This window comes from Phoenix dactylifera, unplaced genomic scaffold (assembly GCF_009389715.1).
Source record: "Phoenix dactylifera cultivar Barhee BC4 unplaced genomic scaffold, palm_55x_up_171113_PBpolish2nd_filt_p 000233F, whole genome shotgun sequence".
NCBI lineage: Eukaryota > Viridiplantae > Streptophyta > Magnoliopsida > Arecales > Arecaceae > Phoenix > Phoenix dactylifera.
In genome coordinates, this window is record NW_024067734.1 from 287,082 (window position 1) to 359,170 (window position 72,089).

A 72,089-nucleotide genomic window follows, 5' to 3' on the forward strand; every position below is an offset into this window, starting at 1 on the left:
TCTGTAGAGTTTCCAAAATGCCCCTCAAAGTGAAAGCACGTGGAAACAGTGTTACAGCCATGTCTTCTAACCATACACGTTTTCAGTTATAAAAACATGTTAAAACATGTCCCTTGCCTTCTGGAGACTTATGCCACGTTCCTCTATCAGTGGCACACATTTTCATGCATCCCAATTTCTCGGATTCAGTCCATGCTTCGAGATAAGCCCACAATGCTAAATCAGTCTCGTTGCAACAGCTTTCTCCTGATGATGAACCAGCATGTATTCTCAACAATACATGCCTTGGAGCACGTGCCCACAGCCCCATGCTCTTGGGTATTCCTCCTAGATCTTGCACACGTTTCTCTAGGTGATCCTAGGGTCCAGATTTGGTCTCCAAGTTGCCCAAATCTCCAAAGAGCATGGTCAGACCTCGAACCCATCCAGCGACCCAATCTGGTTTATACCTTGATCCGTGTCCGGTCCAACCTCAATTCGAGAAGCCATGACACAACATCGGGGAGTGAGAGATGAAGATGGAGAGAATTATGGGGCTGGTTTTGATGAAGAAGAAGATCGGGATTCGGTTGTTGGTAATAGGAGATATGGAGGGCAATTTAGAGAAGATAGGTTTAGAGAAGTTGGGAATCGGGAAGATAACAACTTGGGTAGGATTAAGATGAAAATTCCAGCATTTTAAGGAAGAAACGACCCCGAGGCTTATCTTGAGTGGGAGAAAATGGTAGAGTTAGTGTTCTATTTCCATAACTACTCCGAAATAAAGAAGGTAAAACTTCCTGCCATTGAATTTTCTGACTATGCTATTGTGTGGTGGGATCAGTTAGTATTGAGCAGCCAGCAAAATAGGGAACGACAGGTAGAGACATGGGAAGAGATGAAAATAGTGATGAGGAAGCAGTTTGTGCCCAGCCATTACCACCGGGAGTTGTACAATAAATTGCAAATGCTCAGACAAAGTAACCGGAGTGTGGAGGATTATCATCAAGAGATGGAGATTGCTATGATCCGGGCTAATATCGAAGAAGATCGAGAGGCTACGATGGCTAGGTTCTTGAATGGCTTGAATCAAGAAATTCATGATAGGGTGGAGATGCAGCATTATGTGGAATTGGAGGATATGGTGCACATGGCCATCAAGGTGGAGCAACAACTCAAGAGGAGGGGTGGTACACGTGCATCCCATAATTCGGGTTTTTCCCATGAAAATCGGGTCATGTGAAGAAAGAGGAGAAACCAGCTGCAAAATCTAAATTCGAGCCAAAACAAGAGACAACCAACCATGGCACTCAAGGTAAATCTGACCCTTCCACTTCTCAAAACCGTGACATTAGGTGTTTTAAAAGTCAAGGCAGGGGTCACATAGCAAGTCAATGCCCGAACAAAAGAGTCATGGTGACAAGGGGTAATGGAGATATCGAAAATGACGATGAGTCCGATACCGACTCTATGCCACCATTGGAGGATGTGGATGATGAAGAATATGCGGTCCAAGGTGAATTGTTGGTGTCAAGAAGACTCCTAAGCTTGCAAGCAAAAGAAGTTGAAGAAGTGCAACGGGAGAACATCTTTCATACTAGGTGCTATGTCAAAGACAAGGTATGTAATATGATTGTTGATGGAGGAAGTTGTACTAATGTTTCAAGCACAACCTTGGTGGAGAAATTAGGACTGCCCATATTGAAACATCCGAGGCCGTACAAGTTACAATGGCTGAATGATAGTGGCGAGGTAAAGGTGAATAAGCAGGTTTTGGTTTCATTCTGCATCGAAAAATATGAAGATGAAGTTTTGTGTGATGTAGTTCCGATGCAACCTGGACATTTACTATTAGGCCGACCGTGGCAATTCGATCGGAGAGTTAAGCATGATGTTTTCACCAACAAATACTCGTTCGTGCTCAACCAAAAACCCATCACTTCTTGTACTGATGACACCGAAACAGGTTTATGATGATCAAGTGAGGTTGCAAAAAGAGAGTGATCAAAAGAAAGAGAGTGAGCAAAAGAAAAGGAGTGAAAATCGAAGATTGGCCGAGCAAAATGAGAGAGAAAAAGAAAATCAAAATTCAGCGAATGAGAGAAGTTCAGAGAAAAAACAAAAGAATTTCTATGCAAAAGTGAGTGAGATTAAGCGAGCAATGTTTTTAAATCAGCCGATGATTATACTTTTGTACAAGGAGGCATTTTTAAACACTAACGAACTTGACCCTGCTTTGCCTAGTTCTATTATTTCTCTTTTACAGGAAGTTGAGGGTGTCTATCCTGAGGAAACACCACATGGATTACCACCAATTTGAGGGATTGAACATCAAATTGACTTTGTTCCCGGTGCGACAATTCCAAACCGACCAGCCTATAGGAGCAATCCCGAGTTGACAAAGGAGCTTCAACGGCAGGTAGGTGAGTTGTTGGAGAAGGGGTACGTGAGGGAGAGCATGAGTTCATGCGCCGTTCCAATTTTACTTGTATCTAAGAAGGATGGGACGTGGAGAATGTGCGTTGATTACCGAACCATCAACAATATAACGGTAAAGTATCGTCATCCAATTCCTCGCTTAGATGACATGTTAGATGAGTTGCGTGGTTCTTGTGTGTTCTCTAAGATTGATTTAAAGGGTGGTTATCATCAGATTAGAATGAAAGAAGGAGATGAATGGAAAACTGCTTTTAAAACAAAATATGGTTTGTATGAATGGTTAGTTATGCCTTTTGGTTTGACTAATGCACCAAGCACTTTTATGAGACTTATGGATCATGTTTTGTGTGCATTTATAGGCAGGTTTGTTGTTGTCTATTTTGATGATATACTCATTTATAGCAAAAACTTGGATGATCATATCGTACATTTGAAATCGGTTTTAGATGTGCTTAGGAAAGAAAAGTTATTTGCTAACATGAAGAAGTGTACTTTTTGCACCGATAAGCTTGTATTTCTGGGATTTGTTGTTAGTGCACAAGGCTTACAGGTTGATGAGAAGAAGATACGAGCAATCCAAGAGTGGCCGAGTCCCACAAGTGTAGGCAAAGTTCGTAGTTTTTATGGACTTGCTAGTTTTTACCGGCGATTTGTGAAGGACTTTAGTAGCATAGCCGCACCACTTACCGAAGTGATCAAGAAGAACGTCGGATTTAGATGGGGAGAAGAAGAACAAGAGAAGGCGTTTCAGTGAATCAAAGAGAAGCTAACCAACGCCCCCTTATTGTCTTTACCTAACTTTTCTAAAACATTTGAGATTGAATGTGATGCTTCAGGTATTGGTATAGGCGCAGTTCCTATGCAGGAGGGACGACCAATTACTTACTTCGGCAAGAAATTAGGCGGGGCAGCCTTAAACTACCCGACTTATGATAAGGAGTTGTATGCATTGGTTCGAGCTTTGGAGACATGGCAGCACTACCTATGGCCTAAGGAGTTCGTTATTCACACCAATCATGAGTCCTCGATACACTTGAAGGGCCAACACAAGCTAAATAAAAAGCATGCTTGTTGGGTAGAGTTCATTGAGACGTTTCCATATGTCATCCAGTATAAGCAAGGTAAGGAGAATGTGGTCGCCGATGCACTTTCTCGCAGGTATGCATTACTCTCTACACTTGATGCTGTTAGATGTATGCCCTAGAAGCCAATCTGGCTGACACATTGTTAATTCTAGGGACATAATTTTGTACTTGACTATTTATTATTGAATAAATAAAAGGCATCTTTTTATTCATATTGTTTATGTGTCTATGAATCGTCCAAGAATTAATAAGATGATGATGCGTATTCTTAAGAGTTAAGAATTTGAGCCATGCATCATTGATTAATTTCTGAATGCTCCTGATCAATGGATCAACATAAGGACGGTGATCAATCCGATCAGTGCACACATTGCTTTCCTTATGGATGGATGAGACTCGAGTCCACAGTGTGGCGACACTGAAGTAATAGTGCAGGTGCTTGTTAAGAACAAGGGTACTGAGCGTGACCAAGATAAGAAGTCACTTGGATGTCTATCCACTCGTCAGTGACTTACTTGATGTTGCAGTAGTGTGACTGGTCCTTTGACCTGCGATGCTTCGGCTACTCACAGTGAGGTTATTGTAGTTTGTGTCACGCCCCCAGTCCGAGATCGCGAGCCGGGGGTCCGCGCCAACCGCCGCACACCCGTAGGAAACTCTCCCCACAAGCATGCAAGGCATCTTAACCAAACATCTCAGTTATATAAATAAAATAATTCAGCTGAAATAAATGCAATCTTATTCCATTGACTGACACAAATTATATAGTCTCACAGTTCTAAATACGCAGCGGAACAATAAATATAAAACATCAATTTAAATAAAGCCTAATCTAGGATAACTTGTGCTTCAGTTCTTCTAGTCGCTCTTCCATTTTAAATCCCCGATAGGTTAGTTCTCAGAATCTGTAAAACAACAAAAAATTGTATAATGAGCTAGACAGCCCAGTAAGTAATAATCACCTTAACTAGCCAATTCATATAATAACATAAAATATAAATACAAATTACGATGAATCAACATAATAACATAATCAATTCCTTTTCAAGCACAAAGTCATTAAAATTCGTATTTTTCAAATATCTATATACATAATCATAAATCTGATTCGAAACAAATCATATTCATCTCATCAGCCTTTAGCTACGACCACACTTATACCCTGTGGCTAGGCCAGAAATAGAACCGCACTTATACCCTGCGGAGTGGGCCAGAATACCACACTTATACCCTGTGGTGGGGCCAGAATTGCCAATGCATAACCCCCTATTGGCAGGGTCCAGAACATAGCCAGGCTGAGAGTTCTAAATCTGATGCACATCAAAATTCTTTTGTAACATAATAGATATATCATAATCCAATCTAAATATGCATATACAATGCAAGAACAGTAATATAACAATAGTCCAAAAAATATTATTCCAATTCACATATCCATTTTTCATTCAAAGCATCATCTCGTAAAATTCATAAATCCCATATAAATTCATTAACAATTTATTCGATGCAAAAATAATATTATATAAATGAAGAGTCTAGAGAAGGCAGTTCGTTACTTACCTTGAACGCGATCCACAACAAATCCAATTAATCTCACAAATTCCTCGCAGGACCTAAGGTCCAAAAATCATATTTTCTTTTAAAATTAATCACAATATATATAAAAACTTAAATTTAATATTTTCCCATGGCCGACCCTGCAGGAGTGCCTAGCACCTCGGGTTCGGGTTCAGATTCGGATTCATACCCGTAAACCACCCTCCTCCTTTTATTTTATTTTTTTTTCTTTCTTTTCTTTTTCTTTCTTTTCTTTTCTTTTCTTTTCTTCTTTTCTTTTTCTTCTTCTCCTTCCCTTTTTCTTCTTTTCTTTCCCTCTTCTCCCGACTCGCCTCTTCTTTTCTTCTTTGACAAAACAGAGGGCCCGTGGCCCCCCCCTTCTTCTTCTTCTTCCCTCCTCGGTCGAGCCCAAAGGCGGCCACGGTGGCCGGCCTTGGCAGCGGCAGGAGGTGGCGGAGCAAAGCCAACCACCCCCGCGGCTGGCAGCGGCGAACACGGCCGGCGGCGAGTGTTCTCGGGCCGGACAGAGCTCCCATTTTGAACCCAATTTTCGGCGATTGACCGGCTCAAAAACCACAATAAATCATGGCTAAACATCACGGAAGGAAGGGAGGAAAGCTGGGAGTCCTTACCTCGGCCCCGACGATGGTCCGATGGCTTTCTTTCTCTCCGGCGGCAATGGAGGAAGAGGAAGACCCGTGCCGAAGAAGACCCACCTTTATAATGGCTCTCTCTCTCCCTCTCTCCCTCTCTCTCTCTCTCCCTCTCTCTCGGCCGGCAGCGGCTTCCCTTCAAATGGCTTCAACGAGAGGAGAAGCCCTAAAAAGAAAACAGGGGAGCCGGCTTCTTCGGGATGGCTCCCCCTCCTCATCACACGCCCTCACGTGCGCCGCACGTGAGGCTGAAATCCTTGGGCTGGGCCGGTCAATGGACCGGGCCCAGTTTCAGGGTCTCACAGTTTGACTGCACATATACATGGTCTCTAGCCATATGGGTCCATGCAGTGTAGATTGGCTGCAGTAGGTTCACTGTAGGAGTAGGGTATGCACCTATAAGGAATCTATCGACCTTGATAGATAAGGAGAGATCCTATGTGATTTATAAGACTAAGTTCGTAAGACCTCGGTCGGGGCAGATTGCACAGTGGAGAAAGAGTTCTCCGCTCTCGAACTTAAGTCGAATAAATCTTGACATATGACAGACGGGGTTTGACATATGACCTCCGTCTTGTAGGGATCCACGATAGAAGGACTGTATCACATGATAACTGCACCTAGAGGTTCATCATTCTATTCTACTGAGTAGCCACTAAATGCTGCTAGGTGTCACTGGTGGATGGTGGGACTCATAGGGATTATCTTGATGATCGATAAACCCTAATGAGTAGAGTTGGAATCGTTCCAATCCATTGAAAGGAGTTTTCAATGATATTGTGATAGAGATCACAATATATCTCACTACCAGTCAGAGTAGAACCTATGGGGTCACACACACTAGAGGCATTGACCGATCCGATGGTTGAATCGTGATTAGGAATCACAAGTAATCAATTCGATTGATAATAAGTTGAAGAAGGAACAGAGGAAAATAATTAATTGGACTTAAAACAAGAATCCTACTTGGACTGTGATGTGAACCCCGTAAGATAGATTCTTAAAAACCCACGAACAAGTTGATGAATAACCCAAGAAAGTCTGAAAATCAGTTTGGAAGAGATAGAACCTTGACCCGATGTTTAGCAAAACATGAACCAAAGGTATAGAAGGTTGTTGACGCCACACCCTAATAGAATCAGGATGATAAGTCACTTGAACGCCACAAGGGTTGCCTTGATAAGTTCTAAGTTCAACAAAGAACCAAAGAAGTGAATAACCTCACAATTTTCATTCCAATTCAGATCTGCCTGTTTACATAAGGAACACCCTTTTTATAGCCCAAAGGAAAACCTACCAGCCTTTAATTAAAGTCTAATCCCTAGAACAATAATAACTCCACTAGTCATAGTTCAGTCTCCTAGGAAACTAGGCTCATGGTCCATCTATGCCCCGAGCAGCTGAGTCGGAGGTTTCGGCACAGAGTCATCCAGCTCAGCGAGGTCCACGCCAGACTCAGTCCCATCAGGCTCGACCTCCCCTCGCCACTTATGCTAGGAGGATGAGGACTAGATCACAGCCCTTAGATTACCCCCTAGGCTGATGTTAGCATTATCATTAGTGCCTAGGATTTATCTAGCTCTCATATATATTTTGCCTTGTTGATGTACTTTACACTTTGATTGAAGAACATTGTATTTTTGGCATTAATGTACTACAATGTTCCATTTTGATCAATGAAACTTGACTGTTTATTATTTACTGCCTCTACTTATCTATTGCCATACACCTGTTTGATGATAACAAAAGGGGGAGAAGGAAAGAAAGAAGTCGCAATAAGTTGACAAATAAGTTTGAAAATTATAATAGGAGATAATATTCACTTAAGGGGGAGCAATATGTAACAATGAAAATTTTAAAGTCTAAACTTTTAATCAAAATTTTAGAATTTGGCACATACCTCTCATGCCTCGATACATAACCTGAAACTATTGCTTTATCTCAAATTTTTGAAGTTTCATCCTTAACCAAATATAAAAGAAAGGGGAAGAAAATCAAAAGTTCAAATTGGCAATATTTGGATGAAAAAGGGGGAGACTTCACTCTCAAATTTGAAAAGCTGAAATTCAGCAACTTGAGCTTTTCTAAAACAAATTTTCTAATTTTAAGATAAGTATCAATCTGCTCATACTCAATATTTTGTAATCATCAAAAAAGGGAAGATTGAGGATGATAGTGTTATTTTGATGATTAACACAACCATTAAGAAAATATCTAATTAAATACTACAAGTTAACATGATACATCATTACTCAGTTCGACACTCTCGATACATTAGAAGAATGAGATCAAGATGTCTTTCAATGATTAATAATGAGATAAAATTTGCGATAGAAAAGGGATAGTGAATTCTAAATTCTAATTCAGCAAAGTTTCAAGTGAAACATATTCTTAAGGGCACAATAGTAATTTTCATTGCTAAGAGTATGTAGCACTACCATGGCAAACATTCAAAATTGCTTGAAGTATATTTCATTGATTGTATGGATGAGTCTAACCTTAAGATGCAGCAAAGTGTGGAATGAGTCGACCCCAACAAAGGTGGAGTCGACCCTGGCACATCATGGAACCATCAGGCACATCTCCGCGAAAATGGCACGGATGAACAGTAGTGGAGTCGACCCCAAGTATGCTTGAGTCGACCCCAGCTTCAAGCCTCAAAAAAACAAGTCTCTGGAATTTACTGAGAGAGCCAACCCCAACTTTCCTTGAGCCGACCCCAGATGGAGCCGATCCTAGGAATGCTTGAGTCGACCCCAATGGAGTCGACCCCAACTGAACATGAATCGACCCCAAGGCTATGTCGTTCAAAACTGTCTCTGAAATTCCTGAGAGGGTCGACCCCAATGGAACTTGAGTCGACCCCACTGTAGCTTGAGTCGACCCCAAAAAGAGTTGACTCGACCCCAGTAAAAAAAACAGCTGAAATACAAGGTTCTATGATCCCTGAGAGGGTCGACCCCACCGTAGCAGGAGTCGACCCCAGTGAAAGTTGGGTCGACCCCACTGGAAGTTGAGTCGACCCCAAGTCTGATGAACAGTGGTTTGAGTCGACCTTAGGAAAGTTTAGGTCGACCCCAGCACGTGCAGAAGCATAACGACTAGTCTGCAGAGGTACTTTTTGACCTTCCAATAGCTAGTAACGGATAGTTTTTCAAATCTAACCAATGGGGAGTAACCTAAAGATGTGGAAAAGTATTTATAATGATACTATTCATCAGAGCAAATTATCCTTTTGCAAAATATTAAAGCTCACCCAAGAAAGACAAAAGTCCTAATTTTCTTCATCAAGGTGCTTCATTCAAGAGTCAAAAGGAAGTGGTTAAGCAGATCAAAAAGAGGCATTAAGAGCTCCACCAACCTTTGAAAAGTGAAGCATTCCTTGACAAAGAAGAGAAGAACCATATCAAAGCGATAACTATATTCTAACTCTTCTTTGTAGCTTACATTTATTATATCTGCTCATCTAGGAGTTTCAACTTTCTTCTTCTTCTTAAGATCTTGTAAAGGTTTGTTGGTGAGTCCGTAAAACCAACATAGGTTTTTGGTGATCCAGAAAAACCAAGTGTAAAGATTTTTGGATTGTGAGCCCGAAAAACAATCCAACTGTAATCCGTGAGATTATAGTGAATTCCCAAGGGGTCGCTTGGGGAGTGGACGTAGGTGCATAAGAGAGCACCGAACCACTATACTTCTTGTTGTTTGTATTGTGAATTGTTCTAAATCACTTACTTATCAATTAACATAATTAAGGAATCGAAAATAACAAAAACCAATTCACCCCTCCCCCTCTTGGCTTGTCACCTTGGGCAACAAAGCCCCTCCACTCGAGGAGCCCGGGTTGGAACCTTTTGCACCTCCCTTGGGCCGATTTCGCTCCTCCACCTTTGCTCTGTTTCGATGCTTGGGCTTTGGGAGCTGTAGGTTGAGTCTTGAACTCGATGAGAGCCTCCGCTTGAGCTATCGCCTCGTTCCAACTCTGGACTCTTCTTCGCTGCAGCTCCATCTTGACCCACAGTTTGAGCCCATCAAGGAAGGTGAAGAGAGAGTCTTCGTTGCTGAGGTCTGGTACCTCCAACAACAATATGCACGTACTCACGCACATCACCCTTTCGTGTGAGTCGCCGTAGTCATGCTCGGGCATCATCCTAAGCGAACGCGGGGAAGAATTGCTTTCGAAGTTTAGTTTAAAACTGTGCCCAAGTGGTGATTGGAACAGCCCCTCGCTTCACATCGTCAGCCCGATGTCGCCACCAAAGCATCGCCACGTCCCTCAAGAACATGGCTGCCGTGCTCACCTTCATGGCTTCCTCCCTCATGCCGGTAACTTGTAGGTATTGTTCCACAGCGAAAAGGAAGTTATCCACCTCCTTCGCGGACCATCGTTCGCAAAACTCCTGTGGCTTGGGTACATATCAAGCTTGTGCATGGGGCGCATAGCCTCTCTTGCGACCTCCATTGTCAATGGAGAAGAGGATACGCCTGTGGTAGTATTCTCCTTTAAAAGGTCACCCACCTGATTTTGGAGAGCCTTCACCATGATCTCCAACTCCTCGTTACGCCGCAGCACTTCCTTATAGCGCCACTCCATATCGAAGGAAATCTGGTTCAGCTGAGCGGCGATCTCACCTCGGAGGGTTGCGTCCCTACCCTCAAGGTCCTCCATCCGCCCTTCAACCTCAGCTGTTTGGGCCTCACACCTCCGTAATCGATTGTCGGCGGAGATAACCGGACATGCAATACAGAACCCATGCAGGAAATCATCAACTGGATGTGTTCCACCCATCATCGTACCTCCTCCTGATGCAGGATTGGGATCCATGGTCGAGGAAGATGCATCCACCATTCCCACCTTGAAAGTTACCGTAGAGGTCGTCTCCTTTGTTTCTGGTATGGCTCTGATACCAAGTGTCACGTATGAAGGGATCTCAGAGCGGATCCCAACAACGTGCAGCTCGGTCTACTGAAGATAACCGATCAGCCTTCTTGGCATGGGAACCTAGTCTCTATGACTTAGGTCACGCCTAACAACAATAATGCAGCGAAGCACAACACCAGAAAATACCACGAAGGAGAAAGAGAAATATAGGGGAAGAGAACTTTATTGAATAACCACTCAGCTGATTACTATAAGCTCTCCCGATCTCTCTGGTCTCTCGAGCTCTACCCGATACCAATCCCTCCCCTTTGAGGGTCCTCTTATAGAGGAGCAACCTCCAATTACAAGTCCCTCACGAACTCAACTTCCAATATACAAGATAAGGATGAATTCTAGATAAGATAGGAAAACCTCGATTCCCACAGGATTCTATGCAATCAGCTAAAATGGCCAAGTTCGTGCCCCAACCGAACTCGGATTACAACGAAATTAGATTCGTTGGATTCAGAACGAAAAATACTTCTAGATGGTGCCTTTTTCACTTTGAACAGAGTTCTATAAAGTTCCCGAAATGTTCCTCAACGTGAGAACGTGTAGAAACAGCGTTACAGCCACGTTTTCTAACCATCTATCTTTCAGTTAGAAAACGTGTTAAAAATGTGTCCCTTGCCTTCTGGAGACTTATGCCACGTACCTCTATCGGTGGCACATATTTTTAGGCATCCCAATTTTCCGGATGCAGCCCATGCTTCGAGATAAGCCCTCAATACTGAATCAGACTCGTTGCAGCAGCTTTCCTCCTAATGATGAACTAGCATGTATTCTTGCCAATACATGCCTTGGAGCACGTGCCCCCAGCCCCATGCTCTTGGATATTCCTCCTTGATCTTGCACATGTTTCCCTAGGTGATCCTAGGGCCCAGATTTGGTCTCCAAGTTGCCCAAATCTCTAGAAAGCACGGTCAGACCTCGAACCCGTCTAGCAATCCGATCTGGTTTATATCTTGATCCGCGTCTGGTCTAGCCCTGATTTGAGGCGACGTGACACCCTCCCCCACCTAAGCCGAAGTCGCCCCTGACGAGGCTAGGCTCATTGATGATGTCCTCGAACTGCCATAGTTCGTCACCATACTCCCAGCTTGCTTCCGAATCTGATAGTCCTTTCCATCGGACTAAGTATTGCACACGGTTACCCTTTTTCATGTCTACCTTGATTTCAAAAACCTTCTTGGTGTAATGAACTCGTACGGCCACTGGAGCTCGCCCGCTTTGAGCCCGAGAAGGGTCAGTTGTGTCCTCTTTGAACGGTTTCAACAGGGACACGTGGAACACCAGGTGCACTTTCAACTTAAAAGGCAGCGATAATCGATACGCTGTCTCTCCAATTCGATGTGTGATGCTGAAGAGACCTTCATACCTCCTCACAAGTGCTTTGTAGCCCGACTTTAATTTCATGTGATGGTAAAGCTTCACCAATACTCGATCACCAGCCTGAAATTCAGCTGCCCGCCGCTTTATGTCAGCCCATTTCTTCATCTGTTTGGTCGCCTTTAACAAGGAGACCCAAACCAAATCTGTATCCTCCTTCAGATCCCTCACGAACCTGTAGGCAGTCGGACAACATCCCGTGTAGTCCGCTGCGATACTTTTCGGAGTGTCTGGTTGTAGCCCTGTAATCACCTCAAACGGTGATTTTCCCGTCGACTCCGATCGCTGTAAGTTGTAGTTGAATTGGGCTTGGTCCAGGAGTCACACCCAATCCCGCTGGTTGGCACTCACATAGTGCCTCAAATACATCTCCAATAATGCATTGGTTCGCTCTGTTTGGCCATCAGTCTGAGGGTGGAAGGCCGTGGACATCTTCAGCTCCGTTCCGAGTATCCGAAATAACTCCGTCCAGAACCTCCCCGTGAAGCGAGCATCCCGATCAGAAAGGATGCTCCGCGGTATCCCCCAATATTTAACCATATATGTGAAGAACAACCGTGCCACGTCCTCCGCATGGCAAGTAGTAGGTGCTGGAACGAAGACTCCATACTTCGAGAAGCGATCCACCACGACCATGATAGAGCTGTTCCCATCCACCGGAGGTAGTCGGATGATGAAGTCCATGGAGACACTCTCCCACGGACGCTCTGGTATAGGTAATTGTTCCAACAACCCCGCAGGCCGTCGATGTTCGACCTTGTCTTGTTGGCATAGTAGACAAGTCCGAACATACTCCTCGATGTCATCCCGCATCTTCGGCCAATAGTAGTTATGTTCTATGAGAGTTTGGGTCTGTTGCACCCCCTGGTGTCCCGCCCACATAGAATCATGGTGTTCTCGCAACACCTCGCGCCTCAGCCCTCCACCTGAAGGCACATAGACACGTTGCCCTTGTGTCAAAATCAGCCCTCCTTCTGTCCAGAAACAGCGCGCCTTGCCATCTTTGATGAGTTCACCCATTGAAGTGGCCCATGGATCCTTTTCCATCTCAGTCTTGACCCTCTCCATTAGGTTACTTGCTTGTCCGGAAAAGGAAGAAACCGCAGCCAACTGTGCCTTCCTACTCAAGGCATCAGGGACCGAATTAGTTCGGCCCAGTTTGCCTTCGTACTGTGCGTTATTCGTGCGCACCACAAACTTAGATCCGAGGATGTAATGATGCGAGGTTCGAAGACAGTGCACAATCACTGTCCACCAACTCCGTTAGCTGCATCCTCAGCCCCTAGAGTTCAGGTGGGGCCATCCTATAGGTGCTTGAGCTGGTGGACGTGCTCCATGCACCAAATCAGTTCGATGATCGATTTCTCTTTTTGGTGGCAATTGCTTGGGTAACTCAGGGGGCATCACATCCCCGAATTTAGTGAGAACACCCTTGATGGGTGCTGGAATCTCCTCTCCTTCCAGTGGTTCTTCCTCCTGAAGGGACGCAATATATGTTGGAAGTCCCCTTCTCAGCCCCTTAGCAAGTTGCATCGCCGATAGGACTCGCTGCGTCGTCCCTTTAACTCGCTTCCCTAGAACTATGCAAGCCCCACTCGGATTCAGGACCACCACCACATATGAATCCGGCTTTACCATGGCTTGTAGCTGGGTAGGCAAAGACATGCCGATGACCACCTCGTAGTCGTCGATCGGGGCGACCTCTGCTACCACCGAACAGGTCCATGCGCCGAATTGGATCTCAACATCCTTCAACGTTCCACTGGTAGCCACTTCTACGGAGTTGACCGCCTTGAACGTATGTTCATCATATTCAATCTTTAGATTTAACCTCTTTATCGTAGCTAGGCCCATGAAGAAGTCAGTAGCACCCATATCAATGAGTGCCTGGAAGATGTGACCACCAATGCTGATAGGTGCCTGGAAGATGCTCGTGGCCCCTTGGCCTTTAGGGCGTTGAGACTGAGTGAGCCTATCCTTCAGTCTGTCTCTTGCTTCTCCTCCAATGCCATAGATGCTATCTCGCCCCTCAATAATGGACAGTCCTTCACCTTATGCGGTCCATTACAAATATAGCATGAGATAGTGCTGGTACCTTGCGCCACCCCTTTGCCCTTTGCTTGGGAAGCCCCTCCACTCGAGGAGCCCGGATTCGAACCTTTTGCACCTCCCTTGTGGCCTGATTTCGCTCCTCCACCTTTGCCCCGTTTCGATGCTTGGGCTTTGGGAGCCGTAGGTTGAGTCTTGAACTCGATGGGAGCCTCCGCTTGAGCTATCGCCTCGTTCAAACTCTGGACTCCTCGTCGCTGCAGCTCCATCTTGGCCCATGGTTTGAGCCCGTCAAGGAAGGTGAAGGAGAGTCTTCATTGCTGAGGTTTGGTACCTCCAACAACAATTCGCTGAACTCTCGCACATACTCATGCACATCATTCTTTCGCGTGAGTCGCCATAGTCGTGCTCGAGCATCATCCTTAGCGAACGCGGGGAAGAATTGCTTTCGAAGTTCAGTTTGGAACTGTGCCCAAAAGGTGATTGGAACGGCCCCTCGCTTCACATCGTTAGCTCGACGTCACCACCAAAGCATCGCCACGTCCCTCAAGAACATGGCCGTCATGCTCACCTTCATGGCTTCCTCCCTCACGTCGGTAACCCGTAGGTATTGTTCCACAGCGAAAAGAAAGTTATCCACCTCCTTCGTGGACCGTCGTCAGCAAAACTCTTGTGGCTTGGGAACATATCAAGCTTGTGCAGCGTAGCCTCTCTTGCGACCTCCATTGTCAATGGAGAAGAGGATATGCCTGTGGTGCTACTCTCCTTTAAAAGGTCAACCACCTGATTTTGGAGTGCCTTCACCATGATCTCCAACTCCTCGTTACGCCGCAGCACTTCCTTATAGCGCCGCTCCATATCGAAGGAAATCTGGTTCAGCTGAGCGGCGATCTCACCTCGGAGGGTTGCGTCCCTACGCTCAAGGTCCTCCATCCGCCATTCAACCTCAACTATTTGGGCCTCGCACCTCCGTAATCGATTGTCGGCGGAGATAACCGGAGATGCAATACGTAACCCATGCAAGGAATCATCAACTGGATGTGTTCCACCCATCACCGTACCTCCTCCTGAGGCTGGATTGGGATCCATGGTCGAGGAAGATGCATCCGCCATTCCCACCATGGAAGTTACCGTAGAGGTTGTCTCCTTCGTTTCTAGTATGGCTCTGATACCAAGTGTCACGTACGAAGGGATCTCAGAGCGGATCCCAACAACGTGCGGCTCGGTTTACCAAAGGTAACCGATCAGCCTTCCTGGCATGGGAACCTAATCTCTATGACTTAGGTCATGCCTAACAACAATAATGCAGCGAAGCACAACACCAGAAAGGACCACGAAGGAAAAAGAGAAATATAGGGAAGAGAACTTTATTGAATAACCACTCAACTGATTACTAAAAGCTCTCCTGGCCTCTCAGGTCTCTCGAGCTCTACCCGATATCAATCCCTCCCCTTTGAGGGTCCTCTTATAGAGGAGCATTCTCCAACTACAAGTCTCTCACGAGCTCAACTTCGTAGGTACAAGATAAGGATGAATTCTAGATAAGATAGGAAAACCTCGATTCCCGCAGGATTCTGCGCAATCAGCTGAAATAGTTTTGTGGGATTACAACAAAACTAGTTTTGTTGGATTCAAAATGAAAAATCCTTCCAGATGGAACCTTTCTCACTTTGAACGGAGTTTTGTAAAGTTTCCGAAATGCCCCTCAACGTGAGAACGTGTGGAAACAGCGTTACAGCCACATTTTCTAACCATCTATCTTTCAGTTAGAAAACGTGTCCCTTGCCTTCTGGAGACTTATGCCACGTACCTCTATCAGTGGCACATATTTCTATGCATCCCAATTTTCCGGATTTAACCCATGCTTCGAGATAAGCCCTCAACACTGAATCAGACTCGTTGCAGCAGCTTTCCTCCTAATGATGACTAGCATGTATTCTTGCCAATACACACCTTGGAGCACGTGCCCCCAGCCCCATGCTCTTGGGTATTCCTCCTAGATCTTAGGGCCCAGATTTGGTCTCCAAGTTGCCCAAATCTCTATAAAGCACGGTCAGACCTCGAACCCGTCCAGCGATCCGATCTGGTTTATACCTTGATCTGCATCCGGTCTAGCCCCGATTTGAGGTGCCGTGACAATTATTAAAGACACTTGATGCAAAATTGCTTGGATTTCAACACATTAAAAGTTTATACATTGATGATCATGAATTTTGTGAGGATACCAGGCTTGTGAGTAAAATGCTTGTGGTAAGTTCTTTAGACATGATGGGTTCTTGTTTCGAGAAAATAAGTTATGTGCACCTAACTGTTCTTTGAGGAATTTGTTAGTGCAGGAATCCCATGGAGGGGGATTAATGGGACATTTTGGAGTAGCTAAGACCTTAGCTGTTTTGCAGGAACACTTCTATTGGCCACACATGAAACGAGATGTTGAGCGGATTTGTGGTAGATGTGTTACATGTATGCAAGCTAAATCTAGAGTGCAGCCCAACGGTTTGTGTACTCCTTTGCCCATTCCTAGTGAGCCTTGGATTGATATTTCAATGGACTTTGTGTTAGGATTACCCAAGACTAAAACGTGGAAGAGATTCGATTTTTGTGGTTGTGGATAAATTTTCTAAGATGGCACACTTTATTCCATGTCACAAAACAGATGATGCTTCGCATGTTGCTAATTTGTTCTTTAGGGAGATTATGAGATTGTTGGGAACCCACCCATGCCGCTGATATTTCAAAAAAAATTCAGATGGCAGCGGAATCGGCATAAGCGGGATCGACGTTCATCGCATGAACGTTGTTTCATGAACCGTTCGTAGTTAGATAAGAATTAAAACTTTTAAATACATTAGAAGATCAGATCCTCACCTTGTGCGGGTAGATGATCACCGCAAACTGAAGTTCGTGGTCTAGGATGAAGGTTCGCTTGAAGCCGTTCAAGTGTCCGGCCTCTACGGGTATCCACATGAAGCAGTGATCCGATCAAAGCTCTCTTGTCTTCTCGGGGTACTAGCTCCCTTGCAAAGACTTCTTTTGATGGCTGATCTCCTCTCTTTCAATCAACCCTTGATTGTGCTTGAGAGGAGGAAGAAGAAGGATGAAGAAGAGGAAGAAGAAGAATCCCCACGCAGCCTTCTTTCTTTTCCCTGCGTTGGAAGGAAGAAGGGAGGAAGAGGATGCCACCAACACCTTTGGCTTTTATCTTCCTTACTTGCGGCTGAACCAAGAGGAGAGGAGAGGTAGGCGTACGGCAAGGAGGAAGAGGACTTCTTCTATGCCCTAGGTGCCGCCCACAAGTCCCTTTTTATAGACATGTGGAGCTCCTAACATTTACGAGTTCTTGATGTCTTTCCTAAGGGGGGCGCCGTCTCTTCTCCCTTCTCCACGTGGAAAGGGGAGGGGCTTATCCCCTTCCTCATGGTAAACCCTAATCCATATTAGGTAGGGATTGGAATGCCCTAATGTGGTCAAGCCCTAATCCAATTAGGCTTAGCCCAAGGGTGAACCAATTTGGATCCAATCTAGGTAAGTCCTAATCCAATTAGAACTTAAATCAATTTTGACTCAATTGAACTCTTCAATCCTAATCCAATTAGGAGTCTTATTGATTCATTAGATTAATAATTAATTGGGACTTAAGAAACCCTAATCCAAATTAGGACATATATAATTTTAGTCCTAATCCAATTAGGACTCTATTTGAATCCGAAGTCCTAATCCGATTAGGACTCTAGGAATCCTACTCCAAGTAGGAATCCAATTTTGATTCAAAACTCCTAATCTCATTAGGATTGCAGGAATCCTATTCCAAGTAGGAATCCCAGTCCTACTCTAACTAGGATTCCCAGTCCTAATCCAATTAGGACTCTAGGAATCCTACTCGAAGTAGGACTCTTGTTTTAAGTCCAATTAATTAATTTCCTTTGTTCCTTCTTCAACTGAATATCAATCGAATTGATTACTTGTGATTCATAATCACTTTTCAACCATCGGATCGGTCAATACTTCTAGTGTGTGTGACCCCATAGGTTCTATTCTGACTGGTAGTGAGATATATTGTGATCTCTATCACTATATCATTGAAAACTCCTTTCAATGGGTTGGAACGATTCCAACTCAACTCATTAGGATTTATCGATCATCGAGATAATCACTGTAAGTCCCACCATCCACCAGTGACACCTAGCAGCATGTAGTGGCTACCCAGCAGAATGGAATGATGAACCTCTAGGTGCAGTTAACATGTGATACAGTCCTACTATCGTGGATCCCTACAGGACGGAGGTCATGGACAACTCGTCAAACCCCATCGTCTGTCATATGTCAAAATTTATTCGATTCGAGTTCGATAGTGGAAAACTCTTTCTCCACTTATATTACTGCCCTGGCCAAGGTCTTAGAACTCAGTCTAACAAATCACATAGGATCACTCCTCTTCTATCAAGGTCGATAGATTCCTTGTAGGTGTATACCCTACTCCTACAGTGAACCTACTACAGCCAATCTACACTGCATAGACCCATATGGCTAGAGACCATGTATGTGTGCAGTCAAACTACAATAACCTCACTGTGAGTAGCCGAAGCACCGCAGGTCGAAGGACCAGTCACACTACTGCAACATCAAGCAAGTCACTGACGAGTGGATAGACATCCAAGTGACTTCTTGTCTTGGTCACGCTCAGTACCCTTGTTCTCTAACAAGCACCTGCACTATCACTTCAGTGTCCCTACACTGTGGACTCAAGTCTCGTCCATCCAGAAGGAAAGTGATCTGTGCACTGATCGGATCGATCACCGTCCTCGTGATGATCCATTGATCAGGAGCATTTAGAAATTAATCACCAATGATACATGGCTCAAATTCTCAACTCTTGAGAATATGTATCATCATCTTATTAATTTCTTGGACGATTCATAGACACATAAATAATATGAATGAAAAGATGCCTTTTATTTATTCAATAATAAATAGTCAAGTACAAAATTATGTCCCTAGAATTAACAATGTGTCAGCCAGATTGGCTTCTAGGGCATACATCTAACAATCTCCCACTTGCACTAAAGCCAATCAGTCATATATCTAAGCCCCATCTTCTCAAGGTGGGCTTCAGTCTTTTGCTGACTTAGCTGCTTAGTGAACGGGTCTGCCACGTTATCCGCGGAGTCTACTCTCTGCACCTCTACATATTTCTTCTCAACATAGTCGCGTATGAGATGAAAGCGCCGCTCTATGTGCTTGGACTTCTGATGAGACCTAGGCTCCTTAGCAAGGGCTATGGCGCCATTATTATCGCAGTAGAGTATTATGGCATCTGATGTCATCACGTCCAACTCTGCAATGAATTTTTTGAACCAGAAGCCTTTCTTAGCAGCTTCAGAGGTGGCGATGTATTCAGCTTCCATAGTAGAATCAGCAATGATCGGTTGTTTAGAACTCTTCCAATTCACCGTACCACCATTGCACAAGAACACATATCCAGATGTTGACTTCCTATCATCGACATCAGTCATGAAGTCTGAATCTGTGTATCCTTCTACCTTTAACTCTGATGATCCTCCAAAAACTAAGAATAAATCTTTAGTTCTTCTCAAGTACTTAAGAATATTCTTCACAGCTATCCAGTGTTCTTCACCTGGATTCGACTGATATTTGCTTGTGACACTCACAGCAAGAGCTATATCAGGTCGTGTACATAGCATGGCATACATGAGGCTTCCTATTGCCGATGCATAGGGAATCTTGCTCATGCGTTGAATCTCTTCAGATGTGTTGGGGCACATCTTCTTGGAGAGATGAATTCCATGCCTAAGGGGTAAGAGACCCCTCTTGGAGTTTTCCATGCTGAACCTCTTCAGCACCTCCTCTATGTACATCTTCTGTGAAAGGCCAAGTATCCTTTTAGATCTATCTCTATAGATCTTTATTCCCAAAATATAGGATGCTTCCCCAAGGTCTTTCATGGAGAATTCTTTTGACAACCAGACCTTGACCGAGGTTAGCATGGGAATATCATTCCCTATCAGCAGGATGTCGTCCACGTACAGTATGAGAAATACGACAGCGCTCCCACTAACCTTTTTGTAAACACACGGTTCCTCTTCGTTTTTGATGAAATCAAACGTTTTGATTGCGTCATCGAAACGAGTGTTCCAACTTCGAGATGCTTGCTTTAGTCCATAGATGGACCTTTGCAGCTTGCAGACCTTGTGATCTCCATCACTGGAAGTGAAACCCAAAGGCTGTTCCATATAGATATCTTCATCAAGATATCCATTCAGGAAAGCAGTTTTCACATCCATCTGCCAGATTTCATAATCATGAAATGCTGCAATGGCAAGCAATGTTCGGATGGATTTTAGCATGGCTACAGGTGAAAAGGTCTCCTGATAGTCAATGCCTTCGCGCTGACTATACCCTTTCGCCACAAGCCTTGCCTTATAGGTCTCTACCTCTCCATCCGAACCTATCTTCCTTTTGTAGATCCATTTGCATCCAATAGGTACAATACCTTCTGGTGGGTCTACTAAGGTCCAGACTTGGTTGGAATGCATGGAGTCTAACTCTGACTTCATAGCTTCCAACCATTTCTCGGAATCGATATCAGATATCGCCTCGTTGTAGGTTTTGGAATCCTGTATGTGATCCCTATCTCCCACTAGGAACATTTCCTCGGTAGCCTCTTCTATTATACCTAAGTATCTATCGGGAGGATGGGAGACCCTACTAGATCTACGAGGTGGTCGAGGGATATCGTGTACTGGCTCTGTATGAATGGGTTCAATAGGATCCATGACTCGTTGCTTTTCAGAGACTTTCTCTTCAAGCTCAATTTTCCTCCCACTGCCTCTATCAAGGATAAACTGATTTTCCAAGAAGATGGCATGACGGCTCACAAACACATTGTGATCCTCTAAGATGTAAAAATTGTATCCTAATGACTCTTTAGGATATCCTATAAAACGAGCACTTATGGTCCTAGCCTCTAACTTGTCTGCCTGTAGTCTCTTGACGTGGGCCGGACATCCCCAAATCTTGAGATGACCAAGACTTGGTTTCTTACCATGCCATATCTCATACGGTGTGGTAGGAACGGATTTAGAGGGAACTCTATTCAGTAGATATACTGCGGTAAGTAAGGCATCTTCCCAAAGAAACATAGGTAAATCAGTGAAGCTCATCATGGACCTGACCATATCCAATAGGGTCCGATTCCTCCTCTCTGACACCCCGTTGAGTTGAGGTGTACCCAGAGGTGTCCACTGTGAGACTATGTCGTTTTCCTTGAGATAGTTCCGGAATTTCCCACTAAGGTATTCTCCTCCTTGATCTGATCGGAGAGCCTTAAGAGGTTTTCCAGTTTGTTTTTCTACTTCATTCTTGAACTCTTTGAACTTTTCAAAAGATTCAGACTTGTGTCTCATAAGATACACATACCCATACTGTGAATAATCATCGGTAAAGGTAATGAAGTAAGAATAACGTTCCCTGGCTAGCACATCGAATGGGCCACATACATCTGTATGTACTAGGGTAAGTATTTCAGTGGTCCTCTCCCCATGTCCTACAAAGGGCAGTCTAGCCATTTTTTCTTGAAGACAGGACTCGCAAACTGGATATGACTCGGAAGTCAATGAGCCGAGAAGCCCATCTTTATCCATTTTGTTCATCCTATCCTCTCCAATATGGCCAAGTCTGAGGTGCCACAAATATTTTTGGTTTATCGCATCTCTGGATCTTTTGGATCCTTTGGCACTCACTTCTTGCTTGGTAACATTCACAGATACATCCATATGTAAATGATATAGACTGTCGATCATGAAACCACGTGCAACTATTTTATTTCTGAAATAAATAGAACAGCAATCTTTGTCAAATGTAAAAATATGACCTTCCTGTGCTAGACATGAAACAGAAATCAAATTTCTGCTAGCAGCAGGTACATAATAGCAGTCTCTAAGTAATAAACTAAATCCAGATGGTAGTCGCAGATGGTAGGTGCCCACAGCCACAGCAGCAACTTTTGCCCCGTTGCCAACCCGAAGGGTTACCGCACCTTCCGCCAGCCTTCTACTTTCCTTTAAACCCTGCATGGTAGTGCACAAATGAGCACTAGAACCAGAATCTATAACCCAACTAGAAGTAGAAGAAACCGTTAGATTAGTTTCAATAATGAGCAAGTCTATACCTTCTGAAGGTATGTCACCTTTCTTGTTTTTCAGGCTCTCGAGGTATGACGGACAGTTTCTCTTCCAGTGGCCGTCGACATTGCAGTGGAAACATTTTCCTTTAGCCTTTTTCTTTTGAACTTCCTTCTTTAGTTTCTTGTCCTTTTTCTGCTTCTTAGCAGGCTTCTTTTTCTTCCAAGTAGACTTTCTCTTGGAACCAGAAGTCAACTCAGCAGCAAGGACATTGCCCCTTGAACCTTTCAAGGCTCCCTCAGCAGTTACCAACATGTTTATTAGTTCAGTCTTAGTGCATTCAATCTTATTCATGTGGTAGTTTACTATAAACTGACCAAATGAATCAGGAAGTGACTGTAGGATCAAATCCACTTGTAATTCCTTGTGCATGTCCATACCGAGCTTCTCAAGCTCCTCCAGATCCTTGATCATAGTCAGACCGTGATTATGGACAGACGGCCCCTCGCGCATCTTTGTTTTGAAAAGCCTCTTGGACACTTCAAAACGAGCTGTGCGACTCTGCTCACCATACAACTCTTGCAGGTGTGCCAGTATGTCCCTAGCAGTCTTCATATTTTCATGCTGGCATTGGAGTTCATTTGACATGGATGCCATCATATAGCATTTTACTCTAATGTCATCATCCAACCACTTTTTATGCATCTCACGCTGAACATCAGTAGGACGTGTTGGTAGTATGGGGATATCTGAATCGAGTATGTAGCCTATTTTCTCACAGTCCAAAACAATTTTGAGGTTTCTAAGCCAGTCTTTGTAATTGGTTCCGGTCAGTCGGTTGGTCTCAAGAATACGGGTCAAAGGGTTTGAAGCTGACATTGTATCTGCAGAGAGTAAAGATTCTAGTTAGACTTTTGTACTTGATCCTAATCTGTTCTAAGGTCTTTTAGAACAAATGTAACTCCCACTATTTTCTCGAATCCCTCACACTCCCCTGGTAGGGAAACGGAAATCCCACACGACTAGGGTTTCTAGTGGGTACTGCGGTCCCACCAATTTACATGCCACCTCACCTAACAGTTATTGGTGACACATAGATTGATGAATGTACAACTCTTGTACAATGCTTCTTAAGCATGTTGCAGTGTAACTTGGTCTCTAAGCCATGAAAACCTCACCTAACAGTTATTGGTCCCATTTCTTAGTTAAGTCAGACCCACCGTATAACTGTAGGAATAAAGTCGTCATTGGGTCCTCACCTAACAGTTATTGGTGCCCAACCCCACCTTTACCCTACAACATCTCATGTCTATAGAGAGGCCCAGCCCCCCGATGCAACTTGACCACTGTGTCCAGCCGAGACAAATCAACATCAGAAAGGCCTTAGCAGCTCTACTACAGTGGAAGACCTATTGACTTAATATTGGTTAATCAGGTCTTAGTGTTTGCAACTTGAGCTCTTCATAAGAGGTAATCGAATAATTGGCCAGGTAAGCAGGTGGGAGGCTCCCCTTACTCAGAGAGTAAGGTCCTAATTAAGTAACCACCTTTCATGCTTTCCTAGACACCAATTAGATCAATTAATCTAATATGACTTGCTCATGTCGGTTCACTCTCGACTTGATTGAGGAGGTTTTGATTTAGATCTCAATTGGGTTTGCTACATCACATGGAAACCTATCTACCCGACTCACATTCACATCACATGCAAACGGCACATTGCAGGCAGTTATAATCGCAGCAATAATTAAAGCTAAACTTTAAATAGGTGATGATCATGGATTCTAGTTAGGTCGTATTACAAGCACATGCACGTCAATCGATCAACTGGTTTTCAACTCTTGAATTGGTTCCAAGCCTCCTTGATCCGATCCTTGATCAACTCTTGATCCAATCGCCATCAACCGCTTAGATCACCTATTCATCTCATGCCTAGTCTTCAACTTGATCGTTGACGTACATCACATCACACAAATACAACCAGATTGTAAAATAAAAATAAAAATAAATTACATCTCCTTTTAGGAGGCACGCAGGCCTCTCAAAACATCAAATAAGATGCATGCAAGCATCTGAAAAATTACATGACATTGCAGATCACATCGCAGGTCATTACATTTGATACCAAAAGGGTTAGAATCCTATGATCATCACCATATGCAACAATTATAATTTTTAGATCTGAAAACTAACTGATTATATCATGACATAGGTTACTGATCATGCTAATCATGATTCTAAACTTTGTAATCTCATTAACAACGCAATTAGAATCATCATTTTATCACATAGAAATCAGCATGCAAAAATCAGCACTCCTGAAAAATCTGCATGCAGAAATTTTCAGCATGCATGATCATTCAATTTTCAGATCTAATAAGCCTTTAGATAATTAATTCTTACCTTAATCTACGAAACTTAGGCTCTGATACCACTGTTGGGAACCCGCCCATGCCGCTGATATTTCAAAAAAAATTCAGATGGCAGCGGAATCGGCATAAGCGGGATCGACGTTCATCGCATGAACGTTGTTTCATGAACCGTTCGTAGTTAGATAAGAATTAAAACTTTTAAATACATTAGAAGATTAGATCTTCACCTTGTGCGGGTAGATGATCACCGCAAACTGAAGTTTGTGGTCTAGGATGAAGGTTCGCTTGAAGCCGTTCAAGGGTCCGGCCTCTACGGGTATCCACACGAAGCAGTGATCCGATCAAAGCTCTCTTGTCTTTCCGGGATGCTAGCTCCCTTGCAAAGACTTCTTTTGATGGCTGATCTCCTCTCTTTCAATCAACCCTTGATTGTGCTTGAGAGGAGGAAGAAGAAGGATGAAGAAGAGGAAGAAGAAGAATCCCCACGCAGCCTTCTTTCTTTTCCCTACGTTGGAAGGAAGAAGGGAGGAAGAGGATGCCGCCAACACCTTTGGCTTTTATCTTCCTTGCTTGCGGCTGAACCAAGAGGAGAGGAGAGGGAGGCGTACGGCAAGGAGGAAGAAGACTTCTTCTATGCCCTAGGTGCCGCCCACAAGTCCCTTTTTATAGACATGTGGAGCTCCTAACATTTAGGAGTTCTTGATGTCTTTCCTAAGAGGGGGCGCCGTCTCTTCTCCCTTCTCCACGTGGAAAGGGGAGGGGCTTATCCCCTTCCTCATGGTAAACCCTAATCTATATTAGGTAGGGATTGGAATGCCCTAATGTGGTCAAGCCCTAATCCAATTAGGCTTAGCCCAAGGGTGAACCAATTTGGATCCAATCTAGGTAAGTCCTAATCCAATTAGAACTTAAATCAATTTTGACTCAATTGAACTCTTCAATCCTAATCCAATTAGGAGTCTTATTGATTCATTAGATTAATAATTAATTGTGACTTAAGAAACCCTAATCCAAATTAGGACATATATAATTTTAGTCCTAATCCAATTAGGACTCTATTTGAATCCGAAGTCCTAATCCGATTAGGACTCTAGGAATCCTACTCCAAGTAGGAATCCAATTTTGATTCAACACTCCTAATCTCATTAGGATTGCAGAAATCCTATTCCAAGTAGGAATTCCAGTCCTACTCCAACTAGGATTTCCAGTCCTAATCCAATTAGGACTCTAGGAATCCTACTCGAAGTAGGACTCTTGTTTCAAGTCCAATTAATTAATTCCCTTTGTTCCTTCTTCAACTGAATATCAATCGAATTGATTACTTGTGATTCATAATCACTTTTCAACCATCGGATCGGTCAATACTTCTAGTGTGTGTGACCTCATAGGTTCTATTCTGACTGGTAGTGAGATATATTGTGATCTCTATCACTATATCATTGAAAACTCCTTTCAATGGGTTGGAACGATTCCAACTCAACTCATTAGGGTTTATCGATCATCGAGATAATCCCTGTGAGTCCCACCATCCACCAGTGACACCTAGCAGCATGTAGTGGCTACCCAGCAGAATGGAATGATGAACCTCTAGGTGCAGTTAACATGTGATACAGTCCTACTATCGTGGATCCCTACAGGACGGAGGTCATGGACAACTCGTCAAACCCCATCGTCTGTCATATGTCAAAATTTATTCGACTTGAGTTCGATAGTGGAAAACTCTTTCTCCACTTTATATTACTGCCCTGGCCAAGGTCTTAGAACTCAGTCTAACAAATCACATAGGATCACTCCTCTTCTATCAAGGTCGATAGATTCCTTGTAGGTGCATACCCTACTCCTACAGTGAACCTACTGCAGCCAATCTACACTGCATGGACCCATATGGCTAGAGACCATGTATGTGTGCAGTCAAACTACAATAACCTCACTGTGAGTAGCCGAAGCACCGCAGGTCAAAGGACCAGTCACACTACTGCAACATCAAGCAAGTCACTGACGAGTGGATAGACATCCAAGTGACTTCTTGTCTTGGTCACGCTCAGTACCTTTGTTCTCTAACAAGCACCTGCACTATCACTTCAGTGTCCCTACACTGTGGACTCAAGTCTCGTCCATCCAGAAGGAAAGTAATCTGTGCACTGATCGGATCGATCATCGTCCTCGTGATGATCCATTGATCAGGAGCATTTAAAAATTAATCACCAATGATACATGGCTCAAATCTCAACTCTTGAGAATATGTATCATCATCTTATTAATTTCTTAGACGATTCATAGACACATAAATAATATGAATGAAAAGATGCCTTTTATTTATTCAATAATAAATAGTCAAGTACAAAATTATGTCCCTAGAATTAACAATGTGTCAGCCAGATTGGCTTCTAGGGCATACATCTAACAGAGATTACATGGCATGCCTAGAACCATTGTTTCAGATAGAGATGTTAAGTTCTTGAGCTACTTTTGGAAGACTTTGTGGTGCAAGCTAGGTACCAAGCTTTTGTTTTCTACTACTTGTCACCCACAAACTGATGGTTAAACCGAAGTAGTGAATAGGACTTTGTCTACTTTGTCGAGGGCTATGATTAAAAAGAAAATCAAAATATGGGAGGATTGTTTGCCACATGTTGAGTTCGCTTATAATCGTGCTATTCATTCTGCTACTAAGTTTTCACCGTTTGAAATTGTTTATGGTTTTAGTCCTTCGACTCCATTGGATTTATCTCCATTACCTGTTTCTAAGCATGTTAATTTGGATGGAACGAAAAAGGCTGAATTTGTGAAGCAGATACATGAAAAGTCAATGCTCAATATAGAGAGGAGAACAGAGCAATATGCAAAACAAGCCAACAAAGGGCGGCATAAGCTGATTTTTGAACCCGGAGATTGGGTTTGGTGCATATGAGAAAAGAGAGATTTCTGGCGCAAAGACGTTCCAAACTGCTTCCAAGAGGGGATGGTCCTTTCCAAGTTCTAGAGCGCATCAATGACAACGCTTACAAGCTAGATTTGCCTGGTGAGTACAATGTTAGTACTACTTTCAATATTACTGATTTGAGTCCTTTTGATGTAAGTGATGATTTGAGGGAAAATCTTTTTCAAGAGGAGGGGAATGATGCAAATAATGGCACGACTACAAAGGAACCCGTTCAAGTTCCAACTAGTCCGGTTACAAGAGCACGAGCTAAAGTGTTCAAGGAGGCATTAAACGGGCTGGTTAAAGAAGTTTGGGCTCAAGCAAATTTGTGGAGGTCCATTGAAGGTGATGAACATGTTCCACAAGGCTGGAATTCCATAATTCAAAGCTGTGGAATAATCCAGAAGAAATCCTTAAAGATTGCAGCACAATTGGCGTGTTATTGGGGATTAGTTTCCATCCTTGGTTGCTTTCCCGTTTTGACTTATCAAGGAGAAAAAGTGGCAGCAATTTCAAGCAACCTTTTCAAGACAACTCATTTACTTTCCTTATTTGATATTTTAGGTTCATAATTTCGATTTTGTAAGAAGAAAGGAATCAGAAAATTTCTTGTTTCCTTTTTAGTTGTTTAGGCGAATTTAAGGCAGCCTATTTTGGGGTTCTCTTTTTTTTTCGCAGCTACAAATTCGTAGACCTTTTGTATTTAAAAAGCCTTAGGCTTATTCGAAGGGCAGATCATATTTTTTCAGAAAATTGGTGAGTCTTTATTCTCTTTGGATCTTTGAAGGGCTATTCGAACATATCGGAATTTTCCGTGGCATTCGTCATCGACTTATCAAGCAGATTCCCACTATCGTTTGTGGCGTCTTCTTTATACCAAGGTTCTTGTTTGCATTAAGCAACGGGTTGAGGTCAAATATACCAAGATTCTTGTTTTTGTTGAAGCAACGGGTCGAGGTCTCCCAACCAAACCTGATCGTGGGCGTTCTTGGGTTTCCCAATTATTTGATGGGTCTCGTTATTCTTGATGGGGTTTGCATCATTTGGTATCGGAGCCAAGGATTTCTCGTCTCAGGTTTGCCTATCCCATTTAAATTTAGTTTCCTTTTTCTTATCTGGCCGAATCTGTTGTGGCCAAATTGGTTTTAGCCCTAAGTTCGAATTTTGTTGTTTCCTTGTGCCTTAATTCCGTGTTCTTTAGCTTTCCAAATTCGGTTTGACATATCATAGTTTAGCCAAATTTCTTTCTTTACCCATTCCAATTGTAATTTGTTTGTTCTAATTTTAATTTGAAATCTTGTTCTGTTATTAACGAAAGAAAGAATCTGATCATCAGGAAAAAAAAAAAGAGTCAAAAGACTCAACAAAAAACTTTTCGTTTGATTTCACCCATTTTGGTTTCAATAAGCCCGAAAATCATCTCACCCCAAAGACCAAAAAAAATTTCGTGGAAATTTTGCTGAATTATGCTTCTGAAAATCTAATCACCCATATCCCTTGTTTTCTTACTTTTGAACTTGAATTTCCTTGGTGAATTCTTGCTGAATTGTTGCTGGAAAGAGGATTATCGAGTGAAAAAAGGCAAGAGTGGAATCATGCCTCACAACAGTGTTGAAGGTGCTACGGGAGTGGGTGATCCAAAGCTGTTTATGGAGGCGATGATGGGTGAGATGAGGCATATAATGAGGTTGGAGTTAGAGCAGGTTCATGAGCGGATGGATCGGATGGAGAATACACATTTGGAGCAGCCACAAAACGCTCCTAATTTGCATAGGAGGGAAAGAGTCCAACATCGAGGAGTGAGAGATGAAGATTGAAAGTATTATGGGGCTGGTTTTAATGAAGAAGAATATCGGGATTCGGTTGTTGGTAATAGGAGATATGGAGGGCGGTTTAGAGAAGATAGGTTTAGAGAAGATAGGTTTAGAGAAGATGGGAATCGGGAAGATAACAACTTGGGTATTATTAAGATGAAAATTCCAGCGTTTCAAGGAAGAAACGACCCCGAGGCTTATCTTGAGTTGGAGAAAAAGGTAGAGTTAGTGTTTGATTGCCACAACTACTCCGAAATGAAGAAAGTAAAACTTACTGCCATTGAATTTTCTGACTATGCTATTGTGTGGTGGGATCAGTTAGTGTTGAGCAGGCGGCGAAATAGGGAACGATAGGTAGAGACGTGGGAAGAGATGAAAATAGTGATGAGGAAGCGGTTTGTGCCCAGCCATTACCACCAGGAGTTGTACAATAAATTGCAAACGCTCAGACAAGGTAACCGGAGTGTGGAGGATTATCATCAAGAGATGGAGATTGCTATGATCCGGGCTAATATCGAAGAAGACCGAGAGCTACTATGGCTAGGTTCTTGAATGGCTTGAATCAAGAAATTCATGATAGGGTGGAGATGCAGCATTATGTGGAATTGGAGGACATGGTACACATGGCCATCAAGGTGGAGCAACAACTCAAGAGGAGGGGTGGTACAAGTGCATCCCATAATTCGGGTTTTCCCCATGGAAACCAAGTCATGTGAACAAAGAGGAGAAACCAACTGCAAAACCCAAATTCGAGCCAAAACAAGAGACAACCAACCATGGCACTCAAGGTAAATCTGACCCTTCCACTTCTCGAAACCGTGACATTAAGTGTTTTAAATATCAAGGCAGGGGTCACATAGCAAGTCAATGCCCGAACAAAAGAGTCATGGTGATAAGGGGTAACGGAGAGATCGAAACCGACGATGAGTCCGATACCAACTCTATGCCACCATTGGAGGACGTGGATGGTGAAGAATATGCGGTCCAAGGTGAATTGTTGGTGTCAAGAAGACTCCTAAGCTTGCAAGCAAAAGAAGTTGAAGAAGTGCAGCGGGACAACATCTTTCATACTAGGTGCTTGTCAAAGACAAGGTATGTAGTATGATTGTTGATGGAGGAAGTTGTACTAATGTTGCAAGCACAGCCTTGGTGGAGAAATTAGGACTGCCCATACTGAAACATCCTAGGCCGTACAAGTTACAATGGCTGAATGATAGGGGCGAGGTAAAGGTGAATAAGCAGGTTTTGGTTTCATTCCGCATCGGAAAATATGAAGATGATTTTGTGTGATGTAATTCCGATGCAAGCTGGATATTTACTATTAGGCCGACTGTGGCAATTCGATCGGAGTGTTAAGCATGATGGCTTCACCAACAAATACTCGTTCGTGCTCAACCAAAAACCCATCACTCTTGTACCGATTACACCGAAACAGGTTTATGACGATCAAGTGAGGTTGCAAAAAGAGAGTGAGCAAAAAAAAGAGAGTGATCAAAAGAAAAAAAGAGTGAAAATCGGAGAGTGGACGAGCAAAATGAGAGAGAAAAAGAAAATCAAAATTTAGCCAATGAGAAAAATTTAGAGAAAAAACAAAAAAAATTCTATGCAAAAGTGAGTGAGATTAAGCGAGCAATGTTTTCAAATCAATCGATGATAGTCCTTTTGTACAAGGAGGCATTTTTAAATACTAACGAACTTGACCCTGCTTTGCCTAGTTCTGTTGTTTCTCTTTTGCAGGAATTTGAGGATGTCTTTCCCGAGGAAATACCACATGGATTACCACCAATTCGAGGGATTGAACATCAAATTGACTTTGTTCCCGGTGTGACAATTCCAAACTGACCAGCCTATAAGAGCAATCCCGAGAAGACAAAGGAGCTTCAATGGCAGGTAAGTGAGTTGTTGGAGAAGGGGTATGTAAGGGAGAGCATGAGTCCATGCGCCGTTCCAGTTTTACTTGTACCTAAGAAGGATAGGACGTGGAGAATGTGCATTGATTGCCGAGCCATCAACAACATTACGGTAAAGTATCATCATCCTATTCCTCGCTTAGATGACATGTTAGATGAGTTGTGATGCAAACCTCAACAAACCTGCCGTGAGACCCAACAACAATAGTTTGGAAAATCAATTCCTAGATCGATCAAAAAAAGTTAAAAGGAAAGGAATATAGACCCCGTTGCTATAAAGAGCAAGAAACCTATATTATCAAAGGATTAGGAATATTGACCCCGTGACTATAGAGAGTCAGAAACCAATATTATCAAGGGTTGGAGGTTCAAGTGGTTGTACTTGAAACTACTGTAAGTTCTACACAAGAACAATAGAGAGAAAATTCTCACAAGAAGATTATATTTCGAAATTGCTTGATTACAAGTGAAAACACCAAGTATCATATCAATGATCCCATGAGCTATAACAATGTTAATAGTCATTTGATGGCCCCAGATGCCTGAAGGGGAGATATGGGTTGAGAAAGCACTAATCTCAACTTATTGGCCAGAATTTCACCTACCTCTATGGAAGTCGAGTGCTATGATCTGGCATCCGCTTGCAACATATTCAGGCTTCAATTGAAATTTGACTTGAGTTGCACCGCAACTTTAATTATGAGGTTCCAAACAACACCTAAATGCAAGTCTACCTGCATTTAAGCATCCAATGTAGGATTGTTAAATATGAAATTTAAAAATTTTAAACCTTTTCAAATCGAAAAATAATTAAAGATTCCAATAAAATTCTAATACCTAGTAAACTGGGTCTGATTCAGTTGATCGGTCCAGATGATTCAACCCAAAAGAACCAAAAAAAAAAAATGAAGCACGTGCTAGGAGGGAAGAGGATCATGACCGAAATCCGACCTAGAGTCAAATTCCATTCGACAAACATAGGAGAAAGAAGGTTTCAACCTTTATCGAAGCTCACCGCTGAAGTTTCTCTTTAGTTTTTCTTTCCAATTGCTGATTCCCGTTCACATCGTTGCTGCTGTTAACCATCGTCGGAAGCCAGGTAAGTGTTAGATATATGCCCTAGAAGCCAATCTGGCTGACACATTATTAATTCTGGGACATAGTTTTGTACTTGACTTTATTATTATTAATTAATAAATGGGCATTCTTTTCATTTATATTATTTATGTGTCTATAAATTGTCTAAGGAATTAATAAGATGATGATACATATTCTCAAGAGTTGAGAATTTGAGCAATGTATCATTGGTGATTAATTTTTAAATGCCCCTGATTAATGGATCATCATGAGGACGGTGATCGATCCGATAAGATAAAAGCACGGATCGCTTTTCTTATGGATGGACGAAACTCGAGTCCACAGTATAGGGACACTGAGGTGATAGTGCAGGTGCTTGTTAGAGAACAAGGGTACTGAGCGTGATCAAGATAAGAAGTCCTGGATGTCTATCCACTCATCAGTGACTTGCTTGATGTTGCAGTAGTATGACTGGTCCTTTGACCTGCGATGCTTCGGCTACTCACAGTGAGGTTATTGTACTTTGACTACATATATACCTGGTTTCTAGTCATATGGGTCTTTGTAGTGTAGATTGGCTGCAGTAGGTTCACTATAGGAGTAGGGTATGCACCTACATGGAATCTATCGATCTTGATAGATGAGGAGAGATCCTATGTGATTTATAAGACTGAGTTCGTAAGACCTTGGCCAGGGCAATACATACAGTGGAGAAAGAGTTTTCCACTCTCGAACTCAAGTCGAATAAATTTAGACATATGACAGACGATGGGGTTTGACGAGTTATCCATGACCTCCGGTCTGTAAGGATTCACGATAGAAAGACTGTATTATACGATAATTGCACCTAGAGGTTCATCATTCCATTCTGCTGGGTTGCCACTATATGCTGTTAGGTATCACTGGTGGATGGTGAGACTCACAGGGACCATCTTGATGGTCGATGATCCCTGATGAGTTGAATTGGAATTGTTTCAACCCATTGAAAGGAGTTTTCAATAATATTGTGATAGAGATTGCAATCTATCTCACTACCAGTCAGAATAGACCTATAGGGATACACACATTAGAGGTATTGACCGATCCGATGGTTGAATTGTGATTAGTAATCACAAATAATCAATTTGATTGATAATTGGTTAACCTGCTAAGAGTTAGTGAGTTGAAGAAGAAATAATTGCGATCGGATTTTAATTTAATTTAATTAATTGGACTTGATCATGAGTCCTACTTGGAGTAGGATCCTTGGAGTCCTAATTGGACTAGAATTTCAAATTAAATTAGAGTCCTACTTGGAGTAAGATTTCAGATTTACGGAGACCATCTATCCACGAATATCAGATTTACGGAGACCATCTATCCGCACAAGGTGAAGATCTGATCTTCCTAATAATATAAAATGATTTAAAAGATTTAATCCTAATCTATCTACAAACGAAGTTTTTAAAATACGTTCATGCGATGAACGGATCCTGCATATGCCTTTCCGCTGCAATCTAAAAATTTTTGAAATTTTCTGCGGCATATGAGGGTTGCTAACAGTAAGAACTCGGAAACCTTTTATGGACTCTTCATCTCTTTCTTCTGAACTCCTTGGAGCCTCAATTTTGGTCAGTGATTGTTGAATTTTGATTGAGAATGGCAAAGCCCTGTTTTCCCCTATTTTTGGAAGTCCGACTTTTCTTTTACTTTTTCGACTGTTGTTTGCCGCTGACACTCGTCACCAGGGTCTTCTCCTGATTTCCCACAGTGATTGGAAGCCATAGCCGGAGTTCCAGCTGTTGGGATACTTAGTTTCCATAGTTTAAGAGGTGGAAACCCCAATGTTGGGTGATTTTGCACTGCCAACCGCCGGCTGACGGTTGTGGGTGTTGGGAATTATGTCCTAAATCCAATCAATTGTTGATTGTAAATGTATTTGAATTAATTATAAATAATATGGTATTTATTCATCACCAGAACATCTTTACAAACTCCGATGTGATGAAGTTCTTAGGACTGCTTTGTGTAATAAAATATGATTTTGTCACACAGGTCCTTAAATGTTCATGACCGTATGATATACTATTAATTGGACGATAGTATTATCGAGCGTAGGTCATTATGTATCATAATTGTTGGTTGTCTTCCAAACCAAAGAGTATAGAGATACTAGTATGGTATACAGGTGAATGGTAGTGTACGTTCACTGAACGTGACCAATTGACGGACTCTCTCTTGTCAAGAGTTGTTCCAAGTGGATATGGATATATGTATCCTCTAGACCTAAGATTGCAACCGGTGGCTTGCAAGCAACTCACTGTACTTTGGTGCTGGACTACCTGAATTTCTAATCCAGCGACGAAAGGTTTCTGGGTCCAGTTAAGTACTTGTGGTAGTCAGTTGCAGATCAAGATGGGATTGACCTCCTTTAGGAATAAGGGTGAATGCCTTGTGTTTTCAATTAAGTAGTACCCGGGCCAGGAAAGTCAAATCTCTATCACTTGACTTATTGAATTGAAACATATTTCCGAATGGATCGTTTTAGGGTAGACAAACTCTGAACCCACCTTGGACATTTTCTGGTCAAGAGGATGAATTATGCGGTAACCATAGTCCATAGGTTATAGAATGTTGCTTTGCATCTATTCGGCCTATTGCTAGATGGTTACTTCGATTAGTACAGGAAGTATTTTTGTACTACCGGTTTAGGTTCGAACCTATGAGGTCACACGCTTAGAAGTTTCTGGATTGATCAAATGGCTGATTGACGATTGAGAATCATCTAGAGGTAAAATAGTCAATGTGATTGACTGATTGCCCTAAGTAATTGTTGCTAGGAAAAGTTAATTGGTGATTGGATCACTGATTAGACTCAATTTGATTGAGTAATAGAGATTGGGCTTGACCAAATTCAAATATGATTTAAAATTGGTAAAACTGTAATTGACACCAAAATTGGTTTGGTGAAAATATCTAATTTGCCCCCAACCAAATCAGATTTGGCTTGAGTCAAATTGGATTAAAATCAATTATGATCCTAGTATGACTAGGACTTTCTTCCCTTTGTGGGACCCACATACTGTATGTGGGACCCACGTCCTGCCTATGTGGGACCCACATGTTGTATGTGGGACCCACGTCCTGCCTAGGTGGGACCCAATGGTGTATGTGGGACCCAAATCCTGCCTAGGTGGGACCCACATCCCGATCGCCCTTCAGGCCACTTCATCCCTTTGCATGCATGACACGTGGCAGAGCAGGACATCTCTTTTGCTTGCATGTGTGATATGTGGCAGGCCTGGACACCTCACACTCCTCCTGATGTCATCCATGACCTCATCTGCCTCATGAGGTCATCCATGACATCGCCCTCTAGGCTACCTCACCCCTTTGCATGCGTGACACATGGCGGAGCAGGACACCTCTTTTTCTTACATGTGTGACATGTGTCCTGGCAGGAAACCTCATCGGACACCTCATAGAGACACTTCACCCTCTTCTTGGCCTATAAATAGGCCACCCCTCTTCCTTCTTCTCTACATCAAGAGCACCAGAGAAAGAGAGTGAGAAGAGAGAGAAGCTCTGAAGGTGAAAGCCTAAGAAGGAGTTCTTGAGCTATGAATGTCCATTTTCTTCCTTCTTCTCCCTTTCAGCCAACCTTCTGCCTCCCTGCGAGCTAGCACTCCCCAGGAAGCTGATCATTTCGGAGCTTCGCGTGGACGAATCATCGAGGCCGGATGCTTGTGCGACTGCGAAGCATCCTTGAAGGAACCTCCTTCTAAAGGTAAGAGATCTGATCTCTTTTATGGTTGAGATATGATCTCAATCTTCAAATCACAAGAAGTTGTGTTTTATGCATATTTATTGGAATCACATAATCCTCGGAATCTGAGGGCTTTGTGATATTTGGTGTCAAAGCAAAGGATTAGTGGAAACTATTCGATTTTTGAGAACTCTCACGCGTGATCGTGTGACGAAGCATGGCTCTCCACCCGGGGGCTCATATGATGAGTGCTTTGATAGGCACGCGCAGGTGTCACCCTATGTATCGGGACTGAGCCCGCGCCACATATGATGTGCAATTGAAGACTGTCTTCGACTGGTACCAGAGTCAAAATATCTAAAATATCAAGCATATTTTGGGTTAAAATGTAAATCCATTCTTTCCGCATAAAAGGTTAATTGTGTCTGCTCAACTATGCGAAGTGGAATGATATGCTTCCTTCATATAAAGTTGAGCTTCTTAGAGCTGTACAGGTAAAGAATTGAATTTAATATTGTATGTTAGTTTGCTTACTATCATAATTATAATTTTTGATTTAGCATTGTTATTTTACTTTGGTGTAGAGTAAGTTTGTGCTCCCTGTAGAAAGCCATAACTGGGTGCTAAAGTCCCTCAACAGCAAATGGAAAGAATATAAGGGGAAGTTGAAGATGGACTACAAGGGCGAGGGTATGACATAGGAGAAGGTTGTTCGTAATTGTCCTCCTGATATATACCCTTATTAGTAGAGGGAGCTTATTCACTACTGGTTTTCTGAGAGAGGACATGTTGTGTATACTCTCTCAATATTTTGGCAAACATATTCCGACATTGGTAGAGCTGCACGAGCATCTCAGATAGTTCCTTACACTTCAGGTTCGAAGAGTTATGTGAGGTGTAGAGATGAATTTGTAAGTTTCTTTGAACTCTTTGTCATATTTCAAATTACTCAATCATATATTCGTAAAGATGAAACTCTTTGAATTTGTTTGCGTGTATCGTCTATCATATATCACATATCATGGATGATATATAGCGTGCTAATATACTTTTTGTTATAGATGGAAGAGAATGGCAGAAAGCATGGTGAGGTAGAGTTCTACAGAATGATTGACACCCACCGAGATGGCAGCTTTGTCCAGAAGGAGTTGAGAGATATAGTTGTATGTATTCATCTTTGATTTGTACAACGATTTTTTATTAGTTTTATTTTTTCAAATATTAATGTGACTATTTTTTTCTAAAATATAGGACAGAACTACATCCTTTATTTCAATGTGTCAAAGAGTCATTATCATCTAGCGAGCCAGTCGCATCGAAGCTCAGGTGTTTGCCAAATTGATGGGCCCAGAGTGTTATGGTTGAGTGAGGGGTTATGGCGTTTACCTCCACTTAATTATCTGTAGCGAGTAGATATATCTAGATGTCAGACAAAGTAGTAGCATTGCAGAGGTTTGTAGTCTGAAGATAGCGATGGAGAAAATTAGGCAGAGCCATCAGACAGAGATGGAGGAGATGAGGCGCAGCCATAAAACAGAGATACAATCTTTGAGAGCTTAGTTTGACAAGATTGTATCTATGTTGCATAGATTTGTCCCTCCTTAGGTAAATAACTATATCTATTTGAATATTTTACATAATTTTTATGTATTTTTGTATGAGCTTAATAATTTTCGTATTTTTAACTTCTATAGTTTCTATCTTTTTTTTGTAGATGCATGATACTTTCTCTACTCGTAGAGATGATGATGATGATGATGCCATCGACCCATGATAGCTCTTAGATTATTTATTTATAAGTTTGATATGTATATTATTTTATGTTTTTCGAAGCAAATTATAAATATAAATTGACAAGGTAAATGTAATCATATTTGACAATTTGAATATTTTGAATGATCTGTTTGACTGTGACATGTGTTATTATATGACTTTTGTTGTGTATGTATTTAGTGTATATAAATATATACAGAGTTTTAAAATTTTTTAAATAATCTTTTTTTATAAAAAAAAATAACTCTTACGATTCTTTAAAGCGTCATTAAAATATATATTAGCGATGCTTCTTAACATCATTAATTAAAAATGCAAATAAGCATTGTTGATATAAGAAGCTTCATCGCCGACGCTTTTAAAAAGCGTCGGCGATCAGCGACGCTTATAAGCATCGGCGTCTTTTATAATTACCAACGCTTTTGACAGTAACATAGCCGACGCTTTTGCAATGCTTTAGAAAGCGTCAGAAATAAAACTACCGACGCAAAAAAGTGTCGACAATGCTTGATTTTTCTGTAGTAAAACACTTCCTCCATATGGTTGTAGGCTCAAGTGTGGCGTATCCAAAGGAAAACAACAAGTTTCTGGGCTGTAACAATATTGGAGTCGACTCCTGGAGACTTGGAGTCGACTTCGGCATGCTGTGAAGACTTGGCACGGTGCAGGGGTCGACCCCAGAACTTCAGGGGTCAACTCCTTAAGAGCGATAGAAAAAAGTCCGAGAGCTGTTTTCTGGGACAGCTTCAGGGGTCGACCCCAGGACAGCAGGGGTCGACCCCAGGACAGCAGGAGTCGACCCGAGCACTGTTTTCATGGAATTTTCAGGCGTGAAGCGAGCCAAGTCAAGGTTTTTCAAGTCTCAAAGGGTCTAAGTCATTCTTAGGCTAGGTTTAGGCTCAAAGGGGGAGAGCATGTAAGTCATGGACTTGGGTTGAGTGCTTCCTAATGTGGCTTAGGGGGAGATTGAGTTGGTGTATGATTAGACTAAAATTGGGTGCCTATATAAAGGCTTGATGTAATCAGTTTTAGGGTTATCACTTGGATTATTGCTTGAGCAATAAAGGAGCCACCAGAAAACTTTCTCCCATGTTCTCTCTTCTCTTCCTCTTCTTCTCCACGAAAATCCTAGTTTGTGATTGTGATTCTCCATCTTTTCTTCCTTCTTTCCCCACGCGGCCTGATGCCCTAGGGGATGCCCTAGGTTAGCAGATATCAGGGATCCACACGCTTTCGCATAGCACCAACAATTGGTATCAGAGCAAGATTTTGGCGTAGGAAAGAAGAAACGAAGGAAAGACAACAAGAGGAAAGCAGTCCGCTCATCTTCCTTCAAGATAATTTCTCAAATCAGATTTGTGTTTATTTGTGATTGTGGTCTGGCCAACCATGAACAATAACATGAAGGTGGAGTTTGAAAAGTTTAATGGAAAGGGAAGTTTCTCTATGTGGAAGGTCTGGGTGGAGGATATCTTGGTGCAGAACTATCTGGATTTGGCCTTGGAGGACGGGCTAGAGGGTATGACAGATAAGGAATGGTTTTTTTTAGAGAAAAGGGCTTGCGCTGCCATCAGAGGATGCTTGGCGGATTGAGCCTTGTATAGCGTCCTAGAGGAGAAGATACCCAAGGGATTATGGACAAAGTTGCATACCATGTATATGGGGAAGAATATGTGCAACAAGTTGATGTTGAAAAAACAATTTTACAGCCTTCGGATGCATGAAGGTGGAGATATTGTTCTTCATATTCAGAGGTTTGACTAGGTTTGCAATGACTTGCAGACCTTTGGGGTGAAGATGGAAGAGAAGGATAGATCTCTACTCTTGCTTTGCTCGCTGCCAGGTTCTTATGATCCTTTGGTTACTACTTTGCTGTATGGGAAGGAGACGCTGAATTATGAAGACATAATTTCTGTGCTAAGGTCCAATAAGCAAAGAGATGTTGGAAATTGTATCCTAAATGTCAATCGTCAGCATGTTGATGATTGAATTTTGTAAATGAATTGACAAATTAATAAAGTATTATTTGGCATTATTCATCATTTCATTGTACATCTTCAAATGAACTTTTATATAATGAAGTCCTTAGGACTTATTTTATGATAAAGGAGGATTTATCTTCAAGTCCTTAAAATTGTTCGTGATCAAATGATATGCTGTTACTAGGACAACAACATTATCGAGATTAGGTCGTTGTGTGACATATACGTTGGTTGTCTTCTTAACCAAGGAGTGTGGAGACACTGATATGTCACACAGATGAAGTGTAGGAGTATATTTTACTAAACGTGACCAATTTCGGAACACTCTACTGTCAAAAAATGTTCCGAGTGGATATGGGTATAAGTTTGACCCTCTGACCTGAGACCACAATCTCTGACTAGCAAGCAACTTACTGTACTTTGGTACCGGACTATCTGAATTTCTAATTCAGTGACGGAAGGTCACTGGGTACAGTCAAGTACTTGCATAGTCAGTTGTGAGTCAAGATGGAATTGACCCCTTCTGGAAACAGGAGATAATGCCTTATGTTCAATTTAGCAAAACCTTAGCCAAGATAATCCTTGTGAGGAGTCACAGGTTTTTTAAAGTTGAATCACATCATGGATGCACTTATTACAGAGTTGACAGAACTCTGAAGTCATCCTGGCATTTAGGAGTCATAGGGATAAATTATACGGTAACCATAGTCCAAGGGTTCTTGAATGTTACTTTGCAATCATTTGGCCTATCCGGACGTCGGGTACCATTGCTAGATGGTCATTTCGATTAGTACAAGAAGTTGTTCTTGTGCTACCGGCTTAGGTTCGAACCTATGGGGTCACAGGCATAGAAGTTTCTAGATTGATCAAATGGCTGATTGATGATTAAGAATCATTTAGGGGTAATTTGGTTAATTCGATTGACAAATTATCCTAAGCAAAAGTTGCATTAAAATAATTATTGAATTATTGAAGGGTTAATTATAATTGGATTACTAATAAATTCAATTTGATTGAATTATTGGACTTTAATTAAGCCAAATTGAATTAGATTCAATTTGGGCTAAATTAGGGTTTGACCTAATTCGATCGGATTCGACCCGAGCCGATTGGACATAACCTAATTGATCGGACGTGACCCAATTGGATTGAGATTGACTCAAATCAATTAAGAGTCCTTATTTGATGAGGATTAAGAGTTTAAATAATCAGAATTTATTATGGAGAAGAATTACTAAAATTTAGGACCCTAGCTTTCTTTCTTAGAGAAGAAAGACACCTCATCCTTATCCCTAAAAGCAGTGGTGCCTATCCTCTTTATTTTTGGCAAATTTTTGGCATGAGGAAAGAGGAGGCGTGGGGCTATTTTTCAGAAAAATATGGCACATCAAATCTTCCTAAAAAGATAGGAATCAAATTCCTAATTTGTAGGGATTGCATTACGCATCAAGTAGGGTGGTGTGCAACTAAAGTTTGGGGTGCAATAACCCCCTGATTTTTAGGGATTCTTGGCACAAGATTAAAAGAGAATTTGTTCATCTCTTAGCTGCCGATTACTAGAATTTTTTGGAAATTTTATCAGCCAAATTCCTTGGCCAAAAGAGGTGTGAGGCGTGGGGGGTCTTTTGGCTATAAAAGGACTCCCACACTTAGGGTTTGTAGAGATGGTCTTTAGAAAAGGGTTCTAAATTCTGAAAAAATTCTGAGAGCCAGCCACCTTCTCTTCTCCTTCTTCTCCTTCATCTCCATCCTTCATCCTCTCGAAGAAGAATCAAAAGTTGAGTGCTTCGAGGGAGAAAAGTTCAGCCACTGCAGCACCTCTGCACGAGCTAGCACTCCTGCAGTTGTGGATCTTCCTAGAGCTTCGCGTGGACTATCTATAGAGGCCGGACATGTGTGTAGCTATACAAGGTGATCAAGGCATCATCAAAGTTCTCAAAGCAAAAAGGTATGAGATCTGATCTCATTAAAAATTAAAATTAGAAATCAACTAGGTTGCTGAAATTCTGCATGACTACATGTTAGACATAGAATCATGCCTACTTGTTTAGGATAAATGTTTAAAGTTCTGAATCTATTTTTGTTGTAGAGATATGATCTCTAGCATGCATAGAAATTAAATAGTTTAATTCATGCTTCTGCTGTAAAATTTTTAAAAATATATGCATGCGACCACCAGGGTTTCCAACAAGAGAAAGATTGACAAAGGATGGAGTTCCTCAGGAAGGTCTTACTATCGGAGAGAGGCTTGGGAGAGGGAAGGAACGGAGAAAGCAAAGGGAACAATCAAAGTTCAAGAAAGGCAAAAAAGAGTTCGGATGCTACAAGTGTAATGAAGCACGACACTTGAAGCGAAATTGTCCGCTTTGAAAGAAGCTTCAGGGAGAGAAGAATGGCAAGGATTCAGTCAGTGCCGTGGTTGATCTCAAGATGAAGGATGACCTTTTGGTAGTTTCGAATGATCACAGAAATAACACGGATATCTGGACAATGGATTCAGCCTGCTCTCATCACTACACACCAAATCGGTCTTGGTTTGCTACATACACCAAAATCGATGAGGGGAGTGTGACATTAGAAGATGATCATCCTTGCAAGGTGGCCGGCATTGGGACCATCAAGGTGAGGATGTTTGATGGGATGGTGCGGACTCTTACCAATGTAAAGCACGTCCTAGATATGAAAAAGAATCTAGTGTCACTTGGCTACTTGGAGAAGAACAGTTACAGCTTTAGTTGCCGTTCCAGGAGTGGTATTTTGAATATATCCACAGGAGCCATAGTTGTGATGAAGGGGAGGACGTTGGAGAATAATTTGTACAAGATGGAAGGGTCCGTGGTGTGTGAGGGATCCGAATTAGCAGCAGTGGCACAGGGCCAGCAGGAAGCATATCGTTTGTGGCATTACCGCTTGGGCCACATGGGAGATTGTGGTATGAAGATGCTAAGCAAAGATGGACTGATATCAGATATGGATGGAGGAGTTTCAGAGGTATGTGAGCCTTGCTAGTTAGGGAAGCAACACAGGGTGAAGTTTTCTACCAGTACTACATGCAGCGGTGGTCCCCTGGAGCTAGTGCACACGGATGTTTGGGGACCGGCCCCAGTCACAGCCAGGAATGGGAAAAGATATTTTCTAACCCTTATTGATGACTTTTCAAGAAGAGTTTGGATGTACTTCTTGAGGGAAAAGTCAGAGGTCTTCTCTAAGTTTAAAGCCTGGAGGGCAGAGGTAGAGAAAGAGAAGGAATGCTGCGTGAAGTGTGTGCGGTCCGACAATGGTGGCGAATTCACAAGTAAAGAGTTTCTGAAATTTTGCGAAGATTGTGGAATCAAGAGGCAATTTTCAGTAAGAAAGACTCCTCAACAGAATGGGGTGGCCGAAAGGATGAACAGGACTCTCATGGAGAAAGCTAGATGTATGAGATTGCAGGCAGGGCTTTCCAAGGTGTTTTGGGTGGATACTGTAGACACGGCCTGCTACTTGGTGAATCGATCTCCTCATACAAAGCTAGATGGGAGGATTCCAGAGGAGCTATGGTCTGGAAAGAAGGTGGAGGTTGGCCATCTTAGAATATTTGGGTGCACGGCATTTGTGCGTATTGATCCCAGTGAGCGGAGCAAGTTGCATGCCAAGTCACGAAAGATGGTGTTCATAGGATATCCGCATGGAGTCAAAGGTTATCGGTTGTGGGATCCCTTGGAGAAGAAGACTACTATCAGTAGGGATGTGGTCTTTGATGAGAATTCAGTCCTAAAGATACAAAGGGTGGAAGAAGAGTGGGGGGAGAACCAACCGGACATGGTTGGACAGCTAACTTCTTATTCAGTTATACCTCTTGCAGGTGCACCAGAAGGACATGAAATTCAGGTGGAGCACCAGTCAGAGGTGCCTCCACATGTGGATAGGAGCGAGATGCTAACTCAGAGACAAAATGTGCAAAGAAAGGAATAAGATCCCAGCAGAAGCATCGAAGTTGCACTGCACAAGCCTAAGCGGATTATGAGGCAGCCGGAGAGGTATGGTTTTGGCGAAACCATGTCTTATGCATTGGTTGCTGTGAATGGAGATCCGAAGACCTATGAGGAGGCATTGGCACACCAGGATAGCGATAGGTGGTCCAAGCTATGGCAAAGGAGATGCAATCTCTTCAAAAAAATCAGACTTGGCGGTTGGTGCAGTTGCCAAGTGGAAAGAAGCCCATTGGATGCAAGTGGGTGTTCCAATGCAAGAAAGAACTTTCAGATAGAGAAGGCATCAGCTACAAGGCCAGGTTAGTGGCTAAGGGATACTCCCAGAAGGAGGGCATTGATTATAATGAAGTATTTTTTCCAGTTGTTCGACATACTTCTATTCGGATGCTGTTGAGCATTGTTGCCATCCAAGATTTGAAGTTGGAGCAAACGGATATTAAAACAGCCTTCCTCCATGGGAATTTGGAGGAGAAGATTTATATGGAGCAGCCAAAAGGGTTTGGTGAGCCAGGGTCAGAAGAAAAGGTTTGTTTGCTGTAGAGATCACTCTATGGGTTGAAGCAATCATCAAGGCAATGGTACTTGCGGTTCGACACATATGTGAGGAGCATTGGCATGACCAGATGTGAGTATGACCCTTGTGTCTATGTGAAGACTCTTGAAGATGAATCTAGATTATATCTACTCTTGTATGTAGATGACATGCTGATTGCTTGCAAGAGTAGAGGAATTGTGGAAGACTTAAAGGTAGCCTTATCTCGGAAATTTGAGATGAAGGATTTGGGTCCAGCCATGAAGATTCTAGGCATGGAGATTCTCAGGGATAGAACCAAGAAGGTGCTGCATTTATCTCAAGAAGGTTACATCAGAAAGGTCTTGCGGAGATATGGCATGGATGGAGCGAAACCGGTGGCATTACCAATAGCTGGTCATGTCAGTCTTTCGAAGACAATGTCACCACATACTGAGGTAGAGGCTGAGGATATGAAGAGAATTCCATATGTTTCAGGAGTTGGGAGTTTGATGTAAGCCATGGTCTATTGTAGACCAGATCTTGCACATGCAGTTAGCCAAGTCAGAAGGTTCATGGCTAACCCTGGCAAGGAGCATTGGAGAGCACTGAAAGGTGTTTTTAGATACTTGGTGGGCATAGTTAGAGTTGGCATTTGCTATGGACTGAAAGGTAGCAAGGAGAAGAATTCCAACATGACCAAGGAGAACCAGAGCCGGATGATTGGTTTTGTAGATGCTGATTACGGAGGAGACATGGACACACGGCGTTCTACCACAGGTTATGTATTTTGCTTGAACGGAAGTCTAGTGTCATGGAGATCAAGCTTGCAACCAATCACGATATTGTCTACAACGGAAGCGGAGTATATTGGCATCACAGAAGCTGCCAATGAAGCTCTATGGCTGAAAGGATTGGCATTGGAAATGAAATTTGCACAGGGGGCTGTCAGGGTGCATTGTGATAGCCAGAGTGCATTGTGTTTGGTTCAGAACTCGGTTTATCATGCAAGGACCAAACACATAGACATCAGGTACCACAGGATTAGGGAGTTGGTGGAAGAACGTAAAGTGGAGCTTGCCAAAGTTCATACGAAGGAGAACCTGGCAGATGCACTGACCAAGTCTCTTCCAAGGGATGGCTTCCTCAGGTGTGTGGCGCTGATGGGATTGATGAACCAGGAGAAGTTTGCGGAGGCTTTGGAGTGCCAAGGTGGAGATTGTAGGCTCAAGTGTGGCGCATCCAAAGAAAAACAATAAGTTTCTGGGCTGTGAACAGTATTGGAGTCGACTCCGGCACGCTGTGAGGACTTGGCACAGTGCAGGGGTCGACCCCAGGACTTTAGGGGTCGACTCCTTAAGAGCGACAGAAAAAAGTCCGAGAGCTGTTTTCTGGGACAGCTTCAAGGGTCGACCCCAGGACAGCAGAGGTCGACCCCAGGACTGCAGGGGTCGACCTCAAGACAGCAGGGGTCGACCCCAAGACTGCAAGAGTCAACCCGAGCACTGTTTTCACGGGATTTTCAGGCATGAAGTAGGCCAAGTCAAAGTTTTTCAAGTCTCAAAGGGTCTAAGTCATTTTTGGGCTAGATTTAGGCTCAAAGGGGGAGAGCATGTAAGTCATGGACTTGGGTTGAGTGCTTTCTAATGTGACTTAGGGGCAGATTGAGTTGGTGTATGATTAGACTAAAATTGGGTGCCTATATAAAGGTTTGATGTAATCAGTTTTAAGGTTATCACTTGGATTATTGCTTGAGCAATAAAGGAGCCGCCAGAAAACTTTCTCCCACGTTCTCTCTTCTCTTCCTCTTCTTCTCCATGAAAATCCTAGTTTGTGATTGTGATTCTCCATCTCTTCTTCCTTCTTTCCCCACGTGGCCTGACGCCCTAGGGGATGCCCTAAGTTAGCGGATATCAGGGATCCACATGCTTTTGCACAGCGCCAACAATGGTAGGGAAATTTTTTGTATGTATCAAAAAGTGCCATCTTATAACATTACTCCAAAGAAGAATAAGTGAATCAATGTTACTTACGCTAGTCTTTATTATGCTACAAGTGTCATGCACGTTTGAATGAATGAAAGCAGATTAACTGGATATATGGCTCTAGGATTTCTACTTAATTTATTAGATTGGGGGAACAGGAAAGGACTTTTACTTCGGCCCTATTTGGGGGAGCTGTTAGCAGTAGAGCTTTTGGAAGTAGAGCTGTTGGAAGTAGAGCTGTCTGAAGTAGAGCTTTTATAAAAAGCTGTTTGCTGTTTAGTAACTAAATTTTTAAAGTATTGTAGCACTTTAACATGTGTTTGGTAAACAAACTGAGAAAATACTTCTGTATGACAAAAAGATCATAAAGAAGATTACTAGTATTATACAACAAAGCATAATAAAATATAAGATATATTAATATATAAATATATAATATTAATGTAATGTAATATAATATAGTACTACAACATTGTATACTATAGGATAATAATTTAATATAATATTAAATTATTTAACATAACATATCAATGTATTATGATATAATGTAATATAATATTATATTTATAGTATAATACACTAATAAATATATAAAATATTATAATTATTAGTGTAAAATTATTTTTCACCCTTCTGATGACCATTTATCTCTCTAACAAATTTTCTAGCTAGATGATAAAATTGGTTAAATAATTACTAATATTTATTTTTATTTATTTACTTATTTATTTATTATTTTATGTCATTGAAATATATTTATTTATTATCTTATTTATTTATTTATTTATTCGTTCATTTATATACATATTTATTTATGCATTTATTTATTATATTATTTATTTATTTCTCATCATAGAGGACAGATTATTTACGACTCATTCATCATTTTCCATTTTAATTTATTTATTATTATTATTTCATTTCATTTAAATACATTTATTATCTTAATTTTCTATTTATTTAATTATATATTTATTATTATTATTATTATTTTCTTTCTTTTTTTTTTCTCCTCTTCTCCCTTCTTCCTTTCTCGAGCCTCTCCTCTTCTTCTCTTTATTTTATTTATTTATTTATTTTATCTCTCCTTCCCTCTTTCTTTTCCCATAAGGGGAGATCGGGCTCGGGAGGACCGGGCAGCAGCAGGCGGCGACCCCTCGGCCGCGCCTGTGGCCGACGCCCACAGCCAGGCTTGTGGCTTCACGGCGGTTGTGTGGGATCCGGCCATTTTCTTCCTTTCTTCTCCGAAGCTCACTTGTTCCGAGAACCCCCTCCTCCATGTTTCCTCCTTGCCCTCGGATCGGGATGTCACCAGATCTGGGCACTCCAGTGGCCTGATGTTCGCCGCCGTCTTCGCTCATGCTAGATTCTACCTCCGGTATCCTCCGTCGGCGCCTCTCCTCGTCGGACTTCGGCGTTGAGAAGAAGAAGGAGAGAGGGAGAGAGAGAGAGGATGGTGAGAGAGGAAGAGGCGATGGGATGGAGGATTCTGGGAGGAAAAGAAACTTTTAAATAGGGGTATTTTGGTCAAAAAAATAACTTTCCGATAAAGCTGTAAACAACGTTTTCGGAAAGCTCCAAAATGGAGCTTTTTCCAAAAAGTTATTTTCAGCTTTCTGGAAAAACTAAAACAGCTTCCTGAAATTTTTTTCAAACACTTTTTTTCTTCCAAAAGTATAGTTAGAGGGTCAGAAAGTACTTTTTGACCATCTAAAAGCTCCTCCAAATGGGGCCTTCTTCATTTACTTTTTCATTCTCTACCTGATTGTTAGGATTCTCACTGCATCTTTCACATGAAAGAATGGTCCTCTTTTTTTTTTTTTCTCGCGACTATTGGATGACATCATGCAAAACCCTCAAATATTTCAAACTTTATTCATTCATCTGAGAAGACCTCAAAAAAACAAATTGTTGCGTGATCCAATTATAGATTCACATAAAGAAAAGATAATTCTTCTTTCATGCCGAAAATACAATCTTGTCCTAATTACTATAGGTCTCTACTAAAGAATCATGTTTCATAAAGATTCATGCAAGAGTATTCCTATCATTGATGAGAGAGAAGAAATTATTCAACGCATGAACACAGCCGAAGCTGATCGCCGGCACCTGGCAAGGAAAAAAATAGAAAACTGCTGATCGCGAAAAGCTAAAGAGTCCGTATTCAACGCACGTCTCTCACGAAAGTCCAAATACAACTTTCCAGAAACCACATGTTTGGACTCTGGAAAACGGAGGGTATCGATAGAATAAATTAGCTCACCAGCTCCTCAAACAGCAAACAGCCTTTTGTCCCTTCTTCGTCTCCTCCGGCAGCATTGATGGTGGGACCCATTCCTATTGCCATAACGTTGTATGAGATGGGACATTAACTCGTGCTTGGTGTTTGAGACGACACAGAATCCGATCCAAGATTTGCCAGTTTTAGTTACGTATCTGTCTGTTCCGTTATGAATAAATAAATGGTAATGTCGCAGGGCAGCCATCACCAAATCCAATGTGAAGCGTCCAAACAAGCCGACTATTTTGACGTGGGTAGAGGAATTGGGCCCCGAATTCTTAGAACTAAAAGGAAACGGACGATTTAATTACTCTTCAGTTTTTTTTTTTGCTTTCGATTCTCTGCCTTCGCCTCCTCCTCTTCTTTTATTACCACTGCTGCTACTTGCTGGATTCTCGGTATCGCTTGATTTCTTTCTTTCCCACTAATATTTCAGCGTCTTTTTCCATTGATTTCACAATCTTTTTTTCGAATTGAAGAATTAAGGTTTGAAGTTCAAAATCTTTTTTGCCATACCGTTTATTTTGGAAATTTTGACGATTTGAGGTATTTTTATTAGTGAAACTTTCTTCCGAAGTAATATTAAGAAATTTTCTTCTCGCGGCCATTCGTTTTCTGATGGCAATTTGAGGTTTTCTCTTTTTTCCTTAAAAAAAAAGCTTTTTAGTCCTTGTCATAGATTCTGTTTCCTCTTTCCTATTTTTTTAAAAAAAATTGTAACGGAATTTCCGGTTATATAATCCTGTTGTGAGAATAGAATTATTGTTTTTCAGGGAAGTTCAGATTTTATAGATCTGTTTAACATATGATATTGTTCTGATTTTTCCATTTAAATAACACCTTTAATTTACAGAAAGGATAGATTTGATTTCATGTGTTATGGTCCCAACAAACAATTATTTCTTCATAATCAAATTCTTTTGTTCTTAATTCTAGATTGCAAGGATAGTTGAATGCTTGCTAAATTTTGTGGCTATTTTTCCTTGTTGCAGTTTCAATGATGGGTGAAGTTGGTCCTACAATAGCCAAGGATGTCACTGAAGTAATCTTTCTAATTTGTTCTTCTTCTTCCCTCATTTGTGTTCTTATTTATGTTCTTGTTCTTCCTAGCTTTTATTCGCATTTAGTTTACCGAATAATTAATGTTTTATTGCACTAGTTGATTGGTAAAACCCCGTTGGTGTATCTCAACGATGTTGCAACTGGCTGCGTAGGCTGCATTGCTGCTAAGTTAGAGATGATGGAACCATGCTCCAGTGTCAAAGACAGGTAATTGCTATTCATGATTTCCTTCATCCCTTTGGCTTGGATGATTTCATATTTTATATGGCAAGTTTTTCGATGGACAGGATTGGATATAGTATGATTGCTGATGCAGAGGAGAGAGGACTTATCTCACCAGGAAAGGTTAGCAATTTGATCAAATTAGTTGGTTGGAATTCAAAGTGCCATTTGATCTTTGTGGATGATCGCTAATTAAATGTTCATCACTAATATGTCTCATAATTCCAGTAACTGTACCTGTAACAGATTCTTAGGTTTGTGACCAGAAGGTCTCAACTAATGCAGAAAGCTTGAGCTATATGCAGAAGCAATGTTCATTTTGTGTTTGGTTTCAAATGATCAAGCTGTATCAGAGTACAGAGTGAATTATGTTCTGAAAAAATTGAAGTGCCTGATGCTGAAAAGAAAGAAACTAGGAAGATAAAAATGATTTATTTGGCTGATGTTCTCCTTTGTGTTGTGCAATGTTTGTAGAGCATCCTGATTGAACCTACTAGCGGTAATACCGGCATAGGGCTGGCCTTCATGGCAGCTGCAAAGGGTTATAGGCTCATACTTACAATGCCAGCCTCCATGAGCCTTGAGAGGAGGACCATTCTTAAAGCTTTCGGTGCCGAATTGGTCCTCACAGATCCAACTTTTGGCATGAAAGGTGCTGTTCAGAAGGCAGAAGAGTTGGCTGCGAAGACACCCAATTCATACATCCTTCAGCAGTTTGAAAATCCTGCTAACCCAAAGGTAATGTAGAGATGATGTTCAAACTTTACCTTTCAAAAGAAGGCATCTATATACTTTACCTTTTGCTTGTAGGTTCATTATGAGAAAACTGGACCAGAGATCTGGAAAGGAACTTGGGGCAAAATTGATGCCCTTGTGTCCGGTATCGGTACAGGGGGTACGATTACTGGAGCAGGAAGATATCTTAAAGAGCAGAATCCTGACATCAAGGTCGGTTCATCAACATTGGGGTGGTCTATGTTACCAAATAATTCTATGCTGCATCTCTTGCAGAAGTATACTTTTGACATGGCGCATTTTTATGTTCTATAATTTTATCATGCACCAATTTCTAATTTCCATTTTATGTTCTATAATGTCCTTTGATTTAGCTGTATGGTGTGGAACCAGCTGAAAGTGCAGTTTTATCTGGAGGAAAACCTGGTGAGTCAGTGCATCTTGGTTTTATTTTGTACTTTTGGCTCCATTAGTTTCTGTTGGAGCATATGAAGAAAATATTAGATCAGTCACTTGCATGTGTACTTTTGCTGCTATTTTTGACATATTGAAAGTATATCATGAAAGAGTAGATGTCCTACAAGCCAATCGCAATATGTATTGTGAAGGATTTTCTTTTGATTTTCCAAATCATGTACATGACATTTAATATAAATAAAGGCATTGTGTTTCATCATATGCTGTTGATTATATTTGTGATGAACCCCTTAGATTAAGGCAATGATTTTGAGGCTATGATGAGATCATACTAGTGAGACCTAAAATCCTAAAACCCTAATCTTAAATATTCCCAGTCATTGGTACATTGAGTCGGGGATCAATGTTTATTGGAAAGACTGGCACATCTTATATATGCTCGATGCAGAGGGTGATTGATCTCACAATCACTTGTGTGGAGACACTAATACAAAGATGTGGGTGCTCATTAGAGAAATGAGTTCACTAAATTGATCTACAAAGAGAAATCTTATGAAGCCTTACTTACATGTCAAAAGATGATTCTCTTAGTGGGAGTTGTGCAACTGATCCTTTGACCTGAGATCATCATAGTATCTTGTGCACATAAATCCATATTTTGGTTTCCACTCATTCATGACAATAAGTTATGTACGAGATCTTCTGGATATGGTGGATTGTGTACGAAGGTTATGAGTAGGTCAACAAGGAATTAATCACTTCTAGTAAGAGAAGATCGCATCCTATTTATTCTAATCATATGATAATTCAGGAAGCCTTTGATTAAAGCACAATGAAAATTAGAAAGAGTTTCTAATGTTCATTATTCGAATTATCATTAGAAGATTGAGAAATATATGAATATGAAATTGAGTTTGACATATATTCATACTTATATACATATTCGGAATGCAGTTTGCTTAAATGATTGAATTGTACGGTAACTTACCACTGAAGGGTATTTTTGGTATTTCCACCAAATTCCATATTTTCCGGATAGACATGACACATTGCTAGACGTCAATCTTGTCTTATAGGTTTGATCGAATTAAAGAGTTTAATTCGATCACCAATTAGAAAGGATTCTAATTATTAAGTTCGGGTTCGCGCAGTTTGGACTTAAATCTATTAGAAGAGTTCTAATCAAATTGGGTCAACTCGCACTCACACCTATTGCTGGCTAAGTATGGAACCCAATGGGTCACACACAAGAAAACTTATTGAGGGTCTAATTGGATTAGATCATGTTTGCAAGATAGACATCCTAGCAGGTGTTGCAAACCCTTAGCTCTTGATTCGAATTGGTTTCGAATTCGATTCTTAATTGATCTAATTTGATTAGATCATGTTCTAATATGGGTTAGCCAAGAGTTGGCACCTAATTGGCTTGGCTTGAGTCTAATTGGATTAGATTTAATAAATCATTCAATCTAGACCGTTAGATCTTGATCTACCGTTGGATGAAGACATAATGGAGAGTTGGTTTAACCCAGTTGGATTGGGTTAGAGGATGGCTATCATAATTGACCATTGGATCTTAATCCCACCATTGGATGAAAACATAATGGGTCAAGTGAATGGCACCTTGCATTGGAGCCCTTGGATCATTATCATGAAAGATCAAGAGGTGAGGCGTGATGGACATGTGATTAGCATGTGATGTTGACTTGGTCAAAATATGGCATCACATGAAAGGACATATCATTTGATACACCTCCTCACTTGATCTGCACATCATCTTATTTGATATGGCCCTTTAGATGATGCCCTTTCATGAGAGGATGTGTGGATGGGATGCATCCCTTGGAGATGCATCCCTACACCTATTATAAATAGGCTAGCACTCCATGGGTTTCATCATTCCAACTCCACCCCACTCCTCTCTTCTTTCTTTCTTACATTAGTTTCTTTCTTTCTAGCATTGCTTCTAGTGTGTCCTAAGCCAAGACAAGGTGGTCTTCTTTAGGACAAAAGAATGAGAAGTGATTTTAGAAGGTTAAAGAAAAATAGAAAGAAAGGAAAGCAAGCCATTAGAGTTCTTTAGAAGAATTCTGCATTAAGGATCAAAGTCTTTGGAGCTTAAGACTTAAATCAAGTTTTCGTGTGGATCAACGTTGGAGGGTGAACACTTGGGCACCTAGTGGAAATTCTGCACATTGGATTAGCGTTAGAGGTATTCTTCTATTTCTGCATTTATATTATATTATTTGATTGCTTCCATTAAAGTGATCTTGGCTTATAAGGGTTTTATGTTAAGAAACTTTATCAAGAAATTTTTAAAATTCCTAGCTTCCGCTGCCCATTATAGCATGCTAGAACCCTTCAGTGGTATCAGAGCCACCCTTAATTGGTTCAATCAGGTGATTATGCATGATGTATGATTGTTAAATTACTATGAGATAGTAATGTCATATGTTTAGAGGAATGCTGAATTATATGATTCATATATGATATGATATATAATAAAATGTCATGATATGATTTTTTTTATAAGAAGATATGTTGAAGCATATTAATTGATCCAATCAATTGGTAATAATTTGTACATGCTATAAGATAGCCATGATGTATATATGCTATGAGATAGTATTATGTTATAAATTTCATGATATGAATTTTCATATGAAGATATGTTAATTGATTTAGTTAATTGGTAATAATTTATACATGCTATGAGATGGCTATGATGCATGATAGTTGGTTATGATTTATATATGCTATGAGATAGATATATAATTTGTTATAGTATATACAAAGACATATGTTCAATATGTTATAATTATAGAATGTGCATGAGACCAGTAAGCCCTCAATAACATTATATTAAGTCATAGTGTTGAAAAACTTTGAGCTGACCCATTCTAGAACAATTAATCTAATTGGTATCTAAGGAAAGCACTAAAAGTGGTTACTTAATTAGGACATTACTCTCTGAGTAAGGGAAGCCTCCCATCTGCTTACCTGGTCAATTGTTTGATTGCCTATTATGGATAAGCTTAATGTTGATAAAACGCTACTGATATCCTTCCTTCATGCCTCGACATTATTATGTCAAGATCCATGCTAGTTTGTTGTACAACCACAAGACTTGCAATGAGGACTGATGTTATACTGTCTTGGTGCATAGAGATGCTTATGGCATATTTTAATATGTTGCTTTGTTGTGCAACCACAAGGGCAATATTATTTGAATATGACTATATGGAAATGAAGGGTTTGACTTAACTAAAACATTATAGTTTGTTGTGCAACCACAAGGCTATAAGTGTTTTAAGAGGATAGGATAAAGTTGAGAATTGCATGAGATGCAATTGGAAAGAGTTTCCTACCTTTGAACTCATAAAGGTTTGTTGTGCAATCACAAGGCTTTTATGATGAATTAGGATCTCAACCCTACTAAGAAAAATTAGATTTTCTCGTTTATCATAGGAGAGGGCTATGATATTCGATAAAATAGTGGGAGTAACAATTAGATAAAGTCCTTGTCTAATTGTATATATGTCATCATGATTGGTTTGTTTATGATAGTTTTGTTCTTTGCTTATGTAGAATTAATTCTGAATTAAATGGCATCTTCACTATCACTAAGAGGCATCTTGGATGCCAATAAGTTGACCGGTCCAAACTATGTAGACTGGTTGAGGAATCTTAAGATTGTACTCACTCAGGAGAAAATTTTCTATATTCTTGAAACCCCTGATCTTGGAGATCTAGGGGATGATGCTACAGAAGAGGAGGTAGGCACACATAAGATGTGGAAGAATGACAGTTTAACTGTCAAGTGTATCATTCTTGCCTCCATGAGCAATGAGCTACAGAGACAACATGAGAACATGGACACTCAATCCATACTTCTTAATTTAAAGGAGTTGTATGGAGAGCAGAGTAGAACTGCTAGATATGAGATATCTAAGCAATTGTTCCGTGCTAGAATGAATGAAGGAATGTCCGTGCAAAACCATTGTCTTATGGTTATAGACTTGATCACCAGATTAAGTCAATTAGGTTTTGTTATGGATAGTGAGCTCAATCAGGATTTGATCCTGCAATCACTACCTGAATCATTCTCTCAGTTTGTTGTGAATTTTCACATGAACAAGCTGAATGTCTCACTGCCTGAGCTGTTAAATATGTTAAAGACAGCTGAAACCCATATCAAAAAGGAAAAGGGTCCGATCCTTCTTGTTGATAGGGGCTCAAGGAAGAAATCAGGCAATAAGGATTTTAAGAAAAGGTTGAACCCTAATAGTAGCAAGATCAAGAAGAAGAAAGGAAAGAAAAACTCCAAACCCAGTACCTGTTTCCACTGCGGCAAGGAAGGCCACTGGAAGAGAAATTGCAAGAGTTTTCTTGCAAGTATGAAGACCGATGCAAGAGTTGCATCGAAAGGTATGTTTATGTTACATGCCAACTTATCATTAAGTTCTTCAAATTCAAATTCATGGGTATTGGATACCAGCTGTGGTTCTCATATTTGCAAATCTTTGAATGGACTACAGAAAATTAGAATTTTGAAGAAAGGTGACTTCGAGCTGTATGGCGCTGGAGGAGAGTCCATCCAGGCTGAAGCTGTTGGAACCTACCATTTGGAGTTGCCTTCGGGAGAGCTCCTGGAATTAGAAGATTGTTATTATATGCCCAAAATTATTAGAAATGTAATTTCCGTTCCTTTGTTGTTAAAGAAAGGATATGAAATTAATATAAAGAGCAATGGTTGCTCAATTTCTTTTTCTAATAAAGTCTATTGCAATGGCATTATGGAAAATGGTCTTCTTGTTCTATTACTTAATGACAATGTCTTTTATATTGATAAAAGCAATAAAAGAAAGAGAAGAAGTAAATAACACCCTTCTTTGGCATTGCCGACTTGGTCACATAAGCGAATCAAGAATCAACAAGTTGTACAAAGAAAAGTTCTTTGATCCTTATGATTATGAATCATTAGGAACTTGTGAATCTTGTCTTATGGGTAAAATGACTAAGTCTCCATTCATTGGACATGGAAAAAGGGCAAGAGAGTTATTAGGACTTGTGCATACAGATGTATGTGATCCTATGACAACTCCTGCTAGAGGTGGATACTTTTATTTCATCACATTTACTGATGATTTATCAAGGTTCGGATATGTGTATCTTATGAAACATAAATCCGAAGCCTTTGATAAATTTAAAGAGTATTAAAGTATGGTTGAAAAACAAACTGAAAAATGTATTAAAATCCTTCGATCTGATCGAGGAGGTGAATACCTTTCTAGTGAGTTTTTAAATCATCTTAAATAAAAGGGCATTCTCTCTGAATGGACACCTCCGTATACGCCACAATTAAATGGTATAGCTGAACGGAGGAATCGTACTCTATTAGATATGGTACGGTCCATGATGTGCTTTACAGATCTTCCTATTTTCTTCTGGGGTTTTGCCCTAGAAACTGCTGCACTTATATTAAATAGGGTACTATCAAAATCTGTATCTAGTACTCCATATGAGATATGGAGAGAAAAGAAGCCTAATCTTAAGTATCTTAAGATATGGGGCTGTAAAGCTTATGTCAAAAGAAATTTTGGACATAAGCTAAGTGCTAGATCAGATAAATGTATTTTTGTAGGTTATCCTAAAGATAGTACAGGATACATCTTCTATTATCCTACCGAACAAAAGGTCTTTGTAGGTAGACATGTCACTTTCTTAGAGCAAGAGTTTATCTTAGAAAAAGGCAAGGATACGAGAATTGAACTTGAAGAAGTTCAAGACCTACAAATGGAAACACAAGATATTCCTCAACCAGATGTACCCATTGATGAAGTACAATCACAACACACATCTCCTCTCCAAAGGTCAGATAGAGTGCGAAATGCACCTAAGAGGTATGGGTTTATCATTGAGAATGATGAAGCCCACATCGTTGAAAATGATGATCCTCTGACCTATTCGGAAGCTATCATGAGTAATGACTCTAACAAATGGTTAGAAGCTATGAAATCCGAAATAGACTCTATGTATACCAACCAAGTATGGACTTTGGTTGATGCACCAGAAGGTGTAAACCCTATAGGTTGCAAATGGGTCTATAAGAAGAAGATTGGAGCAGATGGCCAAGTAGAAACCTACAAGGCTAGATTGGTGGCAAAAGGTTTCAGGCAAAAGCAAGGAATTGACTATGATGAAACTTTTTCACCAGTTGCCATGCTTAAATCTATTCGGATTTTGCTTGCAATAGCTGCATACTATGATTATGAAATTTGGCAGATGGATGTCAAAACCGCCTTCCTTAATGGTTATCTTGAGGAAGAGATTTACATGACACAGCCAGAAGGATTTGTCTCAAGTGGGAGAGCAAATCAAGTATGCAAGCTTAAGAGATCCATTTATGGATTAAAGCAAGCATTGAGGAGTTGGAACATCCGTTTTGATACAATAGTCAAAGAGTTTGGTTTTATCAAAAATGTGGATGAACCATGTGTGTACAAGAAGACTAGTGGGATTGCCGTTGTCTTCTTAATATTGTATGTAGATGACATACTAATCATTGGAAATGATATTCCAATGTTACAATCGGTCAAGACTTGGCTATCAAAAAGCTTTTCCATGAAAGACTTGGGAGAAGCATCCTATATACTTGTTATAAAGATCTATAGGGATAGATCTAAAAGGATGCTAGGCTTGTCCCAGTCTAAGTACATAGATCGTGTGCTGAAAAGATTCAGCATGGAAGGAAGTAAAAGAGGTTACTTACCTATGAGTCATGGCATACGTCTCTCTAAGAAGATGTCTCCTAAGACATCTGAAGAGAGGAATAGAATGAATTCTATTCCCTATGCTTCGGCAGTAGGATCAATTATGTATGCTATGCTATGTACTAGGCCTGATGTTGCTTATGCCTTAGCATAACAAGCAGATTCCAGGAGAGAATCATTGGATAGCTATGAAAAATATTCTTAAGTACTTAAGAAGGACTAAAGATATTTTTCTAGTTTATGGAGGATCTGAGTTGAAACTAGAAGGATTTTCTGATTTTAGTTTTCGATCAGACCCAGATGATAGCAAGTCCACTTCAGGGTACGTCTTTACCCTAAATGGTGGTGCAGTGAGCTGGAAGAGTTCCAAGCAGCAAACTGTAGCTGACTCAACTACTGAGGCAGAATATATCGCTGTAAGTGAAGCCGCTAAGGATGCTATCTGGATGAAGAAGTTCATCTCTGAGTTGGGAGTAGTTCCTGAGATTGCTGGACCAGTTCCAGTTTATTATGACAACACTGGAGCTGTTGCTCAAGCAAAGGAACCAAGGTCTCATCACAAATCCAAGCAATTCTAAGACGCTTCCACTTCGTTCGAGAGATCGTCGAGAGACAAGACATAGTCATTGAACGAGTAGACACAAAGAACAACTTAGCATACCCGTTCACTAAAGCTCTACCACAACAGCAGTTCGATTGCCACCTCGATTGTATGGGGATGAAATATAAGGGTGATTGGCTTTAGTGCAAGTGGGAGATTGAAAGAGTAGATGCCCTACAAGCCAATCGCAATATGTATTGTGAAGGATTTTCTTTTGATTTTCCAAATCATGTACATGACATTTAATATAAATAAAGGCATTGTGTTTCATCATATGCTGTTGATTATATTTGTGATGAACCCCTTAGATTAAGGCAATGATTTTGAGGCTATGATGAGATCATACTAGTGAGACCTAAAATCCTAAAATCCTAATCTTAAATATTTTCAGTCATTGGTACATTGAGTCAGGGATCAATATTTACCGGAAAAACTGGCACATCTTATGTATGCTCGATGCAGAGGGTGATTGATCTCACAATCACTTGTGTGGAGATACTAATATAAAGATGTGGGTGCTCATTAGAGAAATGAGTTCACTAAATTGACCTACAAAGAGAAATCTTATGAAGTCTTACTTACGTGTCAAAAGATGATTCTCTTAGTGGGAGTTGTGCAACTGATCCTTTGACCTGAGATCACCATAGTATCTTGTGCACATAAATCCATATTTTGGTTTCCACTCATTCATGACAATAAGTTATGTATGAGGTCTTCTGGATATGGTGGATTGTGTACGAAGGTTATGAGTAGGTCAACAAGGAATTAATCACTTCTAGTAAGAGAAGATTGCATCCTATTTATTCTAATCATATGATAATTCAGAAAGCCTTTGATCAAAGCACAATGAAAATTAGAAAGAGTTTCTAATGTTTCATTATTCGAATTATCATTAGAAGATTGAGAAATATATGAATATGAAATTGAGTTTGACATATATTCATACTCATATACATATTCGGGATGCAGTTTGTTTAAAGGATTGAATTGCACGGTAACTTGCCACTGAAGGGTATTTTTGGTATTTCCACCAAATTCCATATTTTTCGGGTAGACATGACACATTGCTAGACGTCAATCTTGTCTTATAGGTTTGATTGAATTAAAGAGTTTAATTCGATCACCAATTAGAAAGGATTCTAATTGTTAAGTTCGGGTTCGCGCAGTTTGGACTTAAATCGATTAGAAGAGTTCTAATCAAGTTGGGTCAACTCGCACTCACACCTATTGCTGGCTAAGTATGGAACCCAATGGGTCACACACAAGAAAACTTATTAAGGGTCTAATTGGATTAGATCATGTTTGCAAGATAGACATCCTAGCAGGTGTTGCAAACCCTTAGTTCTTGATTCGAATTGGATTCGAATCCGATTCTTAATTGATCTAATTTGATTAGATCATGTTCTAATATGGGTTAGCCAAGAGTTGGCACCTAATTGACTTGGTTTGAGTCTAATTGGATTAGATTTAATAAATCATTCAATCTAGACCGTTAGATCTTGATCTACCGTTGGATGAAGACATAATGGAGAGTTGGTTTAACCCAATTGGATTGGGTTAGAGGATGGCTATCATAATTGACCATTGGATCTTAATCCCACCATTGGATGAAGATATAATGGGTCAAGTGAATGGCACCTTGCATTGGAGCCCTTGGATCATCATCATGAAAGATCAAGAGGTGAGGCGTGATGGACATGTGATTAGCATGTGATGTTGACTTGGTCAAAATATGGCACCACATGAAAGGACATATCATTTGATACACTTCCTCACTTGATTTGCACCTCCTCTTATTTGATATGGCCCTTTAGATGATGCCTTTTCATGAGAGGATGTGTGGATGGGATGCATCCCTTGGAGATGCATCCCTACACCTATTATAAATAGGCTAGCACTCCATGGGTTTCATCATTCCAACTCCACCCCACTCCTCTCTTCTTTCTTTCTTACATTAGTATCTTTCTTTCTAGCATTGCTTCTAGTGTGTCCTAAGCCAAGACAAGGTGGTCTTCTTTAGGACAAAAGGATTAGAAGTGATTTTAGAAGGTTAAAGAAAAATAGAAAGAAAGGAAAGCAAGCCATTAGAGTTCTTTAGAAGAATTCTGCATTAAGGATCAAAGTCTTTGGAGCTTAAGACTTCAATCAAGTTTTCGTGTGGATCAACGTTGGAGGGTGAACACTTGGGCACCTAGTGAAAATTCTGCACATTGGATTAGCGTTAGAGGTATTCTTCTATTTCTGCATTTATATTATATTATTTGATTGCTTCCATTAAAGTGATCTTGGCTTATAAGGGTTTTATGTTAAGGAACTTTATCAAGAAATTTTTAAAATTCCTAGCTTCCGCTGCCCATTATAGCATGCTAGAACCCTTCATATCATTTGTTCAGGAACCTGGATAATGCATGTGCCCATCACAATGGGTGGATCACATTTGAAAGGCTTGGTTTCTGCGAAAACTTCCCACTTTTACTGTTCTTGGCATAACCCTTTTGTTTTTCATGACTGCATGTTTTTTGTCTGTAACATAATCTTGGAGAAAGTAATAGAAAGGACAAGGTGTGGTTGTTCCTATTATCTTTGCACATTTCACAGTTCCTGAACATATCCTTTTGTGCCATTAGTTTTGCCTCATTTCTAGAATCTTTTCCTTGAAGTCTCGAATAGGTTTATGAAAAGGGCCCATGGGCTTAGAGGGTGTGGTAGACTTTTTTTTATCGTGAATCACTATTGAGCCCCAACGATCCTTGGATGCTCTACTTTAGTTACTTAAAAGAGAAATTGCATGGCAGTAAGCTGATTATCACTTGCTATATCCTGTATCATACCCGAATGTCCATGAGCAGTTATGTCTTTGAAGGCAATGAGCAGGGTACTGCCATGACTATCCGATGGCTCTTGTGCATGCAACTGATTATATCTATGCTCATGCTGATCATTGGTATTTGACAGCTAGCGAAAACTGGGCCTCCCATATAGCAACTTCTGCATCTCCTGTGGTGATTTATTTCACCTGGGACCCCCCACCCCCGGTTTCCCCAAGATTAACTTTCATGGCAGTGTATTGGGTAGTGGTGCAGAAGGAGGAGCTAGGTTCATCATTCACAATCAGGGGGCAGGCACGGTGGTGGCTGGAGGGTGTCATCTCTAGGACACTACTGACCCACTTGCTGTGGTGAGAGGAGCTTGGGAACTTAAGGCCTGGTCTATGCGGTCACAATGCTTAAATCTTTTGAGATTGTTCTTGAGGAAGATTCAAGGACTGTGATCAGGTGGATCTCTGAGCAACCCTCCTCTTCAGATGATTCACAAGCCATGTTGGGAGATTTAGGGAAGCTGACATCCATGCTACAATCAGTCATGGTGGTTTATGTATACAGAGAAGCTAACATAGGAGTAGATTGGATGGCCTCATATGTGGCGAACTAGTTCAGTGATTTGGGACTCAGTGTCGTTGGTGCCTTTCCCATTGAGTGACTTGTACTTTCTGATGCAGTAGTTGTGCCTCTGTAAGGGCAATGTAATTGTGCCTCATTACAGAAGAGATAAAGGAGAGATAAAGGGTTGCTGCCCAGGCTCCAAGAAGCTCTTCTTTTCTTCAAAATATTTCTAAGTACATCATTCTGGATATTCGAAAACCAAACCACACATAAGGCCAATTAGATAAATCCATTCATTTAATATTGCTTTGGTGTCATTGACATAAGAGATGTCATTTATAGTCTATTTGTTTATATATCTGAAAATTTAAGAAATTATCATATAAGAATAGAGATCTTTATGCATGAAGATAATAAATTCAGTTCTTGTGGTCGGACTCTATTATGGATTTCTGATCAACATTTTTCATAGGGCCCTCTTCTCTCTTCCTTCTCTGAGATCTTGTTATGGAAAAAGGAACCGAGAAAGAAGTATCAACAACAACTGGTTTTATTATACGACAGCTCATGATGTTCATACCAACAAATTATTCATCTCTCTAATTGAAGAATGTAACATTGCTGATGTGATCAATGTTAGACTTTTCTACCTTATTTATGTGATTATTTACGTAGTAGATTGTCATTATTTGCAAGCTTTAACTTCAACCTGCAGCTAGGTTAACTAGTTTCAGACTCCGTACCGGTAATATGCTGGTACAATGTCAATGCACTTGGCGTAGGGGTCAGACTGGTCAGTTCAATGTATCGAGACTTAGAACACCCTTTATATTGAGTCTTGGTTCGGTATCAATATGGTATGGTCCGCTTGGTAGGGGACGGTATGCGCCAGAATTGCGAACCTTGCTTGGACCATTAGTTTTCAGCCATGGAAGTTCTAGATCCTAATATTCCCCTGCTTTATTTCACTTATACAAGGATGTTGTTGCTGGGTTGTGGAATGTTTCTGCAGCATTTATTGAAGATGCTGCCCCGAGACTTGAGGAGGACATTGCCACCGAGGGAGGATGGTGCTGCTTGCAAGAGGAGGATGCCACCGGAGAGAGTATTTCATTTATGGGAAAGAGGAAGATTCAGAAGGAAGGTCTAGGATGTCCTCTTCTATTTGTTTTTTTCTTTTTGGAAGGAAGGTCTAGGATGGTTATATGGAGAGGAGAGGGCTGGATGTTTAAAATTAGAGAGGAATAAGGACTAAATTTGGGAAGGAAAGCATATCTGGGGATTCCACTTAGAATGGGATAAACCTTGCCTGTTCAACTGTGGTTGGTTAGGATCCCATTAACAACCATCAAGTAAACCAGTAAATAATTACATAAAAAATATGCAAACTGGAAGCATTTTTTTTTTTTATTTGTCTTAAAGGTTTTTACCTTAATGATGGATAAAACCACTCGGGGCTTATTGGTTATGGCTACAGAAATCTTTCCACATCAATTCAGAAACACGTTTCTTCATGGTTTTGATTTGCTGAGCTAATATATGACTCAAATCACAAAAGGAGATATTTAGCTTGATAGGGGACCTATGTTGGTCTAAAAGTTGTAGCATCAGATGTTTGTCACATGCTTTAGCACTGTTGTCATTTGTGGTTGTTGGCACAATTAGGAGCTCTGAATTGTTCTGGCTGCTGTATTAACATAATAATAGATGATTTGTTGGCAAATTTGCTTCTTATACTTGCTGGTGTTGTGTCTGTGATGCCCCCGTCCTCATTCAGTTTCTTTGTCGTGACAAATGCACATTCATTTTCTTCTGTTTCAAGATGTATAAATAAGAGGAACACATTGTTTTAACATTTCAAAATTGTGATTCTCATAATTTTTTGGTGAATTTTGTTAAGAGTTTATTCCTTTTGACAATTATAACATGAATCTGACAAAATATCTGCCCTTCTGCTTATTAAATGACCAGGTCCACATAAGATCCAAGGTATAGGAGCTGGCTTTATTCCTGGTGTTTTGGATGTCAATCTCATTGATGAAGTTATCCAAGTAAGCTTTAAAGATCAATTAGTTTGAGTTGAATGGAGTTTCCAAACATATTGTGTTCTTTGATAGGTTGGTCAGAATGTCGGGACCTAGTTATAGTTTTTGTTCTTCTGTGCAGTGATCTTTCTGAAACAATAGATGATGTCGTCCATCAACTGTTTCCTGTTATTCTCAAATTTTTAGTGTGAATCACTTAGTTTTCTGTGATGGTGTGATTGTCCAGGTCTCAAGTGCCGAAGCTATTGAAACAGCAAAACTTCTAGCCTTGAAAGAAGGGTTGTTGGTAAGCTTGTCGATCCTTTAATATTTTCTATTGTTGTTTATATTACCTTGGCTTCTCTTTTCAATCCTCTTATTTAGCCACAACAAGGGTTCTGTTATCGATTCTTTTCACCTATTTAACCCTCTATTGATTCTTCTGCTGCTTACAGTAAGAGGTATGCCCATTGCAGGTTGGAATATCATCTGGAGCTGCTGCTGCTGCTGCTATTAGGATTGCACAGAGACCAGAAAATGAGGGAAAGCTCATAGTTGTAAGTTCTTAATTTTCTTATTTCTATAATTTTCTTTTCCTATCCTATCAGTATTCCATTGAGAATTTCATGGTAGAACCTTATTATTAAACAAATAAATTTGTTGTTCTAACTTGGACTATTTGTTCTGTTCTCACTGACTATTAAGCAGAATATATTTGAGAGCTGGCATCATCATTTTGTCTTTCTTAACAACACAAAAAAATTTAGGAGTTTAGGTACTTGAAATGCTGCTTGAAACTTAGCATTATGATGATGCTTGAGTGACCAGTTTATGACCCCCAAATCATTTAAACATAACAATATGTTACCTGGTATTTTGATGCCCTCTATGTATTTAGAATAAAATCTTCTTCGAATCTTGCTGGTGTCACATAATCTGTTCATTTCTTACATAGCTGATCTCTATAACTTGTTCCTGTAGCAACACTGTTACTTAAATACATATTTTTTGTAGTTATAGATATGCCTTACATCATAGACTAATAATCAATCAACTTATTTCTTGATGATGTCCATGCTTAATCATAGGCATGCATATATGAATCCGTAGATCTTGGTATTGTTATCCTAACATTTATTTTTTTTTAAAAAAAATCTTTTTATTTTTTAGATGTATAAAAATTTGCTAGCTTCAGTTCTGCTGTCTTGCTGCGTGCTGTTTATAGGGATGTCAAACAAACTGAGAAGCTTGTCCTTGGCTCGAGGAGAGCTCAAATCAAGCTCCGTTCGAGGCTAGACAAAGCAAGCTTGAACGAACTAAATAGGCTCGAAATTAGTTTCAAGCTGAGCAAAAAATCGACCCTGCTTGATCAGGCTCAGCTTGATATGACTTGAATACATTTAAATTATAATGGATCATTGGATTAAGGTTTTAATTGGTGTATTTTTTATTCCCTATATCAATTATATGTTAATTAAAATCCAAACTAGATCCTAAACCAACCAAGCTTCATTTAATCTTGAGTTGATTGTCGCTTGATCTAGGATTATCAAGATGATCAAATAGGCTTGTGTTTGGCACCATTTGAATAATATGGTAAAAAACTTGAATTTAGCTCAAAATAATGGTAAAAAAAAGAGAAAAGGCATAACAATATTAGGAGCTTTTGTCTTGTTAAGCCCGATTTTGTATCTGAAGATGGGTCATATTCTGACCCCGATGAATCCTCTTGCCCCCTTAATGTCACTTGCTATGACGTGATTCAGCATCCAGTGAATGACAAATCAGGCTTGATCCCAGAGTTCAAGCTCGAAATTAGTTTCAAACCGTGCTTGATCAAGCCCATGCTCAGTTAGGCTCGGCTTGGCTCAATTACAGCGCTAAATGTCTATACAAGATGCAAGAGAGGTAGCAAGTTTGACTCGGTTGTCCAAAACCTGATATATACTGCAGCTTGGGTATTGTGTTAACTGATCACCATTTTGTTCGAAATGCTTTCGATGATCCTATGTTTCAAGTGGAATCTTGCATAAGCGACTGCTGGATCAACCAACATCTCCTTCCATAAATGCAACATTACAACCACAAGTAATTATAGAACATAGGATTGTATTTCTGTTGCTGATGCTTTATTCCAAACTTCATAATTGTTTAGTAATTTTCCATGTTAAAGCCAGCTAATGACATTGCACCAACAACAACAAAAAAAGACAGCTAATGATGTAAAAAAAAGCCAGTTGCTCATCAATATTTTCTGTGGGTGTAGGTTGTTTTCCCAAGTTTTGGCGAGCGATATCTTTCTACGCCCCTCTTCCAGTCGATAAAGAAAGAAGCTGAGAGCATGGTGTTTGAGCCCTGAGGGTGATTTTTGATTGTCATCGCCGCGGAGTTACCATCTCCATAATTTTATGATAATGGTTTTTTGAAGAGGCTCTTGTATGAGTGGTTGTATCAGAATAAAAGTGTGGATGGATTCATGACCAAGTCTCAGACATTGAAAATGGAGGATGTGCTGTTATAACCTTGACTTGTTAGTACATTATACCTTCCTTAGTTGATTGGCTAGAGTATTTTAATTGTCAGTGCATAAAAAGTGCATAAATTTGCAAATAAAGGATAGAGTTAATCTAGTTATTATTTGGCATGTGCAGTGATCCTGGTTAATCTAAGATAGAGTATTTAATAAGTGATTGCAATCTGAGTAATGGTGTTTAATGCTTCCTTTAAATTAAAACTATGAATTTATAAGACAACTAAATCCTGTAAATTTTTTGCCATGAACAGCAGTAGAATCATTACCATCCACAAAAGTGATTCTTTAGAAATTGATTTTTCAATCAAATCTTCTTCCTTGTTTCTCCGACGTGGACATTCCTGGATTTTTTTTTCCAAGAACATTTCTAAACATAAATTACCTTTTTTTCTTCTGTTAATTACTTTCTCTTACATTTGTCATGTCTTTAATCAGAGTGTTGAAATTGCATCTGCCACCTACATCCACTTTAGGTCATTTTGATAAACTGGTCATAAGGCATGTGCATTGCATATGCAGGAGTTTTTAAGAAATATTAGATTATTGATTTGATTAATATTTTATAGAATCATAGGCTATTTCATCTACCATATATACAAACATGTTTTTGACCAAAAGTTTTGATAAACAATAAGATTTTCAATTACGAACTGGTGGACTAAAATTTTTCAAAAGTGTAGCTCAAGCCCAACCCAAAGTTGAACCCAAGGACCAGAGCCCAAAACGGGCCGTATCAAATCATGACTAGCCTGAAATGCTTGGGAAAGAATAAAGGACCCTAAATCCCTAATCCCCAATCTAACTGCAAAACCTTAATCCAAAACCCTATCTCTAAGCACTAACCCCCATCTATTAAGGCTGGAGAGTCGGAGAGGAGGGCGAGGGTCGCTCGTGAGGTCAAGTCCCTTGGCCACTTAAGGTGGTTGGCTGCACTGTGGGCTTAGGGTCTAGGGTCAGGCTCATCATTCTGAGTTGGGCTTGGGTTGGGCATTAGCTTGGGCTCTGCCAATTTTGAGCCGCACCTTGACTCAAAAGTTAATCAAAAGTTTGATTTTGAACCCAAGTCGGTGTGAAGTTGCTCGAAAAGCACCCAATGCCCAAATCAACCTTCCAAGGCTCTTTATCAGCCCCATACATATTTTTCTTTTATTTTCTTTATTTTGTTTCAGAGCTGAACCCTCTACCTTCTATCCTATATCGACCCTATCCCTTTGTTTGTACCACATCCTGGTATCCGAGGATAATTGTACACATGGTAGCTCCGAGACAGTATACAACAAAAAAGGATGTCAAATTAAGGAGGGAAGTCTTGAATCAGTACCTAAGCCAAATATCTAAACATGAAACTCTGATGTCATTTGGTCTTGCTTGAGGAGCAAGCCGAGTAACTAAGAAGCAACTTGAACATGTCACTTAATAGACTAAATAAGATGACCATCAGACTGAGTTACCACCAGAGAGATCGAGAGAAGACTAATGTCGAATTAGAAAGATTGTGCAAAACAACCATTTGAGTAAGTATTTATAGTCTTTGAAGAAATATATATAATTTAGAGACTGCAATACTTTTTTTGGTAATTAAAAAAAAGAAACTGCAATACTTTAATACATAGAAGTGGGTGGTATATTGTATCATACGAACACTACTAACATTAATTTGGATTCCCTTTATGGTCATATCCTTTTCTTAGCTAGGAGAGATTTTAGGTTTGATTGTTGGATAGCTCCTCTCTAAAAATTTAAACCTACATGATTATATTGCCAACGGATCTCTCTCTTTTTTTAAAAAAAACAAAAGATTTCATAACTAAAATTCTATTAAATTGATTTGAATTTCAAAACAAAGTACATATGCATAATACAAACCATATTTTTCTCCTCCTCTTTCATATGTGTGATTCACATACAGCATAAAATGAGTGAAAGCCCCCAAATGATTCCTATTTACGTTTTTAAATAACAAAAGGTAATTGGATCGAAATAAAGAAAATATATAAGCATTTCTAAGGATACTAAGAATTTGCAGGTGAATATAACTTACCATATATTACACGACCCAAAAAAATTAGGTATAAACAATTTGTTATAATTATCGACATCCCACTTCGCAATAGAAGAAATGGAAAAAAGACAAAAAAAATGATGGATGTTAGCATGATATGGTTGACAATCTTTTGATTACCTGCAATGTGAATATTCGTTTCGATGCCTAGATTGTGACACATGGCGAGCGATCTTGGAGACAAACCACCACTATTAGAAGTAACTAACCAAAAGGTAGTTTTAGCTAGAAATAACTAATTACTTATGAAAGGAACTATTAGAGACCATTCTACACATTTTGAAACTATCAGATGAGATCACTGCATATAACATCCAACTCCAAATATGGCTTGGATATTTTTGATGAAGATCAGACATCTATGCCTTTTTTATCATGTACCTTTTATATTTTTGTTGTCACTTACAAGTTGTAACTTTTTATTTTTTTGTAATGTTTCATTTACTATACTTTAAAACTTTTAGGTCCTTATAGGTGTAATCTTCTTATCCTTTGATGGATATGATTAATTGATTTATTCATGTTATGATTATTGGAGACCTTGCCTTGATCGTGAGAAATTATATATGAAAACATGACATTAAATCATGCATCAAATTTTGAAAGGCCTTAAGAATAGATTTAAATTTATCACTAAGCTAGGCTGCAGTCACTAATTAGACAATGAATTTTATGTCTTTTCAATGAGGCAAATCAAAGAATCCATCAAATTTTTGATTACGGGTTGCTCATTTGGTAATCATTTGATTGTTGGTGATAGATATCCGCTTATCGATTAGAAACTAATTATGTGTCAATAAATACACTATTTTAGTTATTATTTTTTTAATAGAAGGGGATGGTTGGAACTATTAATTATTTCTTTTGCTTTCTTAAGCATTATGCAACTTTAGATTTCCTTCTTTTTTTCCTAACCAAATTTTTGAAAAGAATAAGGACTAAAATAAAGGTCAAGATAATTTGTAACAACAATTGTCTCAATTTCAAGCTTCTCCATTATATGGAGTTTGAATAACAATGGATCATTGCTTGTTGACCTAATTAAAGAGAAAGATAGTACAAAATTTGATAGTTAATAAGACATGGCGAGTGGGAGAATAGTAGTCCGAATGGTTGAAACTATCCAAAAAAAAAAGGGTCCAAATGTAGGCAAATACCCATTATAGAGGTATGATGGTATAGAGAACAGATATTGTTATTGTTACAAATAAAGACAATCATATAATTATTATTGTCACGTCTTAAATGTATAGATATTTAATTACCTTGAAAAGGTACCAAATAACTCAATTTATGCTTATATAAGTACTGTTATTTTATGTAATGAGACCTTTCAATAAATCCCTAAGCCCTCTTTATAGAGAGGTAGCTCTTGAGAGTTAGAAATAGTTGGGTTGCTTTTAAAAGATTATTTTGCAGAATTGCAATGGTGAAACATATAGTGATATTCATTCAAACATATTACACAAAACATCTAAATTTAGATCTAGTTATTTTTAAGCATTTTACATTAGTTGCTAGTGCTAAAAAAAATGCCAAGATTCTTGAGACAGACATATTTCAACTATTGGATAAATAAACATTTAAAACTATTCTTTTTACCTAGAAATACCCAATCCATGATTGTATTCTATGTTTTTGTTCTTCTTCTATTTTCTTCTTAAATTTCTTTCTTATTCCATGAGAAATATATATATTAGAAACTCTTTTAACAAATCATTACAATTATCAAGAAATTGAAAAAAAGGACCACCTCATACAAGAAATCTCATAAATCCTTCATCTAGCTGTTAGCAATGAGGGTGAACCCACCTCATACAAACAAGCTGTTTAGTGCCCTAAATGGAGGAAAGCAATGACAAAAGATATAGATGCTCTTGAGGAGAATAACACCCGGACTGTTACTGATCTACCACCCGGTAAGAAAACCATTGCTTGCAAATCATGCTACAAAATTAAATTCAACTCTGATGGCACTGTGGAACGCAAGAAAGCTCGCCTAGTTGTCAAGGAATATACTCAACGAGAAGGCTTTGATTACTTTAAAATATTTTCACCAGTGGCAAAGCTGGCGTCTATCAGAATTCTACTTGCAGCTGCAGCTGTAAACGAATGACATTTTCATCAACTTGATGTTAACAATGCTTTTCTTCATGGTGATCTAAATGAAGAGATCTACATGAAGATTCCTTCTGATTTTGCTGGTAAGGAGGAGTCCAAGGCTTGCAGGCTCAATAAATCCCTTTATGGTCTGAAACAAGCTTCCAGACAGTGGTTTTTCAAGCTATCTTAATTTCTGTTAGACACTAAGTTCATACAATCTAAAGCTGATTATTTTCTCTTTACAAAGCAATTTGGTTTATCATTCATAGCTCTCCTAGTATACGTTGATGATATTATATTTGCTAGTAATGATCTTGCTGCCATTGAAGATTTTAAGACCGTTATAGATCAGAAATTCAAAATTAAAGACTTGGGCAAGCTCAAGTATTTTTTGGGAATTGAAGTTGCAAGATCAAGTGAAGGCATTTTTCTCTGTCAACGCAAATTTACACTTGACATACTTTCAGATACTGGTTTTCTTGGTGCTAAACTAGCTAAAACTTTCATTGAGCAAAATTTAAAGTTGATTAGAGATGCAAATTCACCCCTTACCGATCATAGTGTATACAAACGCCTCATTAGGAAGCTTCTATATCTTACCATTACAAGACCCGATCTCTCCTATTGTTTACAAGTTCTCAGCCAGTTTATGGATAAACCACATCATCCCCATCTTCATGCTGCTCACCGGGTGCTAAGGTATCTCAAAGCTTCCCCTGGCTAAGGTTTATTTTTCTCATCATTCTCTCAACTAAATATCAAAGCCTATTCAGATTCTGACTAGGCCGATTGCCCAAAAATAAGACAATCTCTTATAGGATATTGTGTGTTCCTTGGTAACTCATTAATTTCATGAAAATCTAAGAAGTAATCAACTGTTTCTAGGTCCTCAGCTGAGGCCGAATACCGGGCGATAGCTGCTACATGCTGTGAGATAACTTGGATTAAATACATTTTGGCCGATCTCCAAATTTCACACCATCAACTTGCTTTGCCATTTTGTGATAATCAAACAGCTTTGGCTATAGCTGCTAACCCTATTTATCATGAAAGAACAAAGTATATTGAACTAGATTACTATCTAATTTGAGAGAAGATTCAATCTGGACTCATTCACACTTTGCATGTTCGTTCCTAATATCAGTTGGTAGACGTTCTCACCAAGTCACTCAGCTCTGCTTAGTTTCATTCCCTCCTATCCAAGATGAGCATTCACAACATTCATTGCTCCTCTTGAGGGGGAGTATTGAAATCCAATGGTTATGAGGTGTACATTGAACCAAAACAGCTTATGTATATCATCTGAACTTCCACTGTTTTCAATGCTTTGTTCATTGCTCTGCTCCTGATACAGCTGATAGGCCTGATACGCCACCATTTATGCTGATGTGGATTGCTATAAGGAGCTGGAGCTGATGTGGATAAGGAGGAAGCTAACAAACAACTGAATTCAGTTAATTAGTTGGGATAACTGAAATCAGTTGGAGTTGCATCAACTGTGTACAGTAACTAAATCCTGTTCATAAATAGAGATCTGATGCATGTAAGGTGCAACTTTTGGAGGAATAAAAGTAGTGTTCTTCCTCTCATCATCTTCCTTTTCCTGTTCAGATATAT

At 40.3% G+C, this 72,089-nt stretch overlaps 1 protein-coding gene, 1 long non-coding RNA gene and 1 pseudogene across 4 annotated transcripts; all 3 read left to right on the top strand.

Moving 5' to 3' along the window:
- Window positions 1–721: 721 nt before the first annotated feature.
- On the top strand, window positions 722–29,322 carry LOC108510825 (annotated as a pseudogene).
- A 6,527-nt stretch (window positions 29,323–35,849) lies between these two features.
- LOC103718552 lies at window positions 35,850–38,914 on the top strand. The gene is made up of 4 exons (XR_005507576.1): window positions 35,850–36,545; window positions 36,636–36,962; window positions 37,113–37,214; window positions 37,303–38,914. It is a non-coding gene; the product is annotated as an uncharacterized LOC103718552 (long non-coding RNA).
- Window positions 38,915–48,755: 9,841 nt separating this feature from the next.
- On the top strand, window positions 48,756–66,408 carry LOC103718551 (cysteine synthase-like). 3 transcript variants are annotated; one of them, XM_039117463.1, is made up of 11 exons: window positions 48,756–48,807; window positions 49,550–49,599; window positions 49,717–49,826; window positions 49,907–49,964; window positions 50,316–50,579; window positions 50,652–50,789; window positions 50,951–51,002; window positions 63,722–63,801; window positions 64,022–64,081; window positions 64,251–64,331; window positions 66,041–66,408. In XM_039117463.1, exons 2-11 carry the CDS (start codon window positions 49,555–49,557, stop codon window positions 66,131–66,133), a joined length of 981 nt encoding a protein of 326 aa, XP_038973391.1. In that variant the 5' UTR covers window positions 48,756–48,807; window positions 49,550–49,554; the 3' UTR covers window positions 66,134–66,408. The 3 variants fall into 3 exon arrangements, with proteins under 3 accessions (XP_038973391.1, XP_038973389.1, XP_038973390.1); XM_039117461.1 differs by lacking the exon at window positions 48,756–48,807 and adding an exon at window positions 48,815–48,955; XM_039117462.1 differs by lacking the exon at window positions 48,756–48,807 and adding an exon at window positions 48,966–49,043.
- Window positions 66,409–72,089: the final 5,681 nt, after the last annotated feature.

Excerpts from the sequence above, each read along its gene's own strand:
- LOC103718551 (XM_039117463.1), top strand. The coding sequence starts at position 49,555 with ATGATGGGTGAAGTTGGTCCTACAATAGCCAAGGATGTCACTGAA. Across the intron at positions 49,965-50,315 it reads GACTTATCTCACCAGGAAAG|AGCATCCTGATTGAACCTAC; the intron begins GTTAGCAATTTG and ends CAATGTTTGTAG. Across the intron at positions 50,790-50,950 it reads AGCAGAATCCTGACATCAAG|CTGTATGGTGTGGAACCAGC; the intron begins GTCGGTTCATCA and ends CCTTTGATTTAG.